This window comes from Lathyrus oleraceus, chromosome 5, assembly GCF_024323335.1.
Source record: "Lathyrus oleraceus cultivar Zhongwan6 chromosome 5, CAAS_Psat_ZW6_1.0, whole genome shotgun sequence".
NCBI lineage: Eukaryota > Viridiplantae > Streptophyta > Magnoliopsida > Fabales > Fabaceae > Lathyrus > Lathyrus oleraceus.
In genome coordinates, this window is record NC_066583.1 from 154,451,078 (window position 1) to 154,523,166 (window position 72,089).

General features: G+C 34.7%; 2 protein-coding genes, 2 long non-coding RNA genes and 1 pseudogene across 6 annotated transcripts; 2 read left to right on the forward strand and 3 right to left on the reverse strand.

Moving 5' to 3' along the window:
• The first annotated feature begins 5,840 nt into the window (after positions 1 to 5,840).
• On the forward strand, positions 5,841 to 5,940 carry LOC127089648 (uncharacterized; annotated as a pseudogene).
• Positions 5,941 to 35,042: 29,102 nt separating this feature from the next.
• LOC127079586 (phosphatidylinositol N-acetylglucosaminyltransferase subunit A) lies at positions 35,043 to 36,525 on the reverse strand. 2 transcript variants are annotated; one of them, XM_051019970.1, is made up of 5 exons: positions 35,978 to 36,525; positions 35,746 to 35,862; positions 35,555 to 35,658; positions 35,373 to 35,463; positions 35,043 to 35,270 (listed from the first exon to the last, which is right to left on the reverse strand). In XM_051019970.1, the coding sequence occupies exons 2-5, from the start codon at positions 35,845 to 35,847 to the stop codon at positions 35,130 to 35,132; spliced, it is 438 nt and encodes a 145-aa protein (XP_050875927.1). In that variant the 5' UTR covers positions 35,848 to 35,862; positions 35,978 to 36,525; the 3' UTR covers positions 35,043 to 35,129. The 2 variants fall into 2 exon arrangements, with proteins under 2 accessions (XP_050875927.1, XP_050875928.1); XM_051019971.1 differs by having other exon boundaries at positions 35,043 to 35,277.
• A 247-nt stretch (positions 36,526 to 36,772) lies between these two features.
• On the reverse strand, positions 36,773 to 37,540 carry LOC127079588 (uncharacterized). 2 transcript variants are annotated; one of them, XR_007787940.1, is made up of 3 exons: positions 37,347 to 37,540; positions 37,131 to 37,189; positions 36,773 to 36,979 (listed from the first exon to the last, which is right to left on the reverse strand). It is a non-coding gene; the product is annotated as an uncharacterized LOC127079588 (long non-coding RNA). The 2 variants fall into 2 exon arrangements; XR_007787941.1 differs by having other exon boundaries at positions 36,773 to 37,005.
• A 54-nt stretch (positions 37,541 to 37,594) lies between these two features.
• LOC127079587 (uncharacterized) lies at positions 37,595 to 38,915 on the reverse strand. The gene is made up of 5 exons (XR_007787939.1): positions 38,748 to 38,915; positions 38,580 to 38,645; positions 38,362 to 38,439; positions 37,791 to 37,840; positions 37,595 to 37,688 (listed from the first exon to the last, which is right to left on the reverse strand). It is a non-coding gene; the product is annotated as an uncharacterized LOC127079587 (long non-coding RNA).
• A 7,022-nt stretch (positions 38,916 to 45,937) lies between these two features.
• Positions 45,938 to 47,481, forward strand: LOC127086492 (probable indole-3-pyruvate monooxygenase YUCCA10). The gene is made up of 3 exons (XM_051027265.1): positions 45,938 to 46,567; positions 46,684 to 47,043; positions 47,134 to 47,481. The coding sequence occupies exons 1-3, from the start codon at positions 45,956 to 45,958 to the stop codon at positions 47,305 to 47,307; spliced, it is 1,146 nt and encodes a 381-aa protein (XP_050883222.1). The 5' UTR covers positions 45,938 to 45,955; the 3' UTR covers positions 47,308 to 47,481.
• Positions 47,482 to 72,089: the final 24,608 nt, after the last annotated feature.

Sequence of the window (72,089 nt, forward strand, 5' to 3'; positions counted from 1 at the left end):
CTCAAACTCGTCAGACCCTAGGTTTGCTATAAACATAGTGTTGAAGAGGAAGGGTATACTCATAGTAGTAATGCCACAAAAAGGGCTTAGGTCAAGCATAGGCTGACGTAATCCAATAGCATTACCTATCATAGTTATCAAACCGCCTATTCTAATGGGTGCTCGCTCATCCTGGATAAGGTGGTCCAAATTAGCTAACATAAAAGTGGCACCGTTTACTGGACGGTCCTGGGAAGCACAAAATATGATGAAGAGTTCATCACGTGAAACTGAAGTACTATTTGGCTTCTTCCCAAATAAAGTATGGGTCAGGATCTTATGGAAATAGCGAAAGGCCGGGTTATGTATGTTTCCAGAGAGAAACTCATGTTCTTCGGGCTCATCATTTCCAGTCAGCTTACCCCAAAAGTGTTCAAGTTCTCTATGTTCAAAAAGTTCTTCCTGGCTTACTGTGAATGTGTCAAAGGAGGTAGGAAAACCCAAAAGATTGGTAAAGTCTCTAATATTAAATTGGTACTCCATATTGAACATTCTGAACTGGATAAAGCCTCTGCTAATTCCTTTTCCATGGCTGGGTAGATAGATTAATGAGCTAAGGAATTCTAGTGTGAGTCTCCGGTAGGTGGTGAAATGTCTCAGGATAGGGGATGTCTCCCATCCTATCTGGTTCAGCAAATACAGGACACTTTGTCTAAGTCCAAGGGCAGTCATAGCCCAATCATCAGCATATAAACTAGGTAGCATCTCTCTAGTGGCTAGTTCTTCAAACTTTTGTTTCTGAGCCATTCCTCTGAATTTGATACTCATACGATCAAAATGTCCCATCTGGTTAGTGTCAGCTAGAGAAAAGAAAACATGAGTTTTAGTCAGGATTTGGCCAAATGCCGAAAGGAGAAAAAATTATTATTATTATATTTTTTTTCTTTTGAATTAAAATAAATCAGGAATTAATACTAAACAGAAATTAAAAGAATAATTGAGGAAAGAAAAATAGGAAAATGATAATAATAGAATAAGAAAATAATTGTGGGTTGTCTCCCACTAAGCGTTTTGTTTAAATGTCGCAAGCTCGACAAAGAAACTATTAAGTATAATCTATAGGTCCTGGGGGCATTTCGTCTAAGTGTAGGATTTGCGAATCTCCATTGGTTTCCGCATAATGATAGTGTTTTAGACGTTGCCCGTTTACGGTAAACGGTTCTGTGGATTTGCCTTTAATTTCTATTGCTCCACTAGGGAAGATGTTAGTGATATGAAAAGGTCCTGACCATCTGGATCGTAGTTTTCCCGGGAATAACTTTAGTCTAGAGTTAAATAAAAGGACTGCGTCGCCTTGCTTGAAGATTTTCCTTGATATACGCTTGTCATGCCATTGTTTTGTTCTTTCTTTATAGATTCTGGCATTTTCATAGGCGTCTCTTCTGAGTTCTTCTAATTCGTTTATGTCAAGGATTCTCTTTTCACCGGCGGCTTTATAGTTTAGATTCAGATTTCTAATAGCCCAATAGGCTTTATGTTCTAATTCTACCGGGAGGTGACAGGATTTTCCATAAATGAGCTTAAATGGGGTCGTCCCTATGGGGGTTTTATAAGCAGTTCGGTATGCCCACAAAGCTTCTGGTAATTTCAATGACCAATCTTTCCTTGAAGTGGTGACCGTTTTTTCTAGTATTTGCTTGATTTCTCTGTTAGATACTTCCACTTGTCCACTGGTCTGAGGGTGGTAAGGTGTCGCTATCCTATGTCTCACTCCATATTTAAATAATAATTTTTCGAGTACCTTGGATATAAAGTGCGATCCACCATCACTGACTACTATTCTTGGGATGCCAAATCTCAGAAATATTATATTCTTAAAGAGTCTAGTTACTACTCGGGTGTCGTTTGTTGGGGAGGCTACAACTTCGATCCATTTTGATACGTAGTCAACTGCCACGAGTATGTATTTGTTACCGAAAGAGGATGGAAAAGGTCCCATGAAGTCTATTCCCCACACGTCGAAGATCTCTACTTCCAAAATACCTTTTTGTGGCATCTCGTCACGTCTAGATATGTTTCCCGTGCGTTGACATCTGTCACATTCCTTAATAGCCGCATGTACGTCCTTCCATATAGTTGGCCAATAAAAGTCGGCTTGTAGGATTTTAGAGCAGGTCTTGGATGTACTTGTGTGTCCACCATAAGGAGCGGAGTGGCAGTGTTGGATTATATTTTCTACCTCTTCTTCGGGTATACATCGACGAAAAATACCATCGGGGCCTCTTTTGAAAAGTAAGGGATCATCCTAGTAATAGTGTTTTATGTCGTAGAAGAATCGTTTCTTCTGCTGGTAAGATAAAGTAGGTGGAACTATTCCGGCAGCTAAATAATTGACTAGATCAGCGTACCATGGTGTGGCAGATATAGCTAAGGTGGTTTCTACTTGCAGGTCGGAGTTGTTCTCTTCCAAAGTAGCTATAAGTTTGTCATACGAGAAATCATCATTAATTGATGTTCTTTCCGGTTCAAGGTTCTCAAGTCTGGAGAGGTGGTCTGCTACTACGTTTTCAGTTCCTTTCTTGTCCTTGATTTCGAAGTCGAATTCTTGTAGCAACAAGATCCATCTTAGGAGTCTAGGTTTAGCATCCTTTTTTGTTAAAAGGTACTTGATAGCAGCGTGATCAGTGTAAACTATTATTTTAGCTCCAACCAAGTAAGAACGAAATTTATCTAGCGCAAATACCAATGCTAGGAGTTCTTTCTCGGTAGTGGCGTAATTCATTTGCGCTTCATCCAGGGTTCTGCTTGCGTAATATATAACGTGAAGCTTTTTATCCTTTCGTTGTCCTAAAACAGCACCTACAACATAATCGCTGGCATCGCACATTATTTCGAATGGTTCATTCCAGTCTGGTGTCTGCATTATGGGTGCGGAGATCAATGCTTGCTTAAGCGTTTGAAATGCTTTTAAACAATTATCGTCGAATATGAATTCGGCATCTTTCATCAACAGTCCGGTTAAAGGTTTAGTTATCTTAGAGAAGTCTTTGATGAATCGTCGGTAAAAACCGGCGTGTCCTAAAAAGCTTCGTACTTCTCTCACGGTTCTTGGGGGTTGAAGATTTTCGATTACCTCTATTTTGGCTTTGTCTACTTCAATTCCTCTGTTCGAGATGATGTGTCCTAAAACAATTCCTTCTTGTACCATAAAGTGGCACTTTTCCCAATTAAGTACTAAGTTTACTTTTACACATCGCTCAAGAACTCTTTCCAGGTTTTCAAGGCATTCTTCGAAACTTTGTCCGTATACAGAAAAGTCATCCATAAATACTTCCATGATGTTTTCGAGAAAGTCGGCGAAAATTGCCATCATGCATCTTTGAAAGGTTGCAGGGGCATTACACAGACCAAACGGCATTCGTCTATAAGCGAAGGTACCAAAAGGGCACGTGAACGTTGTCTTTTCTTGGTCATCAGGGTGAATTGGTATTTGAAAGAAGCCTGAATAACCGTCTAGATAACAGAAATGTGAATGTTTTGCTAATCGTTCTAACATTTGGTCAATGAATGGTAAAGGGAAATGATCTTTTCGGGTTGCTTTGTTTAGTTTCCTATAATCAATGCACATTCTCCATCCTGATTCGATTCGTTTAGTTATAGTTTCCCCTTTTTCGTTTTCAATAACGGTTATGCCTCCTTTCTTTGGTACAACGTGCACAGGACTAACCCATTTGCTATCAGATATAGGATATATAATACCTGCTTCCAATAACTTGGTTATTTCCTTCTTTACTACCTCACTCAGGATCGGATTTAGTCTTCTCTGGTGTTCCCTAGAGGTTTTACAGTCTTCTTCTAACATGATGCGGTGCATACAAATAGAAGGACTTATTCCTTTAAGATCGGTGATGTGGTACCCTAGTGCGGTTGGATACTTCCTTAAGATATGTAGGAGTTTTTCTGTTTCGAGTCTTCCTAGGTCTGCATTAACTATCACAGGTCGTTCAAGTTCTAAGTCTAGGAATTCATATCTCAGATTTTTGGGAAGTGTTTTCAGGTCAGGGGTTGGTTTGTTAAGACATTGCGTAGGATCCGATGTTATTGCCAAACATTGGTTAGATCTGTCTTCTACAAGGCAATCAGATGATTTGTCTTCTTCTAATTCTGCTTCTTTTATGCATTCATCGATGATATCCATGAAGTAACATGTATCTTCTATTGCAGGTGCTTTCAAGAATTGGGAAAGAATGAATTCAATTTTCTCTTCACCTACTTCGAAGGTGAGTCGTCCTCGTTTTACGTCTATGATTGCACCGGCAGTTGCTAAGAATGGTCTTCCCAGTATAATGGGTGTAATATCATCTTCTCTAATGTCCATAATTGTAAAATCAGTGGGAATGTAGAATTGACCTATGCGTACGGGAACGTTTTCAAGGATTCCTACAGGATATTTGATGGAACGATCTGCTAGTTGCACAGACATTTTGGTTGGTCTTAATTCTCCCATTTCCAGTTTCTTACATATGGATAGAGGCATAACACTAATTCCGGCTCCTAAATCGCATAAGGCTTTGTCGATGACAAATTTTCCTATGTGACAGGGTATAGAGAAACTACCTGGATCCTTGAGTTTAGGGGGCATGTTTTGGATTATAGCGCTACATTCGGCAGGGAGTGTAACGGTTTCGCTATCCTCAAGTTTCCTCTTATTAGAAAGGATTTATTTTAAGAATTTAGCATATGAGGGCATCTGCGTAATAGCTTCGGTGAACGGAATTGTAACGTTTAATTTTTTAAGGAGATCAACAAATTTTCTAAATTGGCCCGCATCTTTGGTTTTAACAAGCCTTTGAGGGTAAGGTATAAGTGGTTTGTAAGGTGGTGGAGGTACATAAGGTTCCTTCTTTTCTAGGGTTTCCTTATTACTCTCTTCCTTTTCCTTAGGTTCACTTTCCTCAGTTGATTTCTTAGGGTTTTGGTTTTCTATCCTTGGATCAGACGGTCCTTCCACTTCCGTTCCACTTCTTAATATAATTGCATGAGCGTGGCTTCTCGGGTTAGGTTGGGGCTGTCCAGGGAATGTACCAGTTGGGGCAGCAGTAGGTGCTTGTTGTTGGGCTACTTGTGATATTTGTGTTTCCAGCATTTTGTTATGGGTAGCCAAGGCATCTACTTTGCTTGCTAGTTGTTTAAGTTGTTCGCCAGTGTGTACATTCTGGTTTAGGAAATCTTTATTGGTTTGTTGTTGGGAAGCTATAAAGTTTTCCATCATGATTTCCAAGTTGGATTTCCTAGGGGCGTTATTGTTAGGCATGGATGGGTTCGGTTTCTGATATCCCGGAGGTATAGCTGGGGCTTGATTTGGAGACTGTCCAGGTGCGTACAAAGCGTTATTGCTCTTATATGAAAAGTTTGGATGGTTCTTCCAATTTGAGTTATAGGTGTTCGAATAGGGGCTTCCTTGAGCATAGTTTACTTGCTCTGCTTGGATTCCTGTCAAGAGTTGACAGTCCGTAGGAGTGTGGCCTTGGATTCCACAGACCTCGCAATTCTGAGTTATAGCAACCACGGCGGCTGGAGGTGATACGTTTAAACTTTTAATTTTCTGGACCAAAGCATCCACTTTTGCGTTAACGTGATCAAGGTTACTTATCTCGTACATGCCAGTTTTCGTTTGAGGTTTTTCCACCGTTGTTCGTTCGGTTCCCCACTGATAGTGGTTTTGGGCCATGCTCTCGATAAGCTGGTAAGCATCAGCATAAGGTTTGTTCATTAATGCACCACCTGCAGCGGCGTCTATTGTTAACCTTGTGTTGTATAAGAGACCATTATAAAATGTGTGAATTACTAACCAGTCTTCCAAACCGTGGTGTGGGCAAAGTCTCATCATGTCTTTATATCTTTCCCATGCTTCGAAAAGAGACTCGTTGTCTTTCTGTTTAAATCCGTTTATCTGGGCTCTTAACATAGCTGTTTTGCTTGGCGGAAAGTATCGGGCAAGAAAAACTTTCTTCAACTCGTTCCATGTGGTGACTGAGTTGGAAGGGAGAGATTGAAGCCATCTTCTAGCGCTATCTCTTAATGAGAAAGGAAAAAGACGAAGTCGAATTGCCTCTGAAGTGACACCATTAGCTTTAACAGTATCAGCGTATTGGACAAATACGGATAAATGAAGGTTTGGATCCTCGGTAGGATTTCCAGAGAATTGGTTCTGTTGCACCGCCTGCAACAGCGAAGGTTTAAGTTCGAAGTTGTTTGCTTCGATTGCGGGCGGAGCAATACTTGAATGCGGCTCATCTTGCGATGGAGCGGCGTAATCTCTAAGAGCACGAGCTGGTTCTGCCATCTCGGTTATCGAAGGAAAAAGGTTTTTGAAATCAGAAAGTTCTATAGGAGGGAGATTGTTTGCAGCACGATATTCCCGAATTCGTCGTAAGACTCGGAGATATAGTTCGATATCGTTGATTCGTAAATAGAGCGGTTCGCCTTGTGAGCGAGTGCGTGGCATACAAATCAACGAAAGAAAGAATAGAAGAAAAATAAACCTTAGTCTCTACAGCGTAACGGAAGAGTTACGATATCGATTAAATAAAAGTCCCCGGCAACGGCGCCAAAAACTTGATCGCGACTTTATGAGTCGAATTTGGGGTACAAACTGCAAGTGCACAGTTCTATCGCGTAATTTTAAAAGATATCGATCCCACAGGGACCTATGAATCGATATACCGTTATCTAAGGTTACTACGTAAAGCTAAGGTGAATAATGGTTGATTGTTTGGGGGCGAAGCTAAAAACTAAACTAAGATCTAGATTAAATATTAATAAATCGGATATCGGTATGTAGTTCGTCGTAATTAGGGAATCAATTCTTTGTCGGTTTCTTGGTTTTAAAATAAATCGTTTCAGTTAACTTTATTGATTAAAGGTTTTATCTCAAACTCTCGCTCTGTTGAATAAACCATGACTTTATGTTAATGTAGCTGTCACTTATAATTAAGTCAAAAACCACTTTTTGAAAGCAATAAAGTTGCAGAAACTCTTTTTAAGAAAACACTGACCGTTTTAAACACCCTTATCTCAAACTCTCGCTCTGTTGACTTAGGTTATACAATTAAACCCGAATGCTTAACTCTCGTCCTCACATTCAATCTTTAAGAATACTTTTTGGAAAAGGTCAGAATTTAATTAACTCTAAAACTTGCTCTCGCCCTGATCTAGAATTAATGCCTAATTTACACTGTCCAGTTAAAACCTCAAACTCTCGCTCTATTGATTTTAACTTCTTTATGTCTTTTACTTTTGTAAAAAATTCTTGTTATTAAACCTGTAAATTGAGACCGTAAAAAGATTGATTTTAATTTTAAGTTTGATTAGACCGACTTAGTCTTGATCCCTTATTTCGCTTACTTTACATACCGATATCTAGGCGAATTAGCCAGACATGCTAAACAAACAAAAATACATATCATACATAAACAGACTCATCCCAGACAGATAATATAAATAAGTAATAAAACAAAGCATTAAATAATAATTAAAGAACCTGAATGCGTTAAACAATAGTCTTGAACACTCTACCACAAGCCAGTAGGATTTGTTCTTGGATTCTTCAATTAAACAACAAATTAAAACGAAGGAAATAAAAACTAGATTCTAACGTAAGGTTAGATCCGGTAAAAGTTGCACAATAGTTTCCGGTGTAGAAACTATTGTGCGAAAAGAATTAATTAAATGCTAGAAAAGAAAATAGAATTGCAAAAAGGTAAAACAATAAAAATTCTGCAAAGTAATACTATAAAAATATAAGCCTAAACTGCTGGAAGAAGAAAAAAATGCGAAAACGGCAAAAGGCGTGGAAAATCTCCGAACCGAGAGCTTTCCCAATTAGCTGCTATTTATACTGCTACTTGTGTAACTGCTTTCCAAGGGTTTCCGTATACGCGGTCTTTTCGTTCCGAGGGTCAAGCGTGGAAATAGCTTTCAACGTGGTCAGTTGCGTTCCTAGTGCCAAAAATATAGGGGAAAGGTGTGACGTCCGTCACACCATGTGTGACGCTCGTCACAGGAGTGTGCTTAGTGTGACGCTCGTCACAACCTTTGTGACGCCCGTCACAGGCACAACGTGCGCTTTCTTTGGGCTGGGCTTGGTCTTTGTTATTTGTTTCCTTTTTATTCCTTCTTACACCTCCTTTTCTTCCCTTTTTCACTTTTGCTTCAAAATGGATACCTGACATAAATAGAAAGGAAATACCGCATAATATCTGATAAAATGAGATAAATTAAAGTAAATGATAATATAATCTAATTGAATTAAGTCCTAAAATGTGATATAATTTCATGTTATCAAAACAAGTTGCGGGATTGCAATTGTTAAGGTTTTTGCACAATTAAACTATAGTAGATATCACCTAGGACTAGGGATACCCTATGGTTACTGGTTATATCTTGTTATTTCAAAAGGTTTGGTTTCATCATAATTCCTTAAGGACTTAGAGATTAGAATGAATGACCAAAGGTTTCCCTCTAAGGTTTTAGGAGGAAACAATTTTAAGATTTAGTAATTGAATATTTGAACTGGTTGAGGAGATATATGTTCAAGATCATTGCAGGAGATAATCACACATCGTCCTCGGCATAATTTTATCATTTGTGTAAAAGTTATATTTTGTATTCAGTCTAATTCAATTATAGTGCAGATTTATTCCAAACCTTCAAACTACTGTTTTTGTTTAACTGAATCATAATTTAAACTAATATTAATATGTAGTCTTCGAGATCGATATTTGAAAAACGCCCATATTATTACTACATTGGCAAAAATAGTGCACTTGCTATTTTCCCGATCAAAACACATCTTAAATTTATTCTTGAAAGGGAACTCATCTTCGCGGAAGACAACATATTTAGAGATAAAAGTTATGACTTCCATATTGATGCACTTGTGACCTTTTTTTGTACGTGAAACCTCCAGGTATATATATTTTATGCTCCTAAACTCTAACTTGGGTTGGTTGTATGGCCTCAAGTGATGGTAGTAAGCGCATCCAAATATATTTAGTGACCTGTAATCGGGTTGTTTGTGTTACATTGCAAATAATGGTGATATAGAGCCACACAATGCACTTGTAGGTAACATGTTCATTTAGTAGACCGCAGTTGTGAAGATAAGAACCCAATATGTAGTTGGCATATAGGCTAGTTCTAGCAATGTGAGCCCCAATCCCATAATTTTTGTGGGCTTCCTTTCAATTGTAACATTATAATGTGAAGTATGTGGACGTCTTAGCATTTTTTGTAATGCCTTTCTCATTAAGAAACCTAGTTAAAGGCCTTAATGCACCACAAAAATCAGACTGAACTGATTTGGTTTTGACCTGAAATTGTGTGTCAACATAGTTTTGAAAGAGTTTTAATGCTGAGGGAGCATGACTCTTTTGTTTAATAAAATAAAGCCAATTATATCTAGAACATGCACCCATAAAAGCAATGTAATAGATATAACCAATGTTGGATGGTGATGGCATTGGTCCCCATAGATTAGTGTGAATTAGCTCAAATTTTTTGAAATATTTAGTATTGGACAAAGTAGAATACAACTTATGTGACTTGCCAAGATAACATGAAATTAAAAATTCATTAAAGCTTTTATGTATGATACGAATATTAAACAACTGAAAAATATTATGCATAGCTCTAGGATTGACATGTCCCAACCTAGCATGTCATACAATAGTAGAATTGTACCTGCACTTTTATTTTGAGACTGGCATCTAGTATACATATTAGCAAGTAAAGTATTATCAACAACTAGACTTAAGCTATGTCCCTTATGACTCAAGAAACTCTTTAAATATTTCAAAGGAATATTGGTGAAGTAATACAAACCACTTTCATCTAGGAATCCTTCAGGAAGCATTGGATTAGATGCCCTTAAAAAAATACTTGTTATAATGAAACTAATAGTATACATTATTATATGGTACATTTAACAAATAAGTTAGTTTTAACATGTGATTTGACATAAAAGTATAAGGAAGTTTTGAAATACCAGCTGAATTAACCTCTAGACTTTGTCCACATACCTATTATAACTTTATTTGGCCTTACACGTGATTGAATAAGCTATAAATTTAAATCATTAGATGTGATATGGTAAGAAGAACTTGAGTATAAAAATAAGGCTTCTACTTCTAGTATTTGAGGAATTTACAATTTGTCAAAACATGTTAAGTAACAAGTTGCTTTAGGTGTAAAAGTATCTTGATTCTTGGAATTTGATCATCACTTGAGTTGGTTGTTGTAGGCCCTTGTGTCTGAGACTTAACTACAATAGGTTCAAAGTAATCATCAAATCGATTCCAGCATTCAAGAATAGAATGGACATATTTGTTTCAAAATTGATAGGTAGGTCGATTCCCTGTGGTGTAACTCTATATGCCACGCCCTCTACCACATGTAGACCTTCCTCTCTAATGAAAGTAATGATGAGATGCACCAATAGGGTTTGCATCTTTCTTAGAAATTGGTTGAAGCCTATGTTGCGCTACATTTGGAGTCACAATAGGAGTAAAAAGTCATTTCTTGTATTTGTACAATTGAGCTTCTTGGACATACAAGAGTGCATATAGATCATATATATCTATTAGTTATGCCTTGTTGTATATCATCATGATTAATAGGTTATACTCCTCAGGTAACCTTTATAGAATATCATTAATATAATCTTTGTCATAGATTGGATCACTTATAGCAAGAAGTAAATCTACAATAACATGAATGCGAAAACCATACACAAAAATAAAATTGTAACCTTTCTTACTCATCTTCAACTTTGACCTTAGTTGATGAACTTGAACTTTGATTTGAGGGTTGAAGTGTTTGTACACCTTATCCCAGACATTTTAAATATGTTTGCAAAATAGCACCCAAGGTAGAACTCCTTCAGAATTCGTAGAAAGTAACCACGTGAACAACACTTGATCTTGTACAATCTACGATTCATAAGTTTTAGAAATTATGTTGAAAATTTGATGATGCTAAGTTTTTAAAATTAGTGGGATTTGAGGATTGGCGACTGAAATTCTGGTGTAGTCAGAGTTCCGATGTTCTACTCGAAGTCATGACATCTGATCCAACATTGTTACTAATACAGCAAGACGATTATAAAAATTAAAACTCAGTACTAATATGCACACATTCACAGATATCACGACATCTGCTACTATACCACCATAGAAAAGAAGAACACCCAGTTCTGTCCATCTGGTACAAATACACAGCAGAGATCAAACATAGCACTTACTTCTATTGAGCCTGCACTGTTATCAGCATGATGTTTCAACATTGATTTGAACATCACCTGTTCCAGCATTACAGTTTGTTGTACTGTAACAGACCAACCAGTCTATACTTCAGTATCAGCTGTCAATGATGAATGTCATAACATTCTGTTTGGCATTCAGACATTATGCTATGTGCCAGGTCAGTTATTCCCTTGATAAACAGACTAAAATACATACTGAGTTATAACAGACAGAATGTAACGTGCAGAAGGTAAAAACACAAGTAATTGTTAACCCAGTTCGGTACAACATTACCTACTCTGGGGGCATACCAAGCCAGGAAGAAGATCCACTATCAGTAGTATTAATTCGGAGTTAAACTCCCCCGTTTACAACTCTTCACTTAATCCCTACCCAATGTAATCTATACCTAGGAACTCCTAGATAGAAACCTCCAGTTTTCATTCCTATCACTACCATTACAATGTAATGCTAAACAACTTGAACTTGCTTCACAACTTCGTTCAAGACCATAACAACTCTTACCTACAGGCTTTGAGTTACAAATAATCTTATGCCTTCGAGCACTAAGAAACACATGGTAACCTTCCCACAGGTTGGGAGGTTTACCTCACACACACCCCTAATTTTACATTATTTGAGGCTTACAAAACCTAGGTTACAATCTGCTATTTATAACCTAAACACCCAACTGGATTTGGGCCTTCAAAAATCGCAGCAAATTCCTCCTTTGTTGTTACAAAGCCAGCAGAAAACTTCTGCTACAATCAAGGCCTTCAATCTTTTACTTCCTAAAATATGTCCATATTTGGAAACTGTATATTCACCAAATATTCTGATTGAGTCTTCAAGACCTCCACAAATAACGCCACATAGGATTCTAACTAATCCCAGACTATTGAATCAGTTAATCCATAACAGAATTAACTAATTCAGTTTTGTACACAGGCGCGATGTCACAGTCACGATGTTGTGACATCCTACATGACATGTTGGTCCAAATGTTGAACTTCTTCAACCCAACATATTAAAACAACAGAGATGATTACATTATTTGTTTTACAAAATTAATGCCAATCCTAAGGTACTAACAATCTCCCCCTTTGGAATTTTTTAGCTAAAACAAATAAACATTACACTAGACACCACATCCCAGTATGGGTCTGCACTTCCTCTTTGTCATTGTCAGCACCATCACTAACACCAACTTTGGTGTACATGAAGAAGAAGTTGTATAGGAATCAACTGCATCACAACCCTTCCCCTCAACACTAGAGCTTCCTGAAGAATATGTAATGCTGAGTACATAAATAATGTAACTCAGATCACAAGACACAATTGTCCGCTTAACTCAGATCACAAGTCACAAGTGATATACCCAGTTAGTGACTTTTGTGCCTGAACCCAACTTCTCCTTGCTACCACATTTTGCTTGCTTCTGGTACATCCTCAGGACAATGTTTCTCTCCCCCTTTTTAGCTAAACATTTATAAATGAAACCTTCACAAAACCAGATCCAGGCGCAGTATGCCCAAATCTTAACAAACCCCATGGTTTAGAGGGAATCGAATGTCGCTCTTGTGAGAAGAGGAGTGCTGATACATCCTTTAAATAGGTCAGACCATGCTTAGGAATTAACAGTAGGAGTAAATACTTGGTCAAGATCCATAAATATTTGCTTAGGAATTAACGGTAGGAGTAAATACTTGGTCAAGATCCATAAATATTTGCTGAGAATCAGTCAGAGAATCACCACCAATATCCCAGACTATCTTTGAATACCTTTTATAGCTCTTGACTGTTTCTTTTCAAAAACAACAATTTCAATGCGTGTAGACTATTCCATAAATGCTGTCAGACATGTTGCAAGCGATGTCTTAACATTCGACACTGCTTTTGTCTGCATTCTTCATGTATTCTCCCTATCACCATTTCCTAAAACCACTTTCTCACCTCCAGTGGTAGCTTGACATCTAGCACCACACATCCATATTTCCTTATATAACTTCCAGCAGGTACATAGGATATCTTATGTTAAGACATCACATATGACATCTTGTGAACACTCTGTCCTTTTTGTTCACAAGGAAAACTACCAGCAGTTTAAACAACATAACAGTAGTTTAATCAGCAGCAGAAGCAAAACAATTACTAGATATGGCTACTTGTAATACACACATGCACAAGGGTACTTCTCCTCCCCCTAAATCTGTGCAACAAACAAAATTACTAGTTATGGATGCAACTAGTAAGACACACAAATTGTCCAAGGCAATGTCATGACATCCGGTCAGACATTCTTCTGCTCACTCAGCCTTGACACACACCACATCATCCCACTAACTAACAAGGTGCCATACCTTGTTATCTAAGAACACATAGACCACAAGCTTGATGATTTCTTGCAGTGCAAAGACAGAACTCCCCCTGTCATGAACAACCAACTCTCCTCTTGAAACTTGGAGATCACACATGAACATATCCAACACCCTAAAGTTGGACCTTCACATACTTCCTGATTCAAATAGAACCCGGACCACTTGATGAATGGAAAACATAAGACGCATCTTCATGTCTTCAAGAGCACACCCTCTGTTCAACCCTCTTGGCTGAACACATCCACACTCTGTGTCAATCTCTCTTCTAACCAGATCAGAAAACCACTTCACAAAATGTTCTAACATAAGTTAGGACATCCTTCACAACATAACTAAAAACACCATCTGATAATCTTCAGTTATCACTGAGTCACTAGCTCGATCCAAAAGAAACCAAACACAAATTGGGACATATACATTCTCATCCCATTACAAGAGATAATCTTCCATAGATATCTCAGAACTCCTTCCCCAAGCTTCAAGAGATGAATATAAAACACCTCTTTTTGTCTTCAAATTACTACTTTTCTGCTCAAAAGTAACTTGTCTCAGACTTTCCTCAAGAATAATCAGCTGCCATATGTTGATTATCTTGATTCTTCGAACTCACTTCTGAGATAGACCAAATGCCACTGGTTGATTACCTCCTTGATGAATCCTCATATGAAAAAGTCAAATGCCACTTTTTGACCTCTCCACATTTATCAGACTTCTCCCAAAGATATTCTGACCTTCCAAGTGAGACTTGAACTTCAAGCTACATGTTAAACAAAACTTAGATTCTCTAAGACATGAACATGTAACATCCTCTCCATCCAGCAACTCCATAGTATTGCAATGAGAATGATCTTTTTGAAGTACCCAATCTACAACTCTGTAGACCCTTCTATCTTAAGTTAATGTGCCACTTCACCAACTAAGATTCTGATGTTGAACCAAATGTCACAACATTGTGTTTTAACATCTAGCTGTTGAATTCAGCTCCTTCTTCTGCCACTTGAAAGAACTTCCTCCCTTCACAGAACCAGAGTTCAATGTTCTCATAGACTTGATTGTGGAACCAGGTTTGAGTAAACAACCTCCATCCTGCAGGTTTGCAGTTAAGTCATCCAAGCTCACACCTTGATGAATCCCTGCTTCTTCTCCAAAGACATCAGACACTCTGATGCATGAGTCTTCAGAAGGACCAGTTAGAAACTATCCCTTCAGCTATACCAAGGATTCCACTTCCTAAAGCAAGGCTATTTCCATGATGTCAAGAATGCTGCCACTTATTCTTAACTCCACAGTGTGCATTAGCCAATGCACTTCCTTACCTAGATCAGAAGTAAACTGATCCAAGTAACCACCATCAGGACTATGATGTTTTCTTCTTCTTGTACATACCAAGGATGAACATGTTTCTTTCCAGGAAACCTTTTCAGAGATCATATGCTTTTGTTGCCACCAAAGTGATAGATCATAAACCAATGTACTATCCTTCCTGTGGTTCTGCACAGGGTCTTGAAGACGAGATGTTCCAACATATTTAAAAACATCAGTTATCTTGAGCTCCAAGGATAATCAATTAAATACTTGTACTTGGCACAAGTAGACATTGATCTTAAATCCTTTCCTAATTTTCCTTTCAGATACTTCCACCATAAGAATACTTTGAAAATACTCTGCTTGTGTCAACATCTTCTGCTTGCAAGCACCTCAGTAGTTTTGAGAATCTTTCCAGATTAGATTCACCCTTAGGAAAGAGAGAGATGAATCCTTTCTTGCAAATGTGTCACACAACAACCAGAACCCATGTGACACAGGTCAACAACCAACCAGACCCTAGACTGACCAAACGTGAGGAGGTTAACCAAAACTCCCCCTCAAATTAACAATCATGGAAACTCCACACCAATATACATGTATTGTACACAAATGTCTCAACATGAAATACACCATCCCTACCAGTGGAAACTAACTCTATGAGTTATACCTATACATACTCCAATCACACCAATCAGACTCCAGCTGACCATAAGTACTAGTGAAAGAAAACAACACCAGTCAATAGTAGGTATGCATTGCCAGAGCATACTACCTCAACCAACCTCTGAATTTTCATATTCTCACTCCTTGAAAGAACTGCCACTTCTGAGCGTGGTGTTTGAATAACAAAATTCATGGTCCCAGTCCTCTTAAAAGGAATAGCAATCAGGTTACCCCATTATTGACTTCTAACATCCAGGGGACTTGTCTTCCAACACAACATAGTACTTCAGGGAACAACTATCCAACCCTGATCAATCTACAGGAATAAGATAAACAGCAGGAAATTGCACAATGTCACATCTCAACCAGCTCCACTTCTAGAGATCAGACTTCTAAAAGTGACCTTCTTTAGCACACACACAGTTTACCCTACCCTTGTCAACTTAGCACACACAGATGTCTCCTCTTCCAGGTCAGGAGTAGGTTCCAAACAAAAGTATCCCTTTGTTTGACACCTAAAAACATCTGCTCTTCAACCAGTAGCTGCATACTTGTTGAACAACATGTTCTAACATCACATAGAACATTAGTTCCACCTCCTTGGAACAACCCTCCTTGAAAGTCTTCAAGGTCTTCATATACACTACCCAAGAGAGTAAAAGAATCAGTGATCAGGTGATTCTTACCATCCTGAAGTGAGAACGTCATGATGAGTGGACTTGAGGAGACTCAAGTATCTTTGACATCTTCAGTATATTATGATGAAATCTTGAATACAGCAGCCTTTCATCCACATGAGGGGAAACTACATCAGAGTTTGAGTTTTGCCAGGTATTATGCAGCGGAAATCATAATACAACTCAACCTATGAACACACACTTCACCAGATCAGCCTCCAAGAACATACCAATTTTGAATATGATTCAATACTAGCACAGCTGTCCCACACAAAGGACAATTGCCAACCTCCAGAGACAGCTACACACATATCCTGTCATGAATAGTCCATCCACCTACTTCAAGGGACCATTAAGGGAAATCACAGAACCTTCCATAGGTTCCAACATCAGTACTAACATAACTCCTTGCAAGAAACCAGAAAGTATCACCCATGGATCTCATCCAGAAACAGAACAGGATGCCTGCTCTGATACCAATTGAAATTCTGGTGTAATTAGAGTTCAGATGTTCTACTCGAAGTCATGACATCTGATCCAACATTGTTACTAATACAGCAAGACAATTATAAAAATTAAAACCCAGTACTAATATGCACACATTCACAGATGTCACGACATCTGCTACTATACCACCATAGAAAAGAAGAACACCCAGTTCTGTCCATCTGGTACAAATACACAGCAGAGATCAAACATAGCACTTACTTCTATTGAGCCTGCACTGTTATCAGCATGATGTTTCAACATTGATTTGAACATCACCTATTCCAGCATTACAGTTTGTTGTACTGTAAAAGACCAACCAGTCTATACTTCAGTATCAGCTGTCAATGATGAATGTCATAACATTCTGTTTGGCATTCAGACAGTATGCTATGTACCAGGTCAGTTATTCCCTTGATAAACAGACTGAAATACATACTGAGTTATAACAGACAGAATGTAACGTGCAGAAGGTAAAAACACAAGTAATTGTTAACCCAGTTCGGTACAACATTACCTACTCTGGGGGCATACCAAGCCAGGAAGAAGATCCACTATCAGTAGTATTAATTCAGAGTTAAACTCCCCCGTTTACAACTCTTCACTTAATCCCTACCCAATGCAATCTATACCTAGGAACTCCTAGATAGAAACCTCCAGTTTCCATTCCTATCACTACCATTACAATGTAATGCTAAACAACTTGAACTTGCTTCACAGCTTCGTTCAAGACCATAACAACTCTTACCTACAGGCTTTGAGTTACAAATAATCTCATGCCTTCGAGCACTGAGAAACACATGGTAACCTTCCCACAGGTTGGGAGGTTTACCTCACACACACCCCTAATTTTACATTATTTGAGGCTTATAAAACCTAGGTTACAATCTGCTATTTATAACCTAAACACCCAACTGGATTTGGGCCTTCAGAAATCGCAGCAAATTCCTCCTTTACTGTTACAAAGCCAGCAAAAAACTTCTGCTACAATCAAGGTCTTCAATCTTTTACTTCCTAAAATATCTCCATATTTGGAAACTGTATATTCACCAAATATTCTGATTGAGTCTTCAAGACCTCCACAAATAACGCCACATAGGATTCTAACTAATCCCAGACTATTGAATCAGTTAATACATAACAGAATTAAGTAATTCAGTTTTATACACAGGCGCGATGTCACAATCACGATGTTGTGACATCCTACATGACATGTTGGTCCAGATGTTGAACTTCTTCAACCCAACATATTAAAACAACAGAGGTGATTACATTATTTGTTTTACAAAATTAATGCCAATCCTAAGGTACTAACAGCGACGATCTTATGAAACTTGTATAACACCTTCTGACTACTGATTCCACAATAATAAGTTGATATCTTGCAGCTTGATGGATAAATTTTGGGACAAACATCTTTATAGTTCCAGAGAACTCAAGATGTGTTGTAGTGACTTGAGAAGTTTATGATGCACGAGGTGATGATTCCACTCCAAGATAAGTGTTCGTTTGTTATTATTCCAGACCCACCATTGATGTTTCTCTAAAACTCAACTGCAAAAAAGGCTTAGCCAAGAACAAACTGAAAAAACAACTTATTTAAAGCTTGACTGATTCTACACATCTTCTTTAGAAATTAAATCTTCAGCAATGATGATAATTATTGTAGTGTTGAGGATGATTATGCAGTGGAACTTGTGAAGTCAAGACTCTCCATCCAATTTGTTTTGATGAAGATAAAGTTCAATTCAAATGATCATGTCAAAAGTATGGGAAAAGCTTCAAGTGAATTTAAAATCAAATCAAGTACTCAATATTCAATATGTGTGAAAGAAATCATCAAAGGATTCAAGACTTATTTTTAAGACTAGCATTGATCTTGAGTTTTTAAGGTACAAGCATGCAATATATATTGATAACTTAGTGCTCAAAATTACTCCAAATATTCATTCCATGCATGATCCATTATGTCTCACATGTCCTTGTTGTTATACTATTTTTCTAAACATTGTTTTCAAAAATCAGTTCAGGAAATTGATTACCCCTTTTCTAAGAATCGATTTCCACTTTGTGTCCTGCCTTTCCATGTTTTCCAGAACTCAATTTTTAGGCCATGAAATTGATTACCCCCTTTTGGGAAATCGATTTCCTCACGAAATTTTGAATATTTCAGTAGCAATGCTTCAGTGAAACCGATTACCCTATTTTAAGAAATCAATTTCCACTGAAGCAATAGTTGTTTCAAATATGTTTTGTGATCTGAACATTTTCCAAATATCATCATGTAACCATTGCATCTCTTCATTCAATCACACTCATTCATAGAGGTGTCAATGTGATATATATATATATATATATATATATATATATATATATATATATATATATATATATATATATATATATATATATATATATATATATATATATATATATATATATATATATATATATATTCCTATTTTCAGAAATCAAAAGTCACTTCTTCCCTTGCAATTTGAAATCTTATACACATTCATTTTCAAACCAGTGTTTTGATCATTGAACTTTCATTAAGATTTTTTTTGCATTGTTCACATATAGCAGTCTAGAAAATTTATCTCATATTCCGAAACACTTTAGCACTAATATATCCTTATAAATTTCTTGTTTGGAAGAGAACATCAGTCATAGTGATTGATATATTGTGATATACTTTCTTTACTTAATATTTTCCAGAATTTGTTATAAACACCTTGTTGTTTAGGATTGTTGAAAGCAAGAGAGTTGAGTTTGAGAGGATTGTTCTCATATCAACTTGGTGAATCACAAGAGGTTGTTCTTGGTTATTGTGTCTGTCTTGTACAAGTCATAATAGATAGTAAAATCTCTTTCGTGTTGAAAGGGGACTAGACATATCTTCGGAGCGTGAAGGGAATGAGGATACATCCTTGTGTTATTTATTTTTCTGCACTATTATCGCTTTCTAAACTCATCACCAAACCAGAAAAATAAGAACAAACATGTGTTTCTAAACTCATTGCCATAATTGAAAAAAAAAACATTATTTTTCAGCTTTGATGGCATAATAACATAAATTTTCTTTTTCTTATTTAGATATTCTCAATAGATTTGATATTAACCATTAAGTAAGTGTATGCTACACGAGTAACATAATACTATGGCACTTCATATTTTATTATCTTATGAGAGATAAAATGTAAATTATGAAAGCATATTTTAATTTTGCTACGTAAAAAACGACGGTTTGTCTAAAACCGCAATTTAGATCGCCATAATGTAAATTTATTGAAATGTCGGTTTTCCTTTTGTTAATAATGTCAGTTAAAACCGCCGAAAGAAACCGCTTTTACTGTCACTTATTTGTGCAGAAATAAATCCTTGAATATCGATATTACAACATACATTTGTTGCAAAATCAATAAGTTTACTTTTAGCCACTTGAACACTATTTTACAAAAAGGTTATACCTATTCAAATTCATTAGAAGGGAAATTAAGTGATGGTTTAAACATTGCAATGAAATTTTGTCTAACAAAGGCTGAACTAGACAATAAATTCTATTCAATAGAGGCTTAATATTTTGTCTAACATAGGTTATCATTGTGTTAGGATGGCCAAGTATAAGCTCTCTCTCTCATTTATATACTATGATTATTTATAAAATATTGTATCTAAGTTTAAAAAATAACAATATTAAAATGGTAAAGGTTTCAACATTATAATATGAATATATTGTTTTCAACCCTAAAATTAAAATTTAATTCATCCAAACTTGCAACATAAACTAAATTCATAACACATTCAAATACATAAAAGAAAACTTTTCAAATCTATTTGAAATCCAATATTCCCTATTCCCTTTATTCACGCCTTCTTTATTTTCTCATATAAAGAAATATTTCACTTCCTTTTATGCGTTAGATCAAAAGGAATCTCTTTCTCTTTGAACCATATCTTCCTTTTAGAACAATCCTCTTTTAAGTGTCAATTCTCCTTGTAGAAATAACACTTATTTTTCTTCCAGACTCCTCCCTTATTAACCTAAGTCGTGAGAAGAACAAAATTGGTCTTTTATTTTCTTGAATCCTCCGTTCTTCTTGAACCAACACGACCTTAATATCTTGAAATTTCCATTTTTCCTTAATGGTGTTGTAATTCACCTAGAACTGACAAAACTCAAGAGGAGTCGATTTAATGATAAATTTTACAAGAAAATATTCATTCACATCCATACCTAAGAACTTCAACTTTGCTGCCAGATTTTCCATTCGAGTAAAATGACCATGAATGGGTTGATACCATTTGAACTTTTTAGCCATCAAATTTCCCATAAAAAATTTGTCAATAATTTTAGAATTTGAGTACTTTTCACATTTTTCATAAATTTCGTTGCATTTTCAATTTTTGGCATAAATGACTTAAAATTTTCAGCTATTGTCATTCTCATCAAGTTCAAAGACAACCTGTTGGACCTTTATCAAGGCTCAAAGAGAGACATTTTATCTTTCGTGTTGTCCTCCATAAGGCTCAATGGAGCCTGATGGTTTTTGCACACATGCCTCTTCATGTAGAACACCATTAACGAATGCATTGTTGATGTATATCAGTTTTATCTCCCATTTATACGTGATAACTAAAGTCAAGATAACACGGATTGTTGTTGGTTTGACTACAATTGAGAAGGTTTCATGAAAATCAAAACCATGTTGTTGATGAAACCACTTGCTATCAACCTTGCCTTGTATTTCTTAATACTCCCATTAGGATTCTCTTTAACTTTGAAGACCAATCTTCAATTTAATCTTGAAAGGGAACTCATCTTCATAGGAGACAACATATTTAGAGATAAACATTATGCCTCCATATTGATGCACTTGTGACTTCTTTTTTATAGGGGAAACCTCCAGGTATACATATTTGATGCTCCTAAACTCTAACTTGTGTTGGTTGTATGACCTCAAGTGAGGGAAGCAAGAATATCCAAATATCTTTAGAGACATATAATCAGTTTATTTGTGATACAATGCAGAGAATGGTGACATAGAGCCAGTTAATGCACTTGTAGATAACATGTTCATTAAGTAGTCCGTAGTAGGGAAGATAAGATCCCAATATGTAGTTGGCATGGAGGCATGTTCTAGCAATGTGAACCCCATTTCCACGATTTTTATGTACTTCCTTTCAAATGTAACATTATAATGTGAAGCGTGTGGGCATGTTAGCATATGTATAATGCCTTTCTCATTAAGGAGCCTAGTTAAAGGTCATAATTCTCCACCAAAATCAGACTGAACTGATTTGATTTTGACATGAAATTGTGCGTCAACATAATTTTGAAAGAGTTTGAATGCTGAGAGTGCATCACTATTTTGTTTAAGCAAATAAACCCAAGTATATCTAGAACATGCACTCATAAAAGTAATGTAATAGATATAACCAATGTTGGATGGTGACGGTATTGATCCCCATAGATTAGTGTGAACTAGCTCAAATAATTTGGTATATTTAGTATTGGACAAAGTAGCATACAACTTATGAGACTTTTCAAGATAACATGAACTTAAAAATTCATTAAAGCTTTTATTTCTGACATGAATATTACACAACTAAAAAATATTATGCATAGCTCTAGGATTGGCATGTCCCAACCTAGCATGACATACAATAGTCATTCATGCTAACTTTAAGCCAAATTAGACAGATACAATATAAATGGTTACGCAAATTATTTGACACAGCACAATAACATTCTTATCTTGTCATAAACTTATTCATATCTTAGTCATCAAAGGAATTGATTATTGATGTGTAGACTGTTATATATAATATAAATAATTCTTCAATTTTATGTTGTGTATAATAATTATGAAATTCAAAAACCAAATAGCAGTTATTATCTAACTAACCATACAGTCTTGAATTTCTCTTGTTTGGCAAAACTTCCACCTCTATTCAACAGCCGGATAAAAGAGGTGATGAAGGTTATGAACAATATTTATTTTGGTAGGTGCGGTGGTTGGATTTGTGGATGAGGCAGAAACCAAACTTGTTTGGAAAAATGCAAAGAAATTAGGGCAAGAAAGGTTAAAAAGGTAAAATAAAAGTGAGGGAGTTATTTATAAAATTTGTGGGTGAAATCTTAGGGTTAAAAGGTATAGTAAAAGTGAGAAATGTCATTGCTAAAGATTGAAAACTAAAGAAGAAGTTTATAGTTATTTAACTCAACTATTACACACTAATTGATCTATAACAAAATTAATTACATTTTTTATGAATAGCAAAGCAAAAATTAATTACATTTTTTATGAATAGCAAAGCAAAAATTATATATTATAATAAAAATATGAAGATAGTCAAGTTTAAACATGAAAACCAAGAGCACAAACCCTGCAACGGCCAAAAAAAACTAGGAACAATAAAGCCCAAAAGAACAACCTAAGGAGGACAAACCAAACAACAACCTAACAAAACAAAAGTGAGGGGGTTATTTATAAAAAATTTGGGTGAAATACGAGGGTTAAAAGGTATAGTAAAATTAGAAGGAAAAAAATAGTGTGTGACTGATCTGGAATTTAGAAATTGGAAAAAGTACTTTTTGTAAATTATGGTTGAAACGGCCATTATTTACATAATATTTTGTTATTTAGCAAAACTACCATTTGTTTCATCAATTATGACGGTTTATGATAACAGCCGTACTAAAGCCGCCATAATTCTCCCATTTTTTTAGTTATATATATATATATATATATATATATATATATATATATATATATATATATATATATATATATATATATATATATATATATATATGAGAGAGAGAAAGTAAAAGATATACTGACCATATAAAATAATTTTACACAATCATACAATGTATTCCCTAGACTAAGTAATTAACAAATTATTTATAAATGAGTGTCATCGTCAGAGATTAAAAATTAAAGAAGTTTATAGTTATTTAGGTCAACTATTACATACTAGTTGATCTATAGCAAAATTAATTACATTTTTATGAATAGTAAAGCAAAAACTATATATTAAACATGAAAACCTAGAGCACCAACTGTGCAATAACAAATGAAGATAATCAAGTTTAAACATGAAAATCAAGAGCACCAATTCAACAATAACAAAATCGGCTAAAAACTAGGAACAATAAAATCCAAGTAAACAATCTAAGGAGGACAAACCAAATAACAACATAACAAAAAAAGGAGAAGAACAAGGCAAAACATGCAAAACAAAAGGAGGGTAGTTGACCATCCAATACACCCTTACATATTCAGCCACTCGAGTGGATTCCGCTCCTAATCTATTGAGAAATGATGAAACCTAGAGCATGGAAACGGACCCACTTTCATGCCAAACTGATAATTGAAGACATACAGAGGTTAACCAATCTGACTCTAAATCAAGAGGAGACCAAAGATCTCCTACCTTAACCCCCCCCCCCCCCCCCCCCCCCCCCCCCCCCCCCCCCCCCCCCCCCCCCCAACCCATGGGGAACCAAACCCATATGTATCATACCTATTTGCACACATGTGCCAACTTATAACAACAACATTTGCACCTATAATTTGGACAGCATTTGAATCAAATTAGGACAATCAACAAAACAAAAAATTAAATATTTAAACTCTTGATCTCAACAACAACAACAACATTCAAACATCAATTTCAAAAACCACGATAACAACATTCAAACTTCAATATCAACAACATGTATCAATAACGCAACTACAACTAACATAAATAATTTATAATATTTTATGAATGTCACAAATAATAACACTTACTTTATGTATTTTTAATCTTCCGACTTTTACTTCTAAAATCATGCAATAAATGATATCCTTCGACATCTCTACATGTTCGGAAAAAAAATATAAGTAAAAAAGAATACAAATGTAAAATGAATAAATATATATTACAAAGACATATAAAATATTTACATACTATTTTCTCATATTCCATCTAGATGATCATGACGAATATTATGCATATCATCTGAATTATTTTCTTCAGATGAGAGACGTACGTGTGTTACGAAAGAAGATGTCTCAAAATTTTAATTTTTATTATAATCACTATCATAAATATGTTTTTCTTGTAGAAAAAATAACCATTTAGTGTTAGAAATATCAGTAACATAAAAAACGTGTTTTACTTGGGATGCCATGATGAATGGTTTGTTCATATAAGCTTCCTTTCGAAGATCAACCCGTGTGGATCTTAATTCATCGGTTTATACACTAGTGTTACTAATATAATATCACTTAAATAAAGGAACTTTAAAAGTAACATAATCAATCTCAAAAATCTCCTCAATGATCCCAAAGTACGCTCTTGATGTCAATACAAGATTCTTATGTTTGAAACTAGAGAAGTGCATGGATTAAGTTTTAACCATACCCCCAATTTTTTTCATGGTACACTAATATTCCTTTGATTTTGTATAGAATGGAAACTTATTAATGTCATATGCATTCTGATTCATTACTCTCTTTATAAACTCTTTCATTTAACCAATTTATGAAAGTTTTGTTATGCTCAGTCGACCTCAAATTTTCACTCTTCTAGGGCAATTTTCCTTGATAATATTTTTGTGAATGGACAAGTAAGTTTTAAATTCATCTACGTTATTCAATATATACAAATGTACTTGAAAAACTATATCTCGGTCCATTGTCTTAACATTTGAACCTTGAGTACCACTACTTTCATATCTTCCACCACGACGAGACTCGAGAATTCGTATAGTTTATAGAAAACTTAATAAATTCTTACGTGATGTATCGTTCAACGATCGAAGCTTTTGGAAAGTGATAATTATTTGTATACCCTTTAAATATATTCATGTACAAGTCTACCAAAAACATCCACCTTAAATAAACTGGACCACAAAATTTAATCCCCCTTACAAGATGAATAATTAAGTGAACCATAATGTCAAAAAATTATAGAGGGAAATACATATCTAATTGACATAATACAATTTCAACCACATGTTTTAACTCATCTAAATATACAAGATCAGTGGCTTTACTGCATATAACATTGAAGAATAAGCACAATCTGATTATAGTTACCCTTACACTTTTATGTCAAATAGCACGGATACCCATCGGTAGAAGTTATTATATCAAGACATGACAATCATGAGATTTTAAGCCAACTAATTTGAGATCTTTTATTGAAACAAGTTTCTTCACATTTGATGAGTACCCTTGGTGAACTTTGATATCATGCAAACAATCGCAAAAGCTTTTTTTCTCTTATTTAGATAAAGTGTGACATGTTGGGGGAATATACGTTATATTTCCTATTTATTTTTGTGTCAACTCTCATTGTATACCCATCACTACCATATCTAGACAGGATTTCATACTATCTTTTTCCTTGCCTTTAATGTTGAGAAGTATTCCGATCAAACTATCGCATACATTTTTCTTCACATGCATCACATCAAGATAATATCTTATATTGAGGCTAGACCAACATGGAAGATCAAAGAACACCAACCTCTTTTTCCAAATATTTTTCTCCACGAGACCTTTTTGGTTCTTTCTAAATACAAAACTAATATGTTGTTGTCTTTTATAAGCATCCTTTCTGATTAAGGGCTTTGGAGCGATAACACACTCATATTCTGCATTAAAAGCTTTCTGGAATATACAACATGAATGATTAGGTCTTAGAATTTTTAGATTCCCAAGGTACACAATATTTTGTCAATTTTTAAGTTGGTGGAATCATGTATCATCTTCACGTATTACACATGCTTTATGTCCCTTGACATTGTACCCAAACAAATTTCCATATATAGGAAAGTCACTGACTATTCAAAATTACATGGCATGTGTCTTAAAGTTATCACTCTTATATACATCATCAAAATCAACGTCTTCCTAAAAGAAACTCTTAAATATTAAATCAATGGAGTTAAATAAACATCTAAGTTTTTACATGGTTATTTTGGAATTGTAATCATCATTGATAACATTACATATTTGAGCTTCATGAAAATCCATGGAGATAGGTTGTAACTGATGTGAATAATTGGATATTAAGTATGATTAGTACTCATATTACCAAACGAGTTCATTCCATTGGTGCCAAGTCCAAGCCTAAGGTTCCTTGGCTCACGGGAAAAATCTAGAAACAACAAATGAATTTACTTCTATTGTAATGAATAAACTACATGGACAACACAATTTTTGTCCCAAACCATTCAGATAGTTCACGATTTAACTGGCACGTCTCCAAAACATTTTTAGGGATATTTTCATAAGAAATAAAGGCTGAAAAACTTGTTTTAGCGTGTTTTTGATTTACCCATATAACTTTACAAATATTCCTTTGTGTTTTTTACAAAACATGGTTCACTGAAATGTGACAGGGAGAGCTTTCATACTTCTTCTCTTTCATACTTTAAATTTTCAAGACTTGTATAGTAAAGAAATTATATAGACATTTTCTTGAATTTACTTGGAGACGAGGCTTGACATTTATTCCAGTTGAGTACCGTCATTAGAAGATCAAACCCTAACTTGTTTGCTTACATCTTTAATCGCTTTGTTATACTTGTTTGACTCAAACGTTGCATTAAGGTTGGATAAAAAAAATCTCCTACAAGTTTCCCTTTAAGTTTTCATCATCAAAAGCGCAATGACAAAGTCAAATCATGATATTTTCTCTTTGGCTTTGATCACTTGTCTTGAATAGCCTGCAAAACATGTTTCCACATTCTCCGCCTTTTTAATGATGACAACACATCTCTCAAGGAGGTTGTAAAATAGAAAAGAAAATAGATATTTGGAATGGTTAAACTCCTCCTTGGTTAAGTAGAGAGTATACTCTACTCCCCTAAGAGTATAATTCCCCCCTTTTTTAAAATCAAAAAGGAGGATAAAGATGCATTTATGAGAAATTAAATATGCAAAAATATTGGAACACGAGAATTTAGAAGGAAAAGAAACATCATAGACTATAAATTTGAATCATACATGAATTTATATTCAATAATCCAAACACGCTAAGACATATAAGTGAGATTATTCTTTTCCACAAGAATCATAATTCATTGCGATAATGCTTTTGATTTCTTCCATGTCTCTGACTATACTTTGGCATATCTCCTTGGTTTTGCTGATTGTTATGTATTCTATTTCTTCTAGGTCTTCTTATTCAACCACTGAACCTTCCCTCAATTCTACATGTTTAATGAGAACCTTCATATATCCGAGGGATATGTAGTTGATATTGTGGTTGGATTAGTCTAGTTTCTCCCATGGTATCAACATTGAAAGTTGCTAAGAAATTGGTGATCATTGCTCCTTAGGGAAGTCATGCTGATTAGATTTCTTTGAAGTCGATCATATGGAGGAATATTCCTTCCACATAATTTGTTGGAATATGCAGAGTTAGGATTCAAACGGTAACAATGTCATCTCTGATGACATAGTTGAGATTCACACTTCTTGGTAGAAGGGTTCTTGCTAGGAGGTAGAGCATAATACGAACTTTTAGTGTCAAAAAGTCTAACTTAAATGGAAACTTTCTTTTCTCAATTGGGTTCACAAAAAGGGATTTAAGATCTCTGGACCGCTTGAAATTCTTATATCCTAAGGGTGCCTCATATGAGTAGTTTGTTCCTTGATAGGGATATTATAAACTTCTACCAAAATGATCTTTTTGAATCTATATTTTAACCCCTCTGATGTTTAATGATGTACCGAAAATTAATGATTTCAAAGAAAAGTCTTTTATGTGATTTCTGAATGTTCTATTAGGTACCTTTGTGAAGAACTTCTGTAGTGACCCTTGAAAAATTTGAGAGTAGGGTTTATATCTTTTCATGAAGCTCTTCTCCATGTACCATCGTCGGATCACCTTTTTCCAAGACTCGTCACCTTCTTCTCTTGATTTATTTCAATTATACTAGTAGTAAAAACAACTCTTTGGGGGGTATCTTCATATTTGTAACTCTTTCAAAAGGCCATGATGATGCTTATGGAGAAAAATAAAAGAGCTCACACAAGAATGCAAGACTATAGAAAAGGTATGGAAAGAAAAATAGTGAATGAGTGTTACCTTTTTATAGCATTGACCATATAAAAAATGCAAGAAATTGATGGAAACTGTGAACATTTAAAATTAGATCAAAATCATTCCAAAAGTGGTGTCTTGATCAATTTCCTCAGGGCTCCATTCAATTGGATGATCAAAACTTTCAAGATTTTAAGCAATTTTCATTAAAGTGAGGATCTGATTGACTTGGAGTCTATGTTTACCTCGTATTTGATTTCAAAATATGCATGTCAAGCTTATCCTATCAATTTCCTCATGGTTCCAATCTATTGGGCTTACGTGAGTCAGCCTCCTTGGTGTTTTTGGGCTTTGTGTTGGATTTTCTTTTTCTTTTACACATATGCATGTCTTTATTTTCACCTCATTTCCACAAAAGACTACACAAATCATCTATTTGGTTATTACAATAACTTTATTTGATGAGGAAAATTAAATCCACTATTTTAAAGGATTAAATCATATTTTTTTGATCATTTAAACTTTAAAATAGAGCAATACCTAAAATATCAAGAAGACTTCATAAAAAATTCCATATTTTAAGGGAACACCAACATGTTGTGGTGTGTCCATTATATACATATCTACTCAACCTACTACGAGGTTGGCTGATTATGGATTAGAAATGTTGAGATCCCTCTAAAAAACTCTTGCTTTGATCACCACCTTTTATGGACCATTGTAGATCACTCTTGTATGAAATACTTCAACCCAAAACACTATTGTATACCAATGAGTGTACTCTTTTCTTTGAAAATCTTCATTTAATGTTCTATAAGGCTTCTTACTAGCTGCAAAATGACCTTGTAAAACTACTTGGGTTTCACATTTGCTACCCAAAGTTTCTTGGGTCCAAGTTCGGTAGTGGCGCTAGGAGGTTTAGGATTATTAACTTTAGACCTTTTCAATTTATCGAAACAAAAATTTTATACGTGACCAAATTTATTGCAATGTAAGAATTTATAAATGGGTTGATTCTTTTTCTTCTTACTTAATTTTTTAAAAAGAGATTTATCCGACTTTAATTCTTGTCCACTTTTATTTAAGGAAGGCCTTTGACTTCATCAGATCAAGTTAATGTTTTCTTTCCCCTTAGTAATTTTACTTCGGATTTCATGCAGGTATGTCACTTCTTTTTTCAATGAGACAAGAGTCTCACATGTTTATGTTGAGTTTCTAATATTATCCATTTATATTTTATGTGCTTTCTTTCTTTCTTCAAAAAAATCTAAATAATCCTTTAACCTACGTTTTTTAATCTTGTCATTTTCTTCTATTAACTTAGCACTTGTTTTAAATATTTGCTTGTAAGATGGATTTGTTACCTCATAGTCATTTTCCTAGTAAGATACCTTCAAGCAAACTTCTTCTTCTTCGTTGGAAGATATTTCTTTGATGGTTCTCACCGAGGTTGACTCTTCTTCATTTGTGGAGGCTTTGTTTCTTTTTTCGAAGATTCTATTGAATGATGCTTCACATCCTCTCACAAATGTAATTCCTTCATTTGATGTTGAATCTTTCGAGGATCATTCAACTATTGAGTATGTTCTTACGAAAAAGATTATTAGAGTTGTTTGATAGGAGTTTGTTGAGGGATCTTCAATTTTTAAACTTATTCCTTCTTCATCTTTAAGAATTTGAATTTTCTAGTTCTTTTTTTCTAAGATTTCATCCATCTTTGATTTTTCCTTAAACTCATGAACATCCATCTCTTGATTTAGGAAATGGACTGAGTTTCCAATTTTTAATTCTTAGATACTGGATAGTAACACATGTTCTAATATAATTTCTGTCATTCCTAAATTTGGAAAAACATTTATAAAAGAAACCTTCATTTTTTTGCCTCGTATGTTCATATCTTCTCGTTCGGTACTTAGAGAAACCTCATATATCATTTCAAGAGTATCCCATATTTCCTTGGAGATTTTGCAACTATAAATATAAATAAGTTTACTATCATTTATGGACATTACTAGAAAATTCCTGATTTTGAAATAAATTTCAAATTTTCTCTTTTCTTTTATGGTCTAAAGGGAATCAAGTTTATATACTAACTTTCCATCTATTTGGTGAGTAGGATAAATTGGTCGTTGATTATATTTTCTATGGACTTATCTAAAACCATGGTGAGCTTTCTGTCGGGCTTAACTAACTAATCAAATCGAGGTTTTGACCAGGTTGGCCACAAAACACTAAGATTTTAAATCAGCCTTATCTCGAACCAAATCAAGCTTTTAACCAGGCTGAGATTACAAAATGAACTAGGACTATTACCAAGATAACCACAAAACAATTTGAGATATTAAACTGGGTAATCAAGAACCAAATGAAGTTTTTGATCGGTCTGAGCTTACGAACAGACAAAACGACTTAGAACCTAAATCCCCAAACTAAAGCTTTTAAGAGGTTTAACTTTGAACCGAAACAAACATTCCCTTATGGACAAATTATTTAACCAAGATAAAAATATTACATGGTGAATTTACAATTATACCCCTTCCATAATACAAAATTCCTCACTAAATAGAAAAAAAACATTTGAGAGAGAGAGAGGTAGCTCACAATTTTTGGATATATAGGCTATAGGTTGTCACATAAAAGGAAATTTATTAGTGCCAAATTTAATATGCCAATTGATTAGAACTTTTCTCTAATCGATTGAAATCCCTCAAAATAATCGATTTTAAAATTTTAAGGACAACTTTTACACTATCCTAATTGATTGGTTATGAGTGTCAATTGATTTGACAGACACTTTTTGTCCAAAACCATTCAGACAGTTCCTGATTCAACTAGTATGTCTCCAATACATTTTTAGGGACATTTTCTTAAGAAACAAAGGCTTAAAAACTTGTTTTAATGAGTGGGAATTTTCCGTATAACTTTACAAAATAGCTCTTTGTGTTTTTAAAAAACACAATTCACTCAGACGTGACATGGCGAACTTTCACATTTCCTCTCTTTCATACTATGAAGCTTCAAGATTTGTCAAGTAAACCAATGATATAGACACTTGCTCAAATATTCTTTAATATGAGGCTTGAGATTTATTCTAGTTGAGTTCTATCATCACATGATCAAACCCTAACTTGGCTACTTGCATTTTTGGCAACATTGTTATACTTTTTGACTCAAAGGTTGTATAAACAAATATCCTATAAGTTTCCCTATAAATTGTCATCATCAAAAGCACATTGACAAAGTAAAACTATAATTAATCTATTTGGCATTGATCACTTGTTTTGACTATCTTATTAAACATGTTTCCACAATTAATATGCAAGAAGAGAGAATTGGTGCACCATGGTAAAGTGTTAATCATCCCACTTTTCACCATGATTGGAACTTCCAACCTTGGTAAACTATCATTCAACCCACTTTTCACCATGATTGGAACTTCTAACCATGGTGAAAAGTCAGTCTGCCCAATTTTTTATTTTTGTTACACGCTTTGGCTGACCACATTGAGAACTTCTGTCACAATATAGAATATTAAAAATATATAATAAAACATCAACAACAACAATAACAACATCAATAAAAATGATGAGAACAAAAACTAGAACTACAATAACAACAACAAGAACACGAACCAGAAGAATAAGAACAAGAACAACAACAACAACAACATCAACAACAACAACAACAACAACAAAAGCAACAAGAATAAGAACAACACGAACAAGAACAAGAGAAAGAACAACAATAAAGAAAATAACAACAACAACAACAAACAAACAAAATGAATAAAAACGTTAAACATTAAATCTCAACAACAAAAGAACAAAAACTAAATCAATAATATCGTTAAACATTAAATCTCAACAACATCGACAACAATAATAAATACAACAAAAAGAAAACAACAACATTAAAAAAATCAATAAAATTGTTAAACCCAAAATCTCAACAACAACATTAAACATTCTATCTGATTCAACAATAACAACTAACATTGCTACATGAATACATGGTTTCTTTGCCTCATTCAAGTTGGAGAAGAGATGGTGGAATTCTGAAACTTGCTAATGAAATAAGTGATGTTTTCGAGTTTCATTTATGAATGAAATGATGTTTCCGAGTTTGGTTTAGTTTAGAAGTAGCTTTTCGTAAATGGAAGATGAAGTTTAAAGATAGAAGATGAAGTTCGTCTAAGTTTGACTAGGAAAAAGGTGAATGAAAATGGAGTGTTATATATCCCTAAAATGTAGTTTGTTTTTAATTTTTTTTAAAAATGAAGGCACCAATTTTCAGCAAGGTTGGAATCCCAACCATGGTGTAAAGTGATTTAAAAATAAATAAAAAGCAAAAATGTTGGAGTTAGGATGCAAACCCATGACCATAGGCCACTTTTCACCCCGGTTTGAAATTCCAACTATGGTTGAAAGTGACTTAAAAATTAATACAAAACAAAATTCTTGGTGTTGGGATTCGAATCCATGACCAAACGCCATTTTTCACCATATGTGGAAATTTCAACTGTAATTGAAAGTGGTTTAAAGATGAAAATGAAAGAAAAGTGCCTAAACGAATATATTTTACCACGGTAGAGGTGAAAGTGCATTTCAAAAGGTATAATTTGTAGTACTTAACAGAGGTTCGGGTAAGGCACTTGTGCCATGTTTGCTTAGTTTATAGTTGTTGAACATATATGTATGTTCACCCTTTGCTTCAGACATGTTAACTTTAGAAAGTAGATCCTTAATATATTTGGTTTGTGTGAGAATAATTTAGTCATTTTATTGATGAAGGACCTCAATATCTATGAAGTATTGAGCAATTCTCAACTTCTTGAGTGCAAACTTGTCATGGAGTTTGTTGATGAGATCTTGAACCAGCTTGGGAAAATAGTCATTTATAAAGATACCATCCACATTACGTTGGGATAAAGTGTGATATTTTGATGATTATGGACAAATAGAGATTGATCAGAACTCCTTGAAGTGAATCCAAAGTAAACCAATGCTTGATGTAATTTCTCATACCATGCACGTGGAACCTGCTTTAAACCATAAGTGGCTTTGCTGAATTTGCAATCTAACAATGGATTTGGATCAATAAAGGAAGATGGTTGTTATATATATAATATATATATATATATATATATATATATATATATATATATATATATATATATATATATATATATATATATATATATATATATATATATATATATATATATATATATATATATATGATCACAAATTGTTGTGGGTTTGACTCAAGTGAGAAGTTTTCGTGAAAATCAAAACCATGTTGGTGATTAAACCCATTTGCTCTCAACCTTGCCTTGTTATTATTAACATTCCCGTCAAGATTCTCCTTAACTTTGAAGACCCAACTCTTCTATGAGGAGTGAGAGTCCATGTACCATTTTTAAGAAGTGAATCATACTCAATTTTCATAGCATCAACGCATTTAGGTTGAGATAAGGCTTGTTTAATTGTTGTCGGCTCAATGTGGATTATAAATGACTTAGGTCTTGAATTGCATGTATTAACTCTTGTTAACATAGGATAATCATTTTGCAAAACTAGAAAATGAGAAGTTTGACAAGTATGACTATGAAAGGAAGGGGATAAGGATTATATGGAATTCGACAGGTCGTGATGTATTAGTATGATATTTATGGGACTACGTGAAGATGACTTGTGTTTCAAGGCATGTGAAATGTTAGAAGAATTAGAATTAGATCAAGCTATCAAGCTAGTATCTGACACATATGTTATCTCAGACGTTAGACTAGTAGACAAAGGCTTAGTACTTGACTTTAAATCATGATTATTTAGTAAAGGTGAGTACATAGAAATTGGTTCATTGGGAAATGCTTCAGCTTGTTGTGCATTAGTGTTTTGAAGAGGTGTAATAGGTAGGGGTGGACATCGGTTGGGTTGGATCGGTTTTCGGGCCCAAATTCCCAATCCGACCGAACCATCGGTTGGAAAAAACATAACCAAAACCGACCGGTTTGCAATTCGGTTATTTTCGGTTTCGGTTTTGTTCGGTTCGGTTTCATAATGCGGTTTATTCGGTTTTAAAAATAATTGAGCTCATTCCAAAATAAACCCAACACAAGTGGATTTTATCTAGGATTTAAATAGCACAATTTTATACTAGTCTTTAAACTTTTAGTTTACTTATGAACAAAAAAATAAAACAATATATCTTAAAACTTATGAAATTGCTGCATTTTTCGGAAATGGGAGCTTAATTGACTCATTTGAAGCAGAATCGTCGAATCATGTCAGCATTTTTTTCCTATGAAATATTATTAGTATCACTACTATTGTAATTTTCTGCATTGTTGTATTTTCTGCAACATCCCTCCAATCCATCGCAGTTGCGCGAAAGAATAACATCGGGCGCCTCCTCAATTTCATCTGCAGGCTAATAATGAAAGCAGTCAAAATAACAAAAGTAAGAAAACTCACCAAACATGATCAAGAAGCAAAAATGTGCAACACTATTCAAGTCTATTATACCTGCCATAGTTCCAGTAGATGCCATAGCAAAAAATTGAAGATCATAACCAAGCAAAAGATCTTTCCTGCCCATGCTCCACAAGAGAGGTATCTAGACATAATTGAAACAGAATGACCAGCGGATTTCCTTTTACAACTAGATGTTCCTATTAGAATCAAATTGAATCAGTGAAGGTGTTTACCGTGAGAGACGTTCAAGTAGGTTTTGATCGGAACACTTCAGAGCACGGTCATATACAATTTCGGTCCTTTTGGCAACATCATGCCAGCTATAGAGTTCCCTCATCTAGAGATAATAGATTAATAGATTGAGTAAGTAACTAGTTTATCCAGTGAAAGCAAAAGGAAAGGGTCATTTGAACTACAAACTCACTCGATTGTGCATGACTTGAGGATCAATTTTAGGCAGCATAGTTATTGCCCTTTGGATTGCGCGCACCATATCACTTGGATCAGGTTCTGCCAAAACAATCATGTCATCTGGTACAACCTATACCATGGAAGTGAATATCAACCCCCATATGTTAGCATTCCAAAATCATGGAATTGAAAAGAAAGGCATTTATATATCATAGAAGAATAGAAAGAAAATCTGTGGTACCTACCTCAGGAACACCTCCGACACGCGTGCTGACTGTTAACAATCCACAGCTAGCAGCCTCTAATATGGCTATGCAAAAAGCTTCTGTTAAGGAACTGTAACAGTGCAAAGATCAGGTAGGACAATAAATACAAAAGAAATAATATTGGATACACCTCAGAATGATAAAGTTCATGTCCTTAATATCTTCAAATCAATAACAAAGAATCAGAAAAGATGTATTTGTGACTCAATCTAGTTTGGATCAGATATTAACTGTTTGAAGTGGATTCATGACATAGGTCAGCATGTTACGTTAACCAACCAATGGTACATAAGCAAAAAGTAGAAAGTAGCAACAATCACTAATTTATTTTGGGGGTTATTCGGTTGAAATGGTGTCCCTTTGCTCCAGAGGTCATGTTACAAACTGGTGTAAATTTCTTCTTAGATTAACAAGTGTCTGTTAAGTCGACATTATAAACATGCTAGGACGAGAAATGTTGTATAGTAGTGAATGTCAGGCAGAATATAACAATAGCAAAAACAAATGTAGAAGATCCAACAGATAATTACAAAATTATACCCCAAGTGAAATAACAGTTCAACTACTAGAAAAAGAACAAATGTCAGGCAAAATTATACCCCAAGTGAAAACAAATGTAGCAAAAACAAATGTTGCAGACCAGAAGTTCGGCGACAGAGGTCCATAACTACTAGAAAAAGAACCTTGACCTGCATTACTAGTGCTTTAAAACCTCAAGTGAAATAACAGTTCAACTGCTGTAAGCAAAGGAATGAATTGCCATGGTTTCCAAACATTTATGTCAGTCACAAATAACAAAAATAAGATATTTTAGGCAAGTTGTAACTAAGTTATACCTCTTCAAAAGTATACCCCTGACCTGCATTTCCAGTACCAAATCTTGAACGCCCTAGAGACTGTTCTTCACCTCCTCTTGACCTAGGCACAAGCTGAACTCGTCCTGTCTGATTGTCATCTCCAGGATGTCACTGTCCTTCAAGACTTGAGCAATCTTTGAATAAATAAAACTTCAACCAAACACATGCATGATCCATCAAGCATACATGACATGAAAATGTGCAGAAATGCACATGCACGCAGATTATGAATAGTTAACTAATCTTATAAAAAGTTTACTAATCTTAAATCATACCTTGGTGCGAACCCAACACACTCAATGGAACTTGAATGAGAAGGCACAGAACTAACAACCTGCCAATAGGATATAAGGTTTCTTAGAAATCAGGCAGAAAGCTAAATTTATATGCTCAAACGTCTTACAATTAAAGTTGCAGCATGCATAGACAAATGGAACAATTAGCACAGGGATAAATGATATAAAGTTTGAAGCCTTGGTTAGTGGTATTACACAGGCAAGAGAACATTACACAGGCCATCTCCTCAAGTAACATCATCCCAGTATACTGCACCACCAAAAACAGATTAGCATAACATGCAGTATTCAAACTCAGTTTGTAAGCTTGAGCACAAATGCAAAAGAAATACAAGTGACATTATGTTTGTGTACTTCGGTAAGAACAATTGCATAAGCCCAAGACAACGTGCCTGATGACAGGTGATGGGAACTCCAACTTCGGTAAGAACAATTGTAAGCTTGACTCACTCCTTGATCTACAACTCCGCTAGGAACTCCAACTCCTTGCAAGCTAGGAACTCCAACTCCTTGCAAGCTACTTTTGTCGCGCTCCATCTTCCAGTACCAAAACACAACCAACAAAACAAGAATTGTCAATTAGAAACATAAAACAGAAGGAAAAAGATGAGATGAGAAATACACATGGAGTGTGATTACCGAATTCTACTTCATATCCTTTAATATACCAACGCGCACCAATAATTTTCCTGCCATTATATGAAAGGATAAATGTTTAAGAACTGCATCTACTATAGCAGAACTAGAAATAAATTTTAATGATATGCATCCACTGCTTCTTGACATACAGTGTTGTTGAGTAGGCAACCCAAACTCAAATTTCTCTTTAGATGCAAGACTTGTGTAAGAAAATGATTATTTCTTCATAGCAGTAACTTGTGTAATGCTTGAAAAAAGTGATTTCAAACTTGTGTAAGAAAATGATTATTTCTTCATAGCAGTAACTAATGATTCTTCATACTATGATAACGCAACAGCAAATGAAAAAAGTGATAGCAGTAACTTGTGTAATGCTTGAAAAAAGTGATTTCAAACTTGTGTAAGAAAATGATTATTTCTTCATAGCAGTAACTAATGATTCTTCATTTGCTGTTGCGTTATCCAGTAGTTATAGCTTTAAAAATCACTTTTTAAAAATCACTTTTTATTTGAACAGCTAGTTATTAGTAGCTATAGATAACATGAAGTTTATAACGGCCAAGAGTAAAACCTCAGGCTTCTTATTCCGGAAGTTGTCGGCGAGCTGAGTAGGAACAATATTTACCGACAACACCTTCACAAAATCAATCTGAAGAAGCAGTTTTAGAATCGGAGTTAAAACAAAACAAAGTCAAACCCATCAGAAATAGTTCAACCAAACTTAACATTTCAACCATAGTCAGAGAGAAAGAGAGGGAAAGAGAGAAAGAAAGATAAGGAGTAACTTACATCGGTGGTGATTTGTGGTTGAATAATGGACGGCGACGGTTCTTCGTTAAACAATGAAACCACGAACTAGCATCAACCGAAAAATTGGAAGGTAGAAAGAGTTAGTTCTTAAACGATGAAACCATGAACTGGAAATTGAAAGGATGAACCCTAGAATCAACCGATTACCTGAGAGAATGATGAACCCTAGCGGAGTAACGTTGCTGTTTGTGCGTATGAATCTCACGAAGAAGTGGAACTAATGAATTGAGATTTGAGACTGAGAGAAGTGATGAACCCTAACGTTGCTGTTTCTACTGAACCCTAGCGAAGAAGTGGTCTATAACATAATTTCTACTGAACCGGTCGGTTTAGGATATCATCGGGTCCAAAAATTCAAACCTAAACCGACCGGTTTAACCCATATGAACCCAAGATTATTCAAACCGTCAAACCGAAAAACCGACTCACCCGAACCGGTGTCTACTGGGCCACATGGTTCGGTCGGTTTGGGCTGGATTTCGTTAATTTGTCCAGCGCTAGTAATAGGTAAATGATTGTTAGGATTAGTTGTATTAACTGAAGGACTTATACTTTTTGGAACTATCTCGTTGTTTGGTCTAAAGGATAATTGTGTGAGACAGACCTTGGAACAGTGTGGATTGAGAAGTGGTTTTGGAACTATTTCGTTTGTGGATCCACACCATATCTCAGTAAGTACTTCGTGTCTTCCTTTAAAAAGTGTTTCATTTCTAACAAGTCATTTGAACCAAATCACAACCAACCAATATAGAAGAAGATGATAATAACATCCATTCTTTTTTGTATTTTATGTTTTAAGATTATCCAACTCATTCAAGTTTTCTAGAAATTAATCATCATCTATATGTCCTCTTGAAATTCATTTATCTCATATTTAGATATGCAGAGGTGAATAGTAATATGAGGTTCACAATGGTTCCATCATCATATTCAACTACAATTATGTAAATTAATCATCTTCTATGATGTCCTCTCTCTCTCTCTCTCTCTCTCTCTCTCTCTCTCTCTCTCTCTCTCTCTCTCTCTCTCTCTCTCTCTCTCTCTCTCTCTCTCTCTCTCTCTCTCTCTCTCTCTCTCTCTCTCTCTCTCTCTCTCTCTCTCTCTCTCTCTCTCTCTATATATATATATATATATATATATATATATATATATATATATATATATATATATATATATATATATATATATATATATATATATATATATATATATATATATATATATATATATATATATATATATAACATTATTGTATTTTAAATAGTATTATACAATCCACTTAATAATAATCCCTAAACAACAAATTAAAAAGCTATCAATCAGCAAGAGAACAAAATCAACCGCCAACAAAATGCATAAGAACTTCAAGCTTCAAGGTGATAACAAAATCAACAAGAAAACAATAAAAGTGCTTCAAATCTTCAAGTCGTAGTCCGACATGTCTAAATTCATAAATAAATATAATATACAAGATTATACATAAGTAGATTGGCTTGAAATGTCTAATAGAATTTTTTGTAAGCGTTAGCCCGAACTATTTAAATTAATGGGTTATTTAAATGAGATAGGTCGAATCAAACTTTAAGTAGGTCGGACCATAGGCCTTTCTTCAGCAGTCTGCCGTAGTTCCACCCCTAGTCAATATATTTAGAACATAGCATGAGTACATGTATATCTGATTTAATTTTAAAAATATTTTGAATAAATAAATTGTAATTAACAAATTAAATAATATGTGTATAAATTAAAAAAAAGAGAACATTTTTAGGAATATTGAAAAATATGCATGAATATTTCTAAGTAATTTTAAAATACAATTTTAAAATAATGTAATTTGGAATGATATAAAAAAAGATAAGTTACACCAAAATAAATAATAAAATTTATATTATTCGTTGAAGAGTTTTTTTTCTTATTAAAAAAATTACAATTTTCAAACATACAATTTTAAGTATAATGTGATAAGTCCGATGTGGCGCCTACTCCTTAATAGGAGGGCAAGTCGCTACTAGGAGTGACGCCTACTCCTAAATGTTTTTTTTTAATTTTTTTTTTGCTTTTTTTTATATTTTTTTTAATATGTTTTAATTATTTTTTTAATTTTTTTAAATCTTTTTTAACTAATTTTAAATTTATTAATTTATGTTTATTATGAATTATATTAATTTATATTAATACATATATATATAAATAATATTATTTATAAGATATATATATATATATATATATATATATATATATATATATATATATATATATATATATATTAATTTATATATATTAATTTAATTTATAACGAAATAATATTATTTATAAATTTTTTGGAGAATTAGAGTTAATCATGTTAGAGTTAATTAATCAATTATAATTAGGGTTTATTGATCGGTTATAATTAGAGTTTGGTAGTTATGACCTAATTTAAACCCTAATTCTCCCTAAGACTAATTAATCAAGTGCGACACTAATTAGGGTTAAGTACATTGGTGTACAACCTAGATTTTTCCTATAAATAAAGTGTTATTTCCTTGCAATTTCTTCACCACTTTTTCCTATCACTTTCTCTATCAAGTTGAGTTCATGGCGTCCCCCAGACCGTCATCATGGCAGCGAACATCATCAAGGCGGCCGGATCCTGAACCAGTAATCATAAAAAGGGATGGGCATGTTATTTTCTCGTCTGTCAAACCCCCAATGGAGATGAAATTTTGGAACATCCGTTCGTTGGACCAACTAAAAAGGTCCTTGATGTCTTGGTTAGAGGGAGATTACCAACCTGGTGAAGTCATCAGAAGGATTCAGAGGCTTAGAACAAGGTTCTCATTTGAAACTGGAGAAACGGTATGTTGGTGGGTTGAAGTTGAAAGCGACATTGATTGCATCCAAATGATGCATGGATCAGATGACATAGTGTTAACTGTTGTAATTTCCTAGATTTTAATGGTTGTTTGTGTTGTTGTTCTTGTATTTGTTATTGCTCTAGTACTTGTTCTTGTTTTAGTACTTGTTCTTGTTCCAGTATTTGTTTTTGTTTTAGTATTTGGTGTTCTAATGTTAGATGTTTGTGTTTGTTGTTCCAATGTCATCTTCTATTTGGAATAAAAATAAACTTTATTGATAAATAGCATTGGTACACAGAGTTATGAATATAAAAACTATGTTGTGGAACTAGATCCACGATATGGACATTTGTTCTTATTATGCCCCAGTTGTCGACATATGATACACTTCCTCTGCATTCTCTCTGCGACGTCCATTTCAGTTCTAATGCGCCTGCTGTTTGGGCGACCACTTTTATTCCGCCGCATCGAATCGTTGTGCCAAACAATTTCCCCATCATACTCTGGCCAATATGCCTCCAATGCTACCACCGGAAAGGGATTGTCGTATACATTTAGCAATGTTGCAACTTTGTAGACGGGAGACACTAGCGACAATGCATCGAAGTGGGTGTGTGAACACGCTGCAATGACATGGGAACAAGGCATACGATAGGCCTGAAATTGACCACAGTCGCACCAACAGTCTGGTATTAGGACCTTATACTCTTGTCTGGGCAGCCCCTGGTTGTGGTCAATTGTTTCCTTGACACTAAAAGTGTGGCCATGGCGGTCGAATTCCGTAACCCGATGGCTGCTGGCTTTGGCAGATTCCTGCCTCATAAACTTCATGCAGGCATCACTATACACTTGACTCGTCTGTAACCTAGAGTGGCGAGTTCATGTCTTATCCTGACCTACTGATGCATGCAGTAGACGTGTCAAAATTATTAGATGCATGCAGCTCCACCTAGCCTGCAAGATTCTCAGACAAGACAAGACTTCAATGTATTTGCCACCTAGAGTGGCGAGCTCATGTCTTATCCTGACCTACTGATGCATGCAGTAGACGTGTCTTATGTGAAGACATGCATGCAGCTCCACCTAGCCTGCAAGATTCTCAGCCAACTTTGCATGCGTTACACGTGTCAAATTTTTGCATGCGTTACACGTGTCCAATTTTTTTTACATATTCATACTATTTGAATACGGTTATAAATAGCAGGTCATTCTTGAAATTTTTCATCATCCACTAACACTTTTTTTCAGAGAACACCGGCGAACTTTTCATCAACAAACCTACGTTCTACATTGCAATCATGTCTCTTCTTACCATGGACCAAGAACAGAGAGGCACTAGGGCGAACATTGCCTCATTCGTAAGTTTTTCTTGAACATTGCCTTTTTCGTATGTTTATAATTTATTTTCTAAAACTCCAATCTAATGATTGTTTATATTGTTTGTTTTTAAAGGATCCCAAGAAATTTCGTCAACGTTCACACCATATGGCTTATCCAGACCCATGGTGCGTACCTTACATAGAGCGTGCGGGGTTCGGTCATGTTATGCATGTGGTAAATGCCACAATTGATGTTAAATTTTTTATTCTTGTTTTGTGTGAACGTTGGAGACCAGAGACACACATTTTTCACCTACCAACTGGTGAATGTACCGTCACACTAGAGGACGTGTACATGCTTTTGGGTCTTCGAATAGATGGTAAGCCTGTGACTGGAAATGTTCAACAGCCCAACGAACTATGTGTTCAAATGTTGGGCGTAGATCTAGTCGAGGGTGAGGGATCTGCGAAAGCAAGGGGTCAGGGTATTAAACTATCGAGCCTCCAATTCTAGCACGACGCTATAATTTTGACTGAGGATTCGTCCGAACAAGAAAAAATAATAAAAATAAGGTTTTACATTATGTTATTATTTGGGAACTTGCTATTTCCCGAAGGCACGAGAAATAGCATAAACTTTATGTACTTGAGTTTGCTCGAGGACATAGATAGAATAAGCACGTATAGTTGGGGTTCTGCTGTATTGGCTTTCCTATATAGCTCTTTGTGTAAAAATGCACAAAATGACCACTGTACATTTTCTGGATGTGCTTTTTTGCTCCAAACATGGGGGTGGTGGAGATTGCCGAGGCTAGCCCCCGAAAATCCTAACGTCTACTCCTTCCCCTACGCAACTAGGTAAATTTATGATGTTATTTCATTTTGTATATTTATTCTATAAATATTTGTAAATAATATTATTTATCTTTTTTTGTTTAGGTTCATTGCAACTGGACTAGATTACAGTCTTACCCCGAAAAATAAAATAATATTTTATCGTCAACTCTTGGATCGTCTCCGAGCACAAGATGTATTACCACTAAATCATTCATCTTCTAACTAATTTATTAATATCAAGCATTCTCAATAAATAACATATTTATTTTTTTCTTTGCAGTTTATTTGGAGACCATATTTGGGATTGGAACATCAACCTAACCCCGAAGATGCAGCTGTTTGGACAGCAAAAACGGCTATCATGCGGTTCACCATTGTGGAGATGCACCAAAGTGGCCGTGTCAAACTGCAATTCGGAGTGCATCAAGAAATCCCAGGCCCCCCAATGTCTTTGGAACCTTGGCATCTTAAAAAAGTCAGCCACCAGTGGTATGTCTAAAATTGGAAGGCATTTGCAAAGGAGTTCCGTAAAATGTGGAAAGAGAGTGCCCACTATGTTCTACAATTTCTAGTGGCGCCCAACGAAATGAAGCCGACAAGGGAATATGTGGATTGGTATAGAGCAAATACAAATCCAGAAATGATTGTGTCTGACCCGTTCTATTTGGACGATCCCCGAATGCAACAATCATATTTCCAAGAACAACAACCACCACAATATTCCCAACAACAACAACCACCACAATATTACCAACAACAACAACCACCACCATATTACCAACAACAACCACCACCACCGTATTACCAACAACAACCACCACCACCGTATTACCAACAAAAACCACCACAACACATGTCCACCCCCGAACCAAATCAACACTACATACCACAAACTCAACCCCAATATCATGAAGATTACCAACACCAACCTCAACATTCCCACCACCATTAACAATCCCAACACCTACCACAAACTCAATCCCCCCACCAACACCAATCCCAACACTTCCATCACGACGATGTCTCGGGCTCTTCCAGTCCTCCACTTAGCCCCGACACAGGTATACAAGAGGATTACCAACAAGACTACTACACACCACAACAGACATTGTTCTTTAGCCAACCCGATTCAACCCTCAACTACTAAAGGCCACATTTCGAGGGCGCATCCAACAAGAGTCAGTTTGTCCCACCGAAACAAAGCTTTGAGGGCGCAGAGGGCACTCGCCTTTCCTACAGCATTGAAGGGACTTCGACCCAACCACAACAGCAAAGGGCAAGGGGACGCGTTAGGACTAGGGGTGGGAATAGGGAAGCACCACCACCACCTGAGCCATCTAGACGAGTAGTTAGACCTCCCCCGTGCGGATCGTACCAGGGACCGCATAATATGTAAAAAATCCCAAATTAATAATGCATTTTAATTAAACTTTATAATATTTGTCTTGTGTATTATTTTAATATAAATATATTGTGTTTATTAATATAAATTAATATATATAAATTAATATATATTTATATATATATATATATATCTTGTGTATTTTACAAATATATACATAATATTATTTATTTACATGTATATAAATTAATATATTTTAATAATTTATAAATAATATTATTTAGTTATAAATTAAATTAATATATATAAATTAATATATATATATATATATATATATATATATATATATATATATATATCTTGTAGATAATATTATTTATATATATGTATTAATATAAATTAATATAATTTATAATAAATATAAATTGATAAATTTAAAATAAGTTAAAAAAGATTTAAAAAAATTTTAAAAATAATAAAAAACATATTAAAAATTTTTTTTAAAAAAAAAAGCAAAAAAAAAATTTTAAAAAAAACATTTAGGAGTAGGCGCCACTCCTAGTGACGACTTGCCCTCCAACTAAAGGGTAGGCGCCATCTAGGGTGGCGCCCATGTGTCTTTAGGGCAAAAAAATGCCCATTTTTGTAAATTTTTTTAAATTATGCTTATTTTTGAATTTTTTTAAAAAAAGATGATTATTTAAAAAAAATCTTTTAAATTGTATGTATCTTATCATCTTATTTTATACCATTTTTAACATGAAGAATACATTTCTTTGAGAGACAAAAACATGAATATAGACATTTTTTTATAGAAAGTTTTATTAAGAAAATATATATAATAATTACTTAAATGCACAGTCAAATTAAATTATTATAGACAAAAATTTTTTTGTCACATTCATGTACCAATGCACGAAAACATGTTCTTAAGCTTCAATACTTGCCTATAAATTCTACAACTTCTTGTTGATTAAACACATTGAAGATATACTTATTTATTAGATTTCCAACATCAATATGCAAGAATTCACAGTCGTAATTGTTGGTGGTGGTCCTTCTGGCCTAGCAATTTCAGCTTTACTAACACAAAACTCAATCTCTCACACCATACTTGAAAAAGAAGATTGTAATGCTTCTCTTTGGAGGAAAAATGCTTACGATCGTCTAAACCTCCATCTAGCTAGTGAGTTTTGCTCTTTACCTCTCATGCCCCATCCACCCTCAGGCCCAACATACCTAACCAAAGATCAATTTCTTCAATACATAGATAAATATGTCAATCATTTTGACATAAAACCTCGTTATTATTGCGTCGTTGAGTCCGCTAAGTACGATGAAGTTAAGAACAAATGGGTTGTTGAAGCCAAAAACACCCTAGAAGGTACCTTGGAAATTTATGGGGCAAAGTTTCTTGTCATTGCCTCTGGCGAAAATAGTGAAGGTTTTATTCCTAATTTCCATGGATTAGGGAAATTTGAAGGAGATGTGGTACACTCCAAGTACTACAAATCTGGTTCAAAATATAAATCAAAAGATGTTTTGGTTGTTGGGTGTGGTAACTCAGGAATGGAGATTGCATATGATTTGCAAAACTGGGGTGCTAACACTTCCATTGTCATTCGAAATCCGGTAAATAATTTTTTTTCACTTACTTTTTTTCATATTACGTAGGTTCAATAATAGTTTAATGATAAACATATGTGTTGCGATGATATTAATAGGTTAATGATATTATTTTTTTACAGCTTCATGTCTTCACCAGAAATATGATTCGCATAGGGATGCGTTTGGTACACTATTTTCCTGTTTATATTGCAGATACAATCATTACAATTTTAGCAAAGTTAAAATATGGTGATTTGTCCAAATACGGGATTTATCGTCCTAAAGACGGACCTTTATATCTCAAAAACATTACAGGAAAATCTGCAGTTATTGATGTAGGAACCATCGAAAAGATTAAGGAAGGATCTATAAAGGTTGTTCCTTCAGGTATCAAGAAAATAGAGAAGAAGAATGTTATATTTGAAAACAATATGGAGAAAGAGTTTGATGCCATTGTTTTTGCTACCGGCTATAAAAGCGTAGCTAATGAATGGCTAAAGGTACATTTTTTTTAGTTTATTATTTATTTTCTCATACTTCTTGTGATTATAAATTAATTTATTAATTTTCTATTTGTTTGTTTTTTTAAGGATTACACATATGCTCTTAATGAGAAAGGGTTCCCTAAAAATCCTTTCCCGAAACATTGGAAGGGAGATCATGGATTGTATTGTGCAGGACTAGCAAGGAAAGGTTTGTTTGGAGTAAAAAAGGATGCTGAGGCAATTGCAGAAGACATCAAACAAACTCTTAAGTTTAATTAAGTAGTATTATCCATTGAATAAGTCTTTTATGCCTTTTAGTTTCTACACTAGTTAATCAAAACTAGGTTGAGAATTGAATAATGAGTAGTTGTTTTGTGTTGTTATTATCTAGTTATAATAAGTATTTGTAATCTTTAATATATATTTATATATATGTAATGAGTATTTTCTTAGAATACTATCATTTATCAATTCTTCGATCACAATTTTTCTTAATAAATAAACACATTGTATTTTCCATTTCTCATATATATGAATATCATCATTCTCTAGTAATAATTTTTTTTTATTGTAAATAAGAATTAAAAGCTTCAAAACAAACCTGATTGTAATGTGATATGTGTTAATATAAATTCCATTTGAATCTTGATATTATGATTTTCTCAATTCTATGAATTTCTACCGAACATTAACAAAGAGTACTCAGATCTATGATGTTAATTCTTTTTCGGTTCTTGTTCCGTTCTTGATTTTTGACTTGCATTTTTCTCTCTTATCTTCCATCTTCTTTTATGTATCTTTAACAATGAAGTTATTGATATTTTGTTCTATGGGAATGGAAATTCTTATTATGCGTTCTATTCCTTTAATTCCTATTTTATAAGAAAAACTTCTAACAAGCATGTTCCCAACAATCATAAAGGGAGAGGAGAGGGGTTTGAATTTTATTTTGAATTTAAAAATAAAAACCTCGTTAACTAAATGACCATTAAGCTCAAACAATCACTACATTAGGGTACCTTTCATTTAAAGTTAACCCATTATTCACATGAGTCAAATTTAATGGATTTATTTAATAATCTAACTATAAGACCCCGATTTTTAGTTCAACATTTTATATTATTATTGTGCATTTATTTGTGTGTTATTCTAATTATTTGTGTTATTTGGTGCTTAGGGATATTTTGGTAATTTTATAATTACTGGGGTTATAAGATTTGAGAGCAGAAAAATAATGAACTTTATTGGAATTATTAAGAATAATTGGATAATTTATTTATTTAGTAATAAATTGAGAAAATAGAAATTTGGTGAATTTGATGAAATGTTCATTTTAATAGAACTTTATTTAATAATAATAATAATAATAATAAAATAATAATCTCTAGAGTTGGGTGGAAATTGAAATATTTTGAGAATGAGAGGTGGATTGGTGAGAAATTGAGTAAGCAAGGCCTATACTGAAGGTGTGAAAAACACAAGAAAGGGGGTTTGAATTGGGTTTTACAAGTAATTTTTTTTCCAAAATAAAAACACCACTAACAAGTCAATAACAAAGAGATAAAAACACAAGTATTTTTATCCTGGTTCGCTTGAAACTCAAAGCTACTCCAGTCCATACGTCAAGGTGATTTTACCTTATACACAAGGACTTAATCCATTATAATCAATAAATTTCAATAATCACAAAGAATAACCTTCTTTGTCTTCTCGAGGATCCAACTATACCCTAGTCTCCTTAAGGACTCACAAAGAACAACCTTCATTGTCTTCTCAAGGATAACCTCCTCAAGAAATCAAACAAACAATTTGAATAATATTTTGTGTGTTACAAGATGTTTCTACACAAGCAGATTTTACACAAATGAATAACAAATACTTCAAAGAAAAATTGTGTACCAAAAAATGATAGCTTTTCACAAAGAAATAGACTTGTCAAAATATTGTGTCACTGACGTTTTTCTTCAAGTCTCCAAGTCTCACTTATGTAGCATAAGAAGACAACCGTTGGAGGCCAAAATGAAGAAAGCTCATAGAGCAGTTGTCTGTTGTTGGATGGGAAATGAGTGATACTGCATACTGGCCTTCGCCCACAAAATCAGTGATAAGTGTGATGTATACTACTGTCCTTACCCACGAAATCGGGTATTGGAAAGGATGTTTGATTTATACTAGTACTATTTGATCATGTTCCCATTTGATCCTATTTTAAACTTCATTGGCTTCTGATGCAAGTTGATGAAGCATGAAATGAAGAAACATAAAGCTGGATTCAGAAACTTCAGTATCTTTGGTCAAAACCTTGATAGCGTCAGTAGTCTGGCTTAAGATCTTCAGAGTCTTTAGAATCTTCAGAGTCTTCAGAACCTTCAGTCAGAACCTTGATAACTTCAATCGTCTGGCTTGAGATCTTCAAAATCTTCAACTACATAACACAACTTCAGAAGCTTGCCATTCTTCAGAACTTTGGTGATCAGAGTCACGTCCAGAAGCATTAGCTGAGAGAACATTGCAGCAATAACATGGTGTCTCCTCAGAAGTTTCTCAGGAGTGAATCAGCACAGAAGCAGAAAGATCATTGCAACATCAATATTGAACATCTCTCAGAACTTCTAATAATTTGCGCAGAAGCGAATTTGGAACACATAGTTCAGAAACTGATGACGTTGCACATCATATATTCAGAATTTGAACTGGTTGTTAAAGCTACACAATAACAAACCATTAGGGTACCAAAATTATTCTCACACAAATACGACATTGTTATCATCAAAACTCAAGGTTTAGATGCATAACCAAATCTTTTTCTAACAATCTCCCCCTTTTCGATGATGACAAAACTTTTATTTTGATGAACATTTTTGTATTGTGTAATCACAGAAGAATACATCTTACAAAATCATAAAGCTCCCCCTGAGATGTATAATCCTATAAAGATAAAATCATAATGAAAGAATACTTTCATGATTAACCTTTTTGAAATGCCAGAGTGAACTTTCTGTCAGCATCTGGTTTATCTTCAGAAGTTGATTGATTTTGTCCAGAGCACTGGTTTGATAACATCCTCATTCTCATAAGCTTAACTTCAGAAGCTTTTTTGAGTACTTTTGAAGAAACTTTAGAGCTAGTTATCTTCTTAAACCAACTGGTTTTCTTATAAGAACCTTGACTTTTCAAATCCAATTACTATAGAAGAAATTCTTCCTTATAGCTGGATTCTAATTCCATGATTTTCATAAAGAACTTTTCAGAAAAACTTTGATGCTTAGTTCCTTGAAATTGATATTCAATCATTAACATGAAGGTGTACAGACTCAGATAGAAAACTAATTCATCAGAAACTGGTAACTTATATTCTGATCTTTGATTATAACTATTTTGATTCTTAGGATTTAACCCTACAAAACACTTAACAAACTCTTTTTCAGGGAGAAAACATTAAGCAATGTTTGGGTTTTTTATTAAGGAATTTAGATATCAAAATAAACATTAATTCTTCCCCTTTGATACAATATGTTTTCTCCCCCTTTGTCATCAATCAAAAAGACATAGACAAAATAATAAAGATAAGAGAAACAAATATGTTTTCATTGAAAATGCCAAAAAGGCAGTGAAAGATACAACTGGTATTTAACAAAACAAAAATACAAAGAACTAAAAGGAACTACAAACAAAATGTAGCAAGTAAACATAAAAGACATACATACACACTTATATAAAAAGACACATGTGTGAAAACACTTTTTAGAAAAACTAAGGGTTTGGGCAAGAAGGAGGAGGAGGCGGCAAAACAGTTAGATAGTCATCCGGAAGATTTAAGGGATCTACCAATGGATCAATACCTTCTTCGAGGCATATCTCCATGTAGTACGCCAAAACTTCAAGTGGATCGATCTTTGTGAATATAAGATAGCTATCCAACTGGGTATTACTGTCGTTGATTTCCTCTTTGGGTGGAGGAGAGTTTTCACCAGAGACAGACTTTGGAGGAGATCTAGGTTGAGCTAGTTTCAGTTGCTGAAGCTGTTGTTGAGCATCCGTTGAAGATGATGAAAATAAAGAATAATTGTAAAGAGAGAGAGGGTTATTTTAAGTTTGAAAACTGAAAGTGTGGTAGTAATGTGCGCGTAGTGTGAAACTGTGAGTGAAATGGGTTTATATAGAAAATTTTGCAATGATGACAAAATGGATATACGCAATAGGGGGAAGCGTAAGATTTTGACCTAATTCCAAGAATTGTGAAACCCAATATGTCACGCTTTTATCACGCATGCTCAGAAAGTGGGACAATTGTCACCATTTAGAACCACATGAATGCAACAACTGTTCAGAATTAGGAAGACAAATCAATAAGATTGCTTCTGATAAGAACCTTTCTGATTCATGAAACTTCCTTACTTCAGAAATCTCATGTTTTAGAGTCAACAAAAGAAAATTCTCAAAATCTAATATAGACATCTGGAGACTTAAACATTCTGAAATACATCTTTTCATTCTGGACATAATTTCATAAATAAGTTTTTAAGAATGAACACAAATCTATCTTCAGCAAGGGGTTTTGTAGAGATATCATCCCATTGGTGGTCTCTATCAACAAATTTTAAATGAAAAATGCCCTTCTGAACATAGTCACATAAAAAGTGATGTTTAATTTCAATATATTTAGCCCTAGAATGCTAGTTAGGATTCTTAGATAAACAAATAGTATAAGTATTATCATAGAGAATATGAATATTACTCTCAGAAATCTGATAATCTTCCAGCTGAATCTTCATCCAGAGTATCTGAGTGCGGCATCCAGAAGTTGCAATATTCAACGTTGACTATTGAAAGCGCGATTGTTGACTGTCTCTTGATGTACCATGATATTAAGTTATCTCCTAGAAATTGGCAACTTCCAGAAGTATTTTTCCTTTCTATTCTGTCTCCAGCATAGTCAGTATCACAATAGCCTACTATTTTGTATTCATTTGATTTTCTATAAAATAAGCCAATGTTATTAGTACCCTTCATATACCTAAAGATTCTCTTAACAACAATTAAGTGAGTCTCCCTAGAATCTGATTGGAAACGAGCACATAAGTAGACACTGAAGAAGATATCAGGTCTAGAAGCGGTTAGATATAAAATAGAGCCTATCATACCTCTGAATAACTTCTGATTTACCTGACTACTTACCTCTTCTTTCTCCAGAATACATGTAGGATGCATTGGTGTCTTTGCTAGCTTACATTTTGATAAGTTTAAATTCTTCAGAAGTTCCTTTGTATATTTGCTCTGATGAATATATGTTCCTTCTGAATGTTGATCAATCTGGATTCCCAGAAAGAATTTGAGTTCTCCCATCAAAGTCATTTCAAATTTTGCATGCATTGACTTAGCCAAATCCTTGCACAACGACGCATTAGTAGAACCAAAAATAATATCATTAACATGAATTTGCACAACCAGAATATCATTCTTAAAGGTTTTGCAAAAGAGAGTTGTGTCCACTTTCCCTCTAGTAAAATTATTTTCTAAAAGAAAGTTACTTAGTCTATCATACCAAGCTCTGGGAGCTTGCTTCAGACCATATAACAATTTTTTCAGTTTAAAAACAAAATCAGGATTTTGAGAACTTTCAAAACTAGGAGGTTGATGCACATATACTTCTTCAAAAATATATCCATTCAAGAATGCACTTTTAACATCTCTGATAAAGGATGATGTTATGATTGACTGTAAATGAAATTAAAAGACGAATAGACTCTAACCTGGAAACTGGAGAAAAGTTTTATGTATTGCCTATACCTTCTTGTTGTCTATAACTTTGTGCGACCAGTCGAGCCTTATTTCTGACAACCTCGCCTTTCTCATTCAACTTATTTCTGAAGACCCATCTGGTTCCAATGACATGGAAACCCTTTGGTTTCTAAACAAGATCCCAAACATCATTTCTGGTGAATTCATCAGTTCTTCTTGTATAGCCAAAATCCATTCATTATCCAGAAGAGTTTCATCAACAGATATGGGTTCTATCATAGGTACAAAATCTAGAAGAGACTCTTCAGAAGGTTTGAATGAAGATATAGTTCTAAATGGAGCATTCTTGTCTCCCATAATCAGTTCTTCAAAATGAGAAGTTCTTGATCTACTCTTCTTCTGATGAGTTGGATAAACACTAGCTTCTGGTTGAGTCATTTCTTCAAATTCTTTGGCTTTTCCTTCTGAGTCTTTTTCTCCAGAAATAGTATCCTTGTATTCTGAAATATTGATCTTCAGATCTACAAATTTCTCAACTAGCTTTGACTTTTTAGGGTCAAGCTTATCATTGAATCTAAATTGAATTGATTCCTCAATAATTTGTGTTTCCGTGTTAAAGATTTTGTAGTCTTTAGAGTATTCAGAATATCCTAACAATAAACACTTATGTGCTTTAGAATCAAACTTGCCAAGATTCTCTATAGTATTTAACATAAAACATTCATGTCCAAAAGGGTGAAAATAAGAAATGTTGGGCTTTCTGTTCTTCCACAATTTATAAGGAGTCTTACCCAGAGAAGGTCAGATAGAAATCATATTCTGAATATAACAAGTTGTGTTAACTGCTTCTGCACATAAATGTTTAGCCATATCAGTTTTTGGGATCATGGTGCGAGCCATTTCTTACAACATCCTATTCTTCCTTTCTACAACTCCATTTTGTTGTAGAGTTCTAAGACAGGAGAAATCATGGGAAATACCATTTGAATCAAAGAGTTTTTCAAAATGTTTATTTTCAAATTCGCCACCATGATCACTTCTGACTTTGACTATTTTGCAATTCATTTTTATTTGCACTAATGAGAAGAAGGTAGAAAACACATAATGTGACTCATCCTTGTGTTTCAAGAACTTTACCCATGTCCAATGACTGTAGTCATCAACTATGACCAATCCATACTTCTTTCCATTGAGAGAAGTAGTTTTCACTGGTCCAAACAAATCAATGTGTAAAAATTCTAACGGTCAAGAGGTAGAAACAACAGTCTTTTGCTTTGAAGTATGTTTTAGAAAACCTTCCTTTCTGACATGCTTCACAAAGAGCATCTGAAGCGAACTTCAGGTTGGGTAGACCTCTGACTAATCCAAGCTTATTTAGCTTAGAAATTGTTCTCATGCTAACATGGCCCAAACTATTATGTCATACCCATTTCTCCTTATTAACAGACATTAGACATTTTACATTTTGATCTTCAAGATCAAAAAGTATAAGTTTATAAATGTTGTTCTTTCTCTTTCCCTTAAAAAGGATTGTACCATCTTTCTGACTGACAACCTTACACAACTTTTAATTAAAGATGATATCATAACCATTGTCACTAAGTGGACTAATAGACAATAGGTTATGCATCAGACCATCAACTAAAAGAACATTAGTAATAGAAGGAAGTTTACCATTACCAATGGTTTCAAAGCCAATGATCTTTCCTTTCTGGTTTCCTCCGAAACCAATGAAGCCTTCATGCTTAAGTACCAAATCTTGGAACATAGACCTTCTGCTTGTCATGTGTCGCAAGCATCCACTGTCCAGGTACCATGATTGCTGTTTTAGCTGAGTTGTTAAGGATGTCTGCAACATAAATTATTTTATCCTTATGTATCCACTTTTTAGGTCCTCTCTTGTTAGTTTTCCCAAAGTTTCTTACAACTTTGGGTATTTTAGCAGAAGGATAATCATGAGAGATTTGGGCATGATACTTAGGTTTCAGAACAGAGTTCTTATCCTTTGTATGTTTATGTGTCTATGCAGAAGTATCAAGCTCAGTGCCAGTAGACACGAAATGCACATAAAGTGGTTTTGGTTTTACCTTCTGACTTTCATCAGGTTTTATAGATTTTGTACAACCTAAATCTTTCTTGCTATTTCTGCTAAGTCCATAGATCAAGGAAGCCATTTTGATTCTATCTATGCTTTTAGCCAGAAAGTACTGGAATGCTCTGTCATATCTAATGACGTAATCAGTACCAGAAGCTTCTGAGATTATTTCCTCTTCTAGTTTTGAAAATTTTCTTTTCAAAGCAAAGTTGTTACTTTCTAAAGAAAATACTTTTTAATTTAGAGAGGAAATATCTTTCTTAAGCTCTCTCCGAGTTTCAGAAGAAATTACTTGGACTTGTTTAAGGTCCTTGTATTTACTCTGAAGACTCTGGTACTTTTCCAGCATTTCAGAGAGACATGAATCAATATCAGAACAAGATAGGTTAGATAATACTTCTTCAGAATTGGAGTTGAATTCTAATTCTGATAGTACCTTGTCTTCTGGTTCTTTAGAACTTGTAGGATCATATGTAGTTGCCACCAGTGCAACTTTGGATTTTTCTTCGTCAAAATCTTCTTCTTCAGATTATAAGTCATCCCATGTAGCCATCAACCCCTTCTTGCCTTTAGAAACCTTGAGAACATAGTCTCAACTATAGAGTATCCTTTGTCCATAACTTTAAGTCCTACAACAAGGATCTGAAACCTTGAGAACATAGTCTCAACTATTTCATCATCTTCCATTTTGAATACCTCATATTTCTGGATTAAGCCCAAGGCCTTTGCCTCCTTTACTTGAGAATTTCCCTCAAGGGTCATCCTCAGAGAGTCAAAAATGGATTTGGCAGAATCAATATTTTTTATCTTCTCATACTCCATAAATGGATTTGGCAAAAATGTGTGTAATGGTAAGAAAAAGGAGATTTAGGGTTGTCTCTGCAGAAGGTATTTTCTCATCTTCATCGGAGTCATATCCAATTCCTCTTTTCTTATTGTGACTAACACCCTAAATTATAGAAGCCATTTTGCTTCTTTCAAGCCCATTTTTCAGAAATTTCTGAAAAGCTTTTTCATATTTATATATGATGGTGTCAGAAGTTGGTAGAGTTTTGCAAAGAGTTTCTTCAAGTTTTAAACATTTTTTTGTTGAAAATTCATTTTCTTTTTCAAGGACAAAAATGTTTCCTTTAAGTTCAGAAACGTCTTCTTCAAGCTTATAACACTCTTCAACAGTTTCTTCATGAACCCTTTTTAGGATCTTGAATTTTTGTCGAAGCTTCTGATAAGAGCTTAGAGATTCTGATAAACACGCTTCCAGATCAGAGCGAGAGAAATCAGAAAATACCTCTTCCAAGTCAGATTCTTTTTTGGATGAACTTCTAGATGTGGTAGCCATGAATGCAACATTTTCTTGTTCCTCTTCAGAGTCAGATTCAGAGTCATCCCAGGTTTCCATGAGCCCCTTCTTAGTTTTGAAGGAGTTTTTTCCTAAATCCTTCTTTTATGCAACTATCTTTCTTGAGCTTTGGACATTCATTTATGTAGTGTCCTGGTTCTTTACATTCATAGCAGGTTACCTCTTTGTTTGGTCTGCTTCTAGAAGTTGAATCAGAATGATCTCCCTTCTGTATGGGTCTTATGAAGTTGTTATTTCTTTTTCTCCAGAGTTGTTCGACTCTTATGGATAAAAGAGATAACTCTTCTTCATCATCAGAATCTTCCTTTTCAGAGTTACATCTTCTTCTTCAGCTTGAAAGGATTTGTTCCTTTCTGGATTTCATCTTTCTGATATAGACTTTAGAGCCACTGATTTTCTTTTATTTTGAGGTTTGTCTTCCTCTAGCTCTATCTCATGACTCCTAAGGGAGCTGATGAGTTCTTCAAGGCTTATGTTGTTCATATCCTTGGATAGTTTTAGGGAATTAACCATAGGTCTCCATTTCTTTGGAAGACTTCTGATTATCTTTTTGACATGATCTGCAGTTGTACATCCTTTGTCCAGAACCTTGAGACCTGCAACTAGAGTTTGGAATCTGGAAAACATTACCCCAACTGCTTCATCCTCTTCCATTTTGAAGGCTTCTTATTTTTGGATTAAGCCTATAGCCTTAGTCTCCTTGACTTGATTATTTCCTTTTTGAGTCATCTTTAAGGAATCAAGGATCTCTTTTATTGTTTCCCTGTTGGTGATTTTTTCGTATTCATTGTAGGATATATCATTCAGCAGAATAGTTCTGGAATTGTGGTGATTCTTGAAATCACGCTTCTGATCATCTGCCATTTTACTTCTGGCAATGACAATACCAACATCAGATACAAGTGGTTCATAACCATTTGTAACGATGTCCCATAGGTCAGCGTTATAGCCTAAGAAAAAACTTTCAATTCTGTCTTTCCAGTAGTCAAATTTTTCTCTATCAAAGACTGGAGATTTGGCGTTGTAACTATCTCTTTCATTTGTGTTAGCCATGATATTTTTCTCACACTGGATCTCTCTACACTATTAAGTTTTTGATTCAAAGATCAATAACAGAGCCGAAGCTCTGATACCAATTGAAGGTAAAGAAAAACAAGAAAGGGGGTTTGAATTTTTTTCACGGACAATAAAAACTTTTTGATACGCTACACACACAAAGATAAAGACAAACAACACATAAGTTTATCCTAGTTCGTTTGAAAATCAAAGCTACTCCAGTCCACCCGGCCAAGGTGATTTCACTTTCAATAAGGACTTAATCTAATAATCTAGAAAGATTACACAAACATCTAAGAGTACACTGGTCTCTTAGCACTCTCAAGTCTACAGACTTCACAAGTCACTTGAGGAAATTTACAACAACTATTTTAGAATTACAAGAAAGTGTTTAGTGCTTCTAGATAAGCAGTGTGAACACAGTGAGAACAATGATTAAGGATCACACTTAGAGCAACAACTCGTGTGATAATGTAACAAGAATTTAGTGTATGACTTGATTTTGATGTGCAAAATTCTTGTGTAATGGCTTCGTGTCTTGGTATGATGATAGTTTGGCCTTTTTATAGTACTTGGAGATGATACCATTGAGTGGAGCAATGATGCTGATATATTGCCAATTATGGGACTTAATAACATTAATTTTATTATCCTTTCCTTAGCTGTTTTGGAGAGTATTCAATATTATCCATATAGAGATTCATACCATATTTGGAATACTTCTTTGTTAAGTTCTTGATTCTGATCTGTTGGGTGTGATTTAGAGTGCGCGGAATCCAGATTCTTTTCTCAAATCTTGTATTCTTAAGATAGTTGTCTATTGTGTCTTCTTCATAGGTTCTTGATTGATCTCCAATTAGACAGTCTTATGATGTAAGGATCTTTAGAGTTTTCATATTTGGGATCCTTCGGATGTCTTCAGATGCAGAGCATCCAGAGTCTTCAGATGACAAATTCTATGGTTGATTCTTTTTATACATTGTTGACTTTAGTGTCAGAATGAATACCTTTTACTCTGAGTCAGTTGTTCTGGACTTTGTGTGACGTCAGATGTTGTTTCATCAGATTCATTTTTTGTTAGAATCTTGCACACTTAGAGAATTTTATTAGGGTACTAAAATGTTTCACTCTTTGTCATCATCAAAACTTATAGATGAATTGCATAACTAAAATCTTGTTCTAACACTATTGTCATTTATGGATGCTTATTTGTGATATAACCAAATACCCATGTTCAGGTATAATATAAATAAAACTGCATTTGTGACAACCCAAACCAACTACAAGTACAACGTGATGGCCTTCGGGTTAAAGAACACATGTGTTGCCTATCAAAGGATGTTGAACAAGTTATTTCGAGAGGAGATATGTGAGACACTAGAGGTGTACACAGACAATATGGTTGTAAAGTCCATTCAAGAATCGCATGTGCATCACCTCAGTCGAGTATTTAAGAGAGTTTGACAATACAACATGAGGCTCAATTCATAGAAATGCCCCTTAAAGGTAATATATGGTAAATATTTGGCCTTTTGCTTTATTGAAAGAGTGATAGAGGCCAACCCCAAAATTTTTAAAGCAATCATTCAAATTAATGCTCCAACGCTTAAGAAGGAAGTTATGAAGTTGAAAGGGATCCTCACTACATTGAAAAAATTCGTCTCGAAATCTGCCCAAAATATGTTGTCATTCTCTAGGTTATTTAGGAATGAATCATAATTTGAATGGATGCCAGAATGCGAGATAGCATTTGTATCATTAAAAATGGAATTGGTCATACCTTTAATCCTTGCCCATCTACTCCCGAGAAAAGTCTTGTATTTGTACCCGTCCATATCCAAAGAAGCATTTAACGTTGTCTAAATTGGAGAGTTGGATTCCAACCAAAACTCGATATACTTTGTTTCAAAGGCATTGGCTAGCCCGAAGACGCACTATCAAAAGATAGAAAAAGCAGTTCTAGCATTGGTGATTTCATCGAGTAAGCTCCAAAGGTATTTCCTCGCATATTCTATAACAATTTAGACTGACTTTCCTTTGAAACATGTACTTCACTAACAAGACTTAGACGATCGACTTACAAATGATCCATTCAATTATCTGAGTTTGGGGTATCTTTCTAATCAAGAAAAGCACAGAAATCTCAATCGTTCGCTGACTTGTTCTTCGAAATGACGCATGTCCCGCTCGAGCAAGCTCACACATGTAAAATGGAGTCGGCCTCATGGTTGAAGTTTCTGTTCGCTTTGACTTCTCTGCCACCAATGACCATGCTGAGTATGAAGCAACCATTATCGAGGTCACATTTGTTAAGAATAGATTCCCATCAAGTTTTTTCTCAAGTCAAAGGAGAAACGCATGCCAAAGATCCTATGTTGCAATAGTATTTAAAGGTCGCCAAATAGAAGTTGGAAAAATTCAAGGCATCGAAAATCACGCATTTGTTGTACACGGAAAGTAATTGAGCAGACATGCTTTTTAGGCTAAAAAGTACGAGGAGTTATGGGGTTAACCACTTGTTCATCCAAGAGACTTTGAAAAGTCTGAACATCAAAACTCTGGGAGACATCGTTATGGTCGTAGGAGACATCGATCAATCCTCCTGGATATCTTCCATCATAATGTATATAGAACAATGAGTTCTTCCTTCTGGCTCGAAAAGCTACTTTGGTGAAAAGGAGAACAAATTCGTACATTATGATCGAAGGCACTTTGTACAGAAGGGGCATATCTATCCCTATTGGAATTCTTAGAAGGGGAAGAAGCTAAATATGCTCTCCTACAGCTGCACGCGGGGATAAATGGACAACATCTAGGCATCCGTGTATTGGCCAAAACAGTTTTAAGAGCATGGTATTAGTGGCTAACCATGGTCCACGATACCAAGGAATATGTGAAGAAATGTCACCAATTCCCATAGAATGAGTACATTTATAGTGCCTCACCAATAAATTTGTATGTGTTGGCATCTCCTTGGGCGTTTTCTCAGTGGGGGTTGAACATCCTCGTCTCATTCTCTTCACACTCAGGACAACTTAAATATTTGATAGTAGCGGTTGAATATTATAAAGTGGGTCGAAGCAGAGGCTTTGACAAATATTATGGCAGCCAACATCGTAAAGTTTTTCAAGAGGGATGTCCTGGCCAGATTTGGAGTCCCCCATGCCATTGTGATAGATAATGGAACAAAATAGACATCAAGTTAATTATCATGTTGGAAGAATTGAAAGTTAACCAATACTTTTCATCAATAGAGCATCCACAATCAAATGGACAAGAAGAGGCTGCTAACTGGGTGTTGTTATGAGGATTGGATAGGAGGTTAGAAACTTCAAAGGGGAATTGAGCGGATGAACTACCACATGTCTTGTGGGCGTACAAGACAACCCCCCATTTAACGATCGGCGAAACTCCCTTCTGTCTTACTTATGGAACTAAAGTTTTTAATCTGATTGAAACCAAAGAGTAGAGTTAAAGAACGACACATCCCTTACTTGAGGAAGACAAAAACCATGCAATCAAAGAGGAAATTGACTTCTTAGAAAAAAAAAACGATATCCACTGCTTTCACCAACACCATTATCAAACAAGCTACAACAATACTGTACAATTGGCGCGTGTGACCTAAAGAATTCCAAGCAGGAGATAAGGTGTTGTGACGAACCGACATCAAAGATAAAAACGCTCGAGATGGTAAGCTAGTAGAAAATTGAGAAGGATCATATAAAATACATATCAACTTCAAAAAAAGGGGTGTATACCTTAAAGTTTTTTGGATCGAGAACAAATACCAAGGACGTGGAAGATTGTGAAATTAAAGTTGTATTTTAGCTGAAAATGTGAAAAAATTGTTTCCATTTGTTGTACTCTTTTAAATGCTAAATTAGTCGTTAGGTTCAATTTATTTTACATTAATACTAGGTTTTAATTTATTGAAATATGTTAAGATATATTGTAAGATTCTAACATTAACTAAAGAACAAATTAAATGATCTACTAAATTAAATTAGATTGATTGAATAAATGAAAATTTAAATCACACAATCTCAAAAAATTGCGTCAAAAAATTGTTGATTGGAATAATGTGCAATTATATTCAGACAATTCAATAACAATTTATAAGAAAAATATTGATCCCATAAAGATATTTGTTCTAACTTCCCATTAATTAACTATCCAAAATGATAAACTAATTAATGAGACAAAAAGATAATAAATTTGATACTAGCATTTAACATGTATATAAAACGGTGGAAAGCAAGAATGAGTTCATATAATGTATGAATTTTTTTTGGGTGTCATGTCATTTGTGGTCGGGACTAAATTTTGTGGATGTTTGTCAAGATGAGAATATGCAATAAATTATTAAGATTATGTTTTGTATAAATCACAATTAATACAACTACACTTTAAGTAAAACTTGTATCGTTTACCACTAAGGTTCTAATCCATTTTGTATAAAGTGAATAAGTAAGAAATACATATCTACTTGCTATTTGATCATATTAGTTTTTGAAATTCATTTATTAAACACTACCATAACTTAACCACAAATATTTAAGGATGATCAGGCCATGGATTAAACATATAACATATTAGTTCTTGAAAATATCAAGGTTTTAGTAATAACTAAGATGTAAATAGAATCTGGGCTGGTGTATTTGAGTTGGACCTAGATCTTGTATGATTAAAATAACAAGAAAATGTAATTAAACACTCTTAAAATATCATGCATTTTTAAAATAGAATCATTACAATGGTCAAGATGGGAAAACATCCATAGTCTTCCTTGATTTAAAAAAAAGGGAAAATTAGGGTCTGTTTGAAACACTTTTCAATTTTAGTTTTTAAAATTTGTTTTTCAAATCTATTTTAAAAAACTATTTTTAAGAAGGAAATTAACAAAAAATTTGTTTGATAAACTAGTTTTTAGAAACCGTTTTAAAAATATGAAAATGAAAAAAAATTGTTTGATAGTCTAATTTTTTAATAGTATTTTAAGAAGAGAATAAAAATATATATTTTATCATCTATTTTTAAAATCTATTTTTTTTATAAAATATTACAAACTTAAGAAAATTATTGATATTTGTTTGAATACAAATAATTGGGTAAAAACAATTTTTTTAATTTTACAAATCACATAACACTTGTTTGATGAATATTTTTCTTTATTTTTTTATTACTATTTTTAATAACGTTTCTCTAAAACAAAATAAGAATTAATTATTTTTAATAACTTTGATAATTTTTAATAGTTTAAAATTTTTGAAAATATATAAAGTTGTAATGACTATGAAGAATGTGATATAAAGTATGAAGGAGGAACCGTTATGTTAAAAAAATAATAAAACCAAAAAAAAAATTAAAATAAATTATAAGAACATTAAAAAAAGAAAAAAAATAGTATTAATAAGATTTAGCTATATAATATTTTAAAGTCAAAGAGATAAATTCAATATTTTAGAAATCGCATTGGACATGTCGACTGAACCGATCGAATAAAAAATCAAAGGGGTCATTGATATGGTTTGATTGGTGGATCAAATAACCTATTAATTAGTGAGAATTGGTCAAACCAATCAAATCGGTAAAAATCGAAGAACCGACGATTTTTATAAATCGACGGATTAACTACTTGCTTTTTTTTCACAAAACACGATGCTGTTTTAATAAAAAAAATTTAAAATATAAAAAGATTTTGCTTAAAACTTAATTGAAACACCTTTCACCCCTTAAATCTAATTTGTCTAGACAATGCATTATATTATTGTTCGAGTTTATTTTATTTAGATTTGTATTATGTACTATTTTGTTGTGTGCGATGATTATGTTTAGAATTTGAGTTTAAAGAATGAATTCGTTAAATTATGATATTTTAAAATCTTGAAAATTTATAGGTATCGTAATTTTTTTAGAGACGGGATCATTTGGTTCGACCAATTTAATAACTATACATTTTCTTCGTGAAGACTAGTTTATTCAACTGAATTATCTAGATTAATTTGGTTTAATCATTCGGTTCGACCAATGACAAAGTGGTTCGACCAATGAATTAGTGATTCGATACTCTTATTGATTTGATGACCAATCTAATTTTCAAAATAGTGAATAAATTTATTTAGAAGTGAATTTTTATTATTTTATAAATTTAAAATAAAATTAAGAAATATAATAATAATAATAATAATAATAATAATAATAATAATAATACTAATAATAATAATAAAGTAAAAAATGGGGTTGTACGTTTAATAGAAAAAAAGTTTATATAGTAAAAGTAATTAAGAAACACAAAAAAAAATTAACTAAAAATAAATAAATATATTTGAAAATGTTACTTATGCATAAAAAAAACATACATAAATAAAATAAATATCATACTATTTCAAATACGTTTTTCTATCTTATTTTAAATATACTAAAAACTGAGAAGTAAAAAGTAAAATACAACTAAGGTGTTTTACTTTTTTGCTTTTAAAAACAACAAAAATAGAAAAGAGTTTTTAAAAATACTTTTACAAAATATTATATTCAAACAAGTTTTTAAATTTTAAAATTTCAAAAACTAAAAAAGACTTTTTAAAATGTATTTCAAACATGCCCTTAACGTCCGTGTGATTTTCTCCCTCCAATTTATATGTCATTGATCTCAAACTACTTTCTTCCATTTCGTGTTGTTTTACTAGATTTTTTTAAAGAAAATTTCTCTCTCATCTCATTTCCCTATTCTGGTAACAACACTAGATTTTTTTAAAGAAAATTTCTCTCTCATCTCATTTCCCTATTCTGGTGTCAAAATTATCGGTACAAGCCTCTATACGCACAAAAAAAAAGTGAGATCATATATTTCAATAAAATGCGTGTGTCTAATAAAAATCAAGATGTAGATCATATATTTCAATAAATTAGAGTCTATTCGTCTTTTAATTTCGTTTGTAGTCAATTATAACATCATCCTTTATCATATGGATATTAAGAGTGCATCCTTAAATGAATATATTTCTGAAGAAATATATGTGCACCAACCTCCTGGTTTTGAAAGCTCTCAAAATCACGACTTTGTTTTTAAACTGAAAATGTCGTTATATGATCTGAAACAAGCTCCCAGGACTTGATATGATAGACTAAGTAACTTCCTTTTGGAAAATAATTTTACTAGCGGGAAAGTGGACACAACTCTCTTTTGCAAAACCTTTAAGAATGATATTCTAGTTGTGAAAAATTATGTTGATGATATTATTTTTGATTCTTCTAATGCTTCATTGTGCAAGAATTTTGCTAAGTTAATGCAGGCGAAATTTGAAATGAGTCTGATGGGAGAACTCAAGTTCTTTCTAGGAATCCAGATTGATCAACGCTCATAAGGAACATACATTCATCAGAGCAAATACACAAAGGAACTTCTTAAGAAGTTTAACTTGTCAGAATGCAAGCAAGCAAACACTCTAATGCATCTTACATGTATTCTGGAGAAAGAAGAAAAAATTAAGTGAATACAAATTAGTAGACTATTATGATGTTGACTATGCTGGAGACAGAATAGAAAGGAAAATCACTTCTGGAAGTTGTCAATTTATGGGAGACAATTTGATCTCATGGTCCAGCAAGAGACAATCAACAATTGCGCTTTCAATAGCCGAAGCTAAATATATTGTAGTTTTTGGATGCAACACTCAGATACTCTAGATGAAGAGTCAGCTGGAAGTTTATCAGATATCTGAGTGTAACATTCATATTCTCTGTGATAATACTTCTGCTATTTGTTTGCCTAAGAATTTTATCTTACATTCTAGGGCTAAGCATATTGAAATTAAACATTACTTTTTACGTGACTATGTTCAGAAGGGTATTTTTCATCTAAAATTTGTCAATACAGACCATCAATGGGCTGATATCTTTACAAAATCCCTTGTTGGAGATAGATTCATTTTCATTCTGAAAAACTTATTTATGGATTTATGTCCAGAATGAAAAAATGTATTTCAAAATGTTTAAGTATTCAGAACTCTAGAATAGATTCTGAGAATTTATTTGTTGATTCTGAAACATGAGCTTTTTGAAGTAAGGAAGTTTCATGAATCAGAAAGGTTCTGATCAGAAGCAATCTTATCTATTTGTCTTCTTGATTCTGAACAATCTTTGCATTAAATGGTTGTCTTATCATTTGATTTCATGTGGTTCTAAGTGGTGACAGTTGTCCCAATTTCTAAGCATGCGTTATAATAGCGTGATACATTGGGTTTCACAATTCTTGGAATTAGGTTAAAAACTCTTATGCTTATCCCTATGACTCCCATTTTTACCTTGTCATCATTGCAATTTTTTTATATAAACCCACTTCACTCACATTTTCACACTACACACATAATATTCCCATATTTTCTTCTTTCAAACCTAAAACACTTCTTTGTGACTGTTCATCCTCTCCTTCAACTTCAACAATGGTTGCTCCTCAACAAAACATTTAACAACAGTTTCAACAATTGCAATTAGCTCAGCCTAAATCTCCTCCTAAATCTGTCACCATTGAAAGCACTCATCCATCTAAAGAAGAAATTAGCGGTAGTAATATCCCGTCAGAATACTATCCTATCTTCACAAAGATCGATCCACCAGAAGTTTTAGCATACTGTTAGATGCCCAAAAGTGCTTATTTGAGCTATCATATGTGGGCATCTTTCACTCTTTTTCCTTGCTAAAATTGTCAAAACCACATTTGTTTTACATGGAATGCATTACATTGATAAACAAGCTTGGTGCCTTTGATTTGTGTGTTATTGTGCAGGAAAGACATGAACTAATTGAAAATGAAGACACATGAAAATTGGCAAAGGAACCAAAGAATACAAGCATTTCATCAGCCTGCTCACTAGGCGAGGCTGTGGCGAAGCACTGCTTCGCTAGGCGAGCTCCAGGCGAAAAGCCCCAGTAAATTGACAAATTAATTCGCCAGGCGAGCTGAAGGCGAAGGTGGTAGCGAGTTCATTCTGTTTTGGTGAAAAACGCAGCTAGCACTCACTCGCTAGGCGAAGCTCTAGCGAGTCCCCAGCGAGCATTCCAGTAGCAAAACCTCTCAACCTCGCTGGGGCGAAGGTTGAAGCGTGTCCTTCGCTAGGCGAAGGTATGTTCGCTAGGCGAACATGACAGTTCAGCAGGCCCTGTTTTCTCTGGGCGCAGGGGCCTTATGTGCCCATTTTAGACCCTCGCTAGGCGAGCAATTCTGCTCGCCTAGCGAACATGACAGCCCAGCAGTGGTCTATAAGTAGCAGGTGCCACTTTTGAGCACCATACCTCATTTTTACCAACTTTTTCCACTTTTGTACTTTCTTCTAGATATTTTTGCAGCATTGTTCTTGGGATCTTTATGCCCTAGTTTTCATTTCTCTTCATCTTAGAACCATCTTCTACAAAAAGAAGGTGGATTCCCATCCAACTTCGATTATCCGACTTGGATGTTGATCAACCTTCTTTCCTTACTTGCCGACCAAGCTACCATGAAAATGAGTAGCTAAGTCATCCATTTGTCAAGGTTAGATGTAGGTGATTACTAGCTTTGTGTGTAAATGTAAGGATCCTCATATGTAAACTCTTTAATAGTAAATATATGATGAAAACTTTGTTTCTATTTAAAACTCTTTGTGTTGGTTTATGATCGAGAGATGTTTACCGACTCTTGACCTAGGTTTTCATCCAAACTTGTTTGTTAGCTAGAGATAGTAATGAATGATTTTGTTCACCATAAGGTTGAACCAAAAGGTTGTCATTTTGATAGATTGTGTTCGAGAGAAACAATGGATCAAAATGGCAAAACTCACAATGTGTGTTCGAGAGAAACATATTGAGAGGACTTTGTGAAATTATTTATCATCTAAAGGAGTTTATAAGATTGTTGACCGAGCAAATACATGCAAAGTGATCATTGAAACCTAACTTTGACAATATTTCTCATTTAATCAAACCATAACTTTTACCGCAATTTATTACTTTTTATGCAAGATAACTTGATTAAAACCAAAACCCTATTGTTACATTGAGCTAAGATTAATACAACCATCGAACGGAGGTAATATCTTACAATCCCTGTGGATACAATAACAAAAACCCGACACGAAATATACATTTCAACAAAATGGCGCCGTTGCCGGGGATTGTAAATTGATATTGCGAGCATCGCAATGGTTGTTTAAGTTTTAGCTTGTGAATTTTTGACTTGTGCTTGTAATTTGTTTGGTTTAGTGTGCAACTTACGTTTTATGCGAGGGCAAATCCCTGTGGACGAACTTCTTTTTGATCCTGAGATTGAGAGAACCGCAAGGAGGCTCAATAGCAAAACGAGACGTAGGAGGCAACAGGCTAGACAACGCCAAGAGCAAGGAGAAAGTTCTTCAACCACAAATCCACCACCATTCATACCAAACATGGAGCCACAACCACCACCACCTATTTCTACTCCATGTATCAATAGTCCAAGGAACACCGCTCAGTTTGCCAACCACACGGGAAGGCAAGCTGAGATGAAGACGGGAACTCTGAATTTATTATATGGGAGTCCATTCCCCGGAATGGACCATGAAGACCCATTTGCTTTTCTCACAAAATTTTATGAGATAGCATTGGCTGCCGGAGTGGATCAGGCTCAGGAGCTTCCGTTGTTCAGAGGATTATTTCCCCACGCTTTTCTCGGTAAAGCAAAGGATTGGTATCTCGATCAAACACCAGCCGTAATGACAGACTGGAACGTGTTAGAAGAGAAATTCATTGAAAGATTTTTCTCCCATAACCGATTCATGGAATCAAAGACGGCCATCTCAGTGTTTTCTCAAGGAACCAGTGAATCTTTGAATGAAGCGTGGGAGAGATTCAAGTCCATGCTTAGGAAATGTAAAGGGCATGGATTTGATGAATTGACTCAAATCCATATCTTCAGAAATGGACTTCAACCAAACTGCAAGACGTTGTTGGATGCCACCTCGGGTGGCTCGTTGATGTCAAAAAGTGCCGAAGAAGCCACAAACATTATCAATCGAATGGCTCTAAATGATCTTCAGAGTCAAAGTCGTGGAAATTCTTTGAAGAAGGCGGGAGTGCTTGAGTTAGGGACGAATGATGCCATCCTTGCCCAAAACAAGCTCATCTCACAACAAGTGGAACTCTTAACGCAACAAATCAAAGAGTTAAGAGAACCGTCAAAAGCTAAACAAATAGCTTGTTGTGAACTTTGTAAAGGTGAACATGACACCGGATTTTGTCCACCTCCCGGTTTTGACGAAGTAAACTACATGGCCAATCAACGGGACTATCAACCAAGACAACAACAACCTTATCAACCGCACCCTCAACAACAACAACAACAACAATTCCAAGGGAACCAAGGGTTCCAACCTAGAAGCAACTATTATCATAACTAAGGTTATGGAGGTGGTTCTTCTAGCCGTCAAAACCCTCCCCAAAATCCGTATCAATCTCAACAACCGCCGGTCGTCAATTTTAAATTGGAAGAGACATTGACGCAATTCATGCAAATGTCAATGGCCAATCAAAAGAGTAATGACGCGGCCATAAAAAATCTCGAGACTCAGGTTGGGCAACTTGCCAAGCAACTCGCTGAACAACAAACCGGTCCTTCTTTTTCGGCTAATACGCAAACAAATCCTAAGGAGCATTGTAAGGCGATTATGACGAGAAGTGGGAGGGAGTTGGGTAGTGAGAATGAAAAAAGAGTTGAGAGTGAACAAAGAGAGAAAGAGAAAGAAATTGAGGAGGAAATAATGGAGGAAAATGTTGATGGTGAAATAGGAGTGTGGAGTGATGAGGAAGAAGTTGAAAAGAATAGAAATAATTGTGAAGTTGAAAAAGAAAAAGGTGTGGAGATTGAGGAAAATAAAAGTGATGAGGTAATAAGGGAGGTAGTGAAGAAGCCTAGATGGAAAAGTGCTAGAATTGCAAAGGGAAAGGAGGTAGTGAGCGCTACTCCTATCCAAAACCTTCCTTACCCTCATGCTCCTTCCAAAAGGGAAAATGAACGGCATTACGCCCGGTTCATGGATATTTTTAAACAGTTGCAAATCAACATTCCGTTTGCTGAAGCCTTGGAACAAATTCCAAAGTATGCCAAATTCATGAAGGACATACTAACCAAAAAGCGGAGGTATACGGAACCGGAGACCATCGTCCTTGATGCGAGCTGTAGTGCCATTATTCAAAGGACGCTTCCTAAGAAAGAGGTTGATCCGGGAAGAGTTACATTGCCGGTTAAAATTGGTGACGTGTATGTCGGGAAGGGACTTATTGACTTGGGGTCGAGCATTAATCTTATACCTTTGTCAATTATCAAGAGGCTTGGCAACATTGAGATTAAGTCCATCCGAATGACGTTGCAATTGGCGGATAAGTCGACGACCCATCCTCATGGCGTAGCCCAAGATGTTTTGGTAAAGGTCGACAAATTCTTTTTCCCGGTGGATTTTATTGTAATTGATATGGAGGAAGATGATGATGCTCCGCTCATCTTGGGCCGACCATTCATGAAGACCGCAAGAATGATGATAGATGTTGATGACGGTTTAATGAAGGTGCGAGTTCAAAATGAGGAAGTCACATTTGATCTATTCGAGGCGATGAAGCATTCCAAGGATAGAAATGATAGCTTTCACATCGATGTGATTGAAGACGCTATTATGGAGGTTTCAAAGCATATTCATGAGATATCTCCTATGGAGTTAGCTCTTGACGACTCATTGGAGGTTTTCACTGTTGAAGAAGAGCTGGCTCTTGAGGAATGCTTAAAGGAACTTGATAGTTTAGATGACCTACAACCATGGGAAGTAGAGGAAGAAAACTTGAAGAAGGAGGTCATTGACGAAAAAGCGCCAATTGAATTAAAAGTGTTACCTTCGACTTTAAAGTATGTGTTTCTAGATGAGACCGAGGCAAAGCCGGTCATCATAAGCAACCTTTTGACAAAAGAAGAAGAAGCCCGTCTAATCATTGTGCTAAAAACCAATCAAGAAGCTATGGGTTGGACTCTTTCCGATCTAAAAGGAATTAGTCCATCCTATTGTATGCACAAGATTTTGATGGAGGAGGATTTCAAGCCGGTAGCTCAACCGCAACGCCGCTTAAATCCTACCATGAAAGAGGTTGTTCGAAAGGAAGTTGTGAAGCTATTGGATGCGGGAATGATTTACCCGATCTCGGTTGATTACCGCGACTCGTAAGGACCATTTCCCACTCCCATTTATGGATCAAATGCTTGAAAGACTATCGGGCCAACAATACTATTGTTTTTTGGACGGCTACTCCGGGTACAACCAAATTGCGGTTGACCCGGTTGATCATGAGAAGACGGCTTTCACGTGTCCGTTTGGAGTGTTCGCATACAGAAAAATGCCCTTTGGGCTGTGCAATGCACCGGCGACCTTCCAACGATGTGTCCAAGCCATTTTTGCCGATCTGATAGAGAAAACAATGGAAGTCTTCATGGATGACTTCTCGGTATTTGGTGGGACGTTTAGTCTATGCTTGGCAAATTTGAAGACGGTGTTGGAAAGATGTGTGAAGACCAATTTGGTGCTTAATTGGGAGAAGTGTCACTTCATGGTGACCGAGGGGATCGTGCTAGGCCACAAAGTCTCTAGAAGGGGGCTTGAAGTGGATAGAGCTAAGGTTGAAGTAATTGAAAAATTACCCCCTCCGGTGAATGTGAAGGGCATCTGTAGCTTTTTGGGGCACGCGGGGTTCTACCGGCGCTTCATCAAGGACTTCTCGAAGGTGGCTAAGCCTTTGAGCAATTTGCTCGCCAAGGACCAGGTATTTCTCTTCACCGAAGATTGTTTGCAAGCTTTTGAGGTTTTAAAAGAAAAATTGGTTACCGCTCCAATAATAGTCGCTCCCGATTGGAATGAAAATTTTGAACTAATGTGTGACGCGAGTGACTATGCTGTTGGAGCGGTACTTGGCCAAAGAAAAGACAAAACTTTTCATGCGATACATTATGCGAGTAAGGTTCTTAACGAGGCTCAAATAAATTATGCCACAACGGAAAAAGAACTACTCGCAATAGTGTATGCGCTAGAAAAGTTTAGGTCTTATCATATAGGGTCTAAAGTCGTTGTGTATACCGATCACGCGGCGATTAAATATCTGCTAACCAAACTGGATTCGAAGCAAAGGCTCATCCGTTGGATCCTCTTGTTACAAGAATTCGATGTGGAAATCAAAGACAAGAAGGGGTCGGAAAACTTGGTAGCGGATCATTTATCCCGATTAGTGAACGTGGAGGTTACCGCGTCGGAAAAAGAAATCCGGGAAGAATTTCCTGATGAAAAATTGTTTAAGGTTCAAGTTAGGCCGTGGTTTGCAGACTTTGTAAACCACAAGGCTAGTGGTTTTGTGCCAGCCGACCTAACTTCGAACCAAAAAAGGAAGTTTCTTTCGGATGCGAAGTATTATGTTTGGGATGACCCATACTTGTTTAAGTTGGGTAGCGATAACCTGTTAAGGAGATGCGTAACTGGTGATGAAGCCCAGAGCATCCTTTGGCATTGTCACAACTCGCCTTATGGCGGACATTATAATGGGGTTAGAACGGCCACTAAAATTCTTCAATCGGGATTTTATTGGCCAACTATTTTCAAAGACGCACATACCCATGCGCAAAGTTGTGACACTTGCCAAAGAAGTGGTGGGATAGGTAAGAGAGATGAGATGCCTCTCCAAAATATCCAAGAAGTGGAAGTATTTGATTGTTGGGGCATAGATTTTGTAGGACCTTTCCCACCCTCTTATGGGAATGAGTACATGCTT

Bases quoted from the DNA above. Each gene is read 5' to 3' on its own strand.
- LOC127079586 (XM_051019970.1), bottom strand. From the start codon at position 35,847: ATGATTGTTTTGGCAGAACCTGATCCAAGTGATATGGTGCGCGCAATC. The intron at 35,464-35,554 runs GTAAACACCTTC...AATTATGTCTAG, and splicing joins CTACTTGAACGTCTCTCACG to ATACCTCTCTTGTGGAGCAT. The intron at 35,271-35,372 runs GTATAATAGACT...ATTAGCCTGCAG, and splicing joins ATCTACTGGAACTATGGCAG to ATGAAATTGAGGAGGCGCCC.
- LOC127086492 (XM_051027265.1), top strand. From the start codon at position 45,956: ATGCAAGAATTCACAGTCGTAATTGTTGGTGGTGGTCCTTCTGGCCTA. The intron at 46,568-46,683 runs GTAAATAATTTT...ATTTTTTTACAG, and splicing joins CCATTGTCATTCGAAATCCG to CTTCATGTCTTCACCAGAAA. The intron at 47,044-47,133 runs GTACATTTTTTT...TGTTTTTTTAAG, and splicing joins TAGCTAATGAATGGCTAAAG to GATTACACATATGCTCTTAA.